The 72,089-nt window shown below is 41.8% G+C and overlaps 2 protein-coding genes and 1 non-coding gene across 7 annotated transcripts; all 3 read right to left on the bottom strand.

Annotated features, from left to right (window-relative positions):
* Positions 1–915: 915 nt before the first annotated feature.
* Positions 916–28,434, bottom strand: KLHDC8A (kelch domain containing 8A). 4 transcript variants are annotated; one of them, XM_061630369.1, is made up of 7 exons: positions 28,158–28,434; positions 21,839–22,052; positions 15,664–16,080; positions 13,657–13,821; positions 5,532–5,747; positions 3,912–4,013; positions 916–2,338 (listed from the first exon to the last, which is right to left on the bottom strand). In XM_061630369.1, the coding sequence occupies exons 3-7, from the start codon at positions 16,037–16,039 to the stop codon at positions 2,145–2,147; spliced, it is 1,053 nt and encodes a 350-aa protein (XP_061486353.1). In that variant the 5' UTR covers positions 16,040–16,080; positions 21,839–22,052; positions 28,158–28,434; the 3' UTR covers positions 916–2,144. The 4 variants fall into 4 exon arrangements, with proteins under 4 accessions (XP_061486353.1, XP_061486354.1, XP_061486356.1 ...); XM_061630370.1 differs by lacking the exons at positions 21,839–22,052; positions 28,158–28,434 and adding exons at positions 16,556–16,608; positions 17,350–17,382; XM_061630372.1 differs by lacking the exon at positions 21,839–22,052.
* Positions 28,435–50,381: 21,947 nt separating this feature from the next.
* On the bottom strand, positions 50,382–69,314 carry LEMD1 (LEM domain containing 1). 2 transcript variants are annotated; one of them, XM_061632167.1, is made up of 8 exons: positions 69,102–69,314; positions 63,137–63,308; positions 59,555–59,665; positions 58,013–58,086; positions 55,921–56,004; positions 54,646–54,744; positions 51,354–51,415; positions 50,382–50,757 (listed from the first exon to the last, which is right to left on the bottom strand). In XM_061632167.1, exons 2-8 carry the CDS (start codon positions 63,288–63,290, stop codon positions 50,550–50,552), a joined length of 792 nt encoding a protein of 263 aa, XP_061488151.1. In that variant the 5' UTR covers positions 63,291–63,308; positions 69,102–69,314; the 3' UTR covers positions 50,382–50,549. The 2 variants fall into 2 exon arrangements, with proteins under 2 accessions (XP_061488151.1, XP_061488152.1); XM_061632168.1 differs by lacking the exon at positions 69,102–69,314 and having other exon boundaries at positions 63,106–63,208.
* TRNAW-CCA (transfer RNA tryptophan (anticodon CCA)) lies at positions 68,916–68,987 on the bottom strand. Its single transcript has one exon. It is a non-coding gene; the product is annotated as a tRNA-Trp (tRNA).
* Positions 69,315–72,089: the final 2,775 nt, after the last annotated feature.

Raw genomic sequence — 72,089 nt, 5'->3', positions numbered from 1 at the left:
GGACGAAGAGGCAGCAGTGGCGATGACAATGATTAGGACAAATGGCCCTCGCTGCCCCTGAGCGTGACCCGCTGAAGTGAAGGGGCCCGATGGCACCATGTCCCTCCTCTGCATCCAAGTAAAGAAAGCAAAGCTCCAGTGGTCCCCAGATAAGTTAATACAAATGTGACCCTGAAGGTACAAAATGTGAAGAGCACAACTGTTGCTGTTTGAGGGGACCAGCCATGCTGGGAACAAGACTTCCTTTTTGAGATCAGCTGCCTGGACTTGGGCTTGATTGTGGAAGTCTGGAACAAAGGGCTGATCTGGGACACCATGTTTGGGATGGCGTGGATTGACCTGAAGGCCACCAGGCAGTTGGATGAGGAAGGCCCTGGGGAGTGGGCTACACTGGAAGCAGAGGTCTGGATGAAGGGCCACGAGGTCTGTGGTACCAAAAACCCAACACCTCATAAGATTTTGTTGGATACAAGATTTGAGTTACCTTTTGGTGAGTGTAACTGGCCAGTTGCAGCATCCCTGAATCCTCTGTGGAGATCAAAGACTCATCTTTTTTTCTTGGTTCTCCAATGCTAGTGCCCACTGTATGGGTCTATTTTTAGTAGTGGTTTCCTTTCAATAGTTAATTCCAATTAAAACAGGGTTAAGATATTGCATACATGCTTTTATTGTAATATTCATGGAAAACTTTAGATATATTTTATAGCTGTTATATTCTTTTCTTTGTTTTGTATATGATTCATTTTGTTTTCATGTTATGTACATTGTTTAGAGATTTATTGTTCAGGTATGTTACTTAAAATATGAATCATTGTTTTTCTTATTATTAGCAACTGTATTGAATGTAGAATTTATATTGATCTTTGTTGAAATGTAAACCACTTTGAGATTTTTTGAAATATAAAGTGGTATACAAGTTAAATAAATAAATATATAATAAATAAACTCAAAGCACATCCATAGCCTTTTCAGCTTCTTTTGGGTGTACATTTGTCTTGGCCTTAATGGTATATAAAAAGTGCTCAAGTTACTATATTAATATAGAGTTTAATTGTGCTAATTACAAATAACTAAGCAGGATTGCTACAATTGATCCATCATACATAATTCAGATGACACTGACAATTTCAACTTCTGTGCCAAAGTAATGAAGAAAATATATGAAATACAATAAAAATAACAGGTACCCAAGCTTTGTTGTTGCCATGGGCTTCAGGGGAAAGCAGTTATGAGCAGAATTCATAATATTCCTGCTCTACAAACCCTGGCTATAATGAGCTCAATCCAGGTTTTCTGATTGGCCCTTTGTGTATAATGAACTGGACCAAAACACTGCATAAGAACAACCTGAAAAGTGTGTGTGTTCATGTGTGAGAGTGTGCATTGCAGGTACTATAATTTTGGTCCATGGTGCAGAGGCATCCCTGTACATAAACTAATTTCTTGACTATTGCCTTGTAGCTTTCAGTCCTCAGGAAGAAGCAATGTGTAACTTTAATTGCAGGAACTGTCAATCAAGGTATCAAATTGGTTGCTCTAGATAGGGGTGGTTCACCATCCATCTAGCTGCGTGATTAGAAAGCACCCTGGAAATTCATTCAAGATGTTTTGAACCCTGAACACCTGGAAATCTAATGGGTTCATTTTAAAGAGCACCAGGACATAGAAGCTCTATGGGATTCAGTTCTTCCTTTGTTTCCATTGTTAACCTGTGAATAACACTTTGAAGAAGCCAGTGGAGGCTTGTATGATTAATTCAACAACTGTATCTAGAACACAATACTTCAGAGGAAGGCAAAACAAGTGCAGTTCCTAATTCTTGACTGAAACATACCACCTTTATGGCAAAGGTAGCATGTTCCTTGGCCATTCAGAGTTGACCGGCGGTGGAGCTCCACAACAGTTGCAAAGATGACATTGTCACAAGGGAGAGCTTCTGCTAGCCATGTGTGGAGCTGTATGAAGCACAAAACCTCCTTCTGTGAGACACCCAGCAAAGGGAGTTACAGGAAAGCAGCAGAGTGAGAGGGATGGTTTAGGAAAGTTGTCAACTCTTCCTTTGTTGAGTAGGCCTGGCCCACCACTCAAAACTGCAGAGCTATCACTTCCTCAGTTGCTTGCTGTGCTGTCTGGAGACAAGACAACTAGGAATCAGAGACACACAGTGCTTCTACTGCGTCACTCAGGCCCTGATTCACTCCACCTACAGCCAATAGGCAGTTTTTTACCACAATGTTAGAGCAGGCACATCGTGGGGTGGGCATAGGTGGCAGGGTCTCCCATTTATTCTTTCCAGGATGAAAGGCCTCTGCTGATTCCAGAACGGTTGGTTGGTTTCCTTATGAGAGAAAGAGAGAAATCATGAAGACTACACCGATAGAACATTTGAGCAGATGCAGATACTTGATTGTGCAAGTCTATACTACAAATTTAAACCAGTTTTTTTAAAAAATAAAAAATGAAGAGCAAACCACCAACCTTTGCTGCCTGCAGGATATATTGGTTAAATAAGTTACAGAGCAAATTAACCCCCATCTTACGCTGGGCTGTTCCTCTACCTGGCTCTCCCAGATAAACTAGCCTCTCGCCATCCATTGCCAATGAAGTGATGCAAGTGTTGCTCTGTCGGCACTGGCCTCCCCCTTCTGGCTGCCAAACGTGCAGGTGGGCAGGATCCCTGCCAGCATGAGCCAGCACAATGTCCCCCAATGGGGGCTGTTTTGAGAGTGGGAAGGGGGCAGGGCTGAGCCATCCCAGAATCTGCTGGATCCCAAGCTGGTCTCACTGCTGGGCCCAATTGTCCTGCCCTCACATGTGCCATGACTCCTGCGTGCAACAGGGCTGCAGATGCGGTGATGGCCTTGCTCTCTGCAAAGCCCCACCAGCAGAGGAGCAGTGGTGGCAACTGGTGCTCACTTGGATTGGTAGAGCGGCAAGCAGGGAGTCCAAGGGTAGGTGGAGCCAAAGCCTATCACAGGCAGAACCAACTAATTCCACTTTTGTCCTCATCCGTTTCCCTGATGAGTTTTACAAAGGCAACACTGAGATTAAAGAGGAGGAAGCTGACAGCCAGTGTCACCCACCTGGACTGATTGTAAGTAAGAAAGCAGGCAGGTAGAGGCTACTGAGGTTGGTGGGGTGGTTCTGTTCACCCTAATAGCCTTCACTGCAGTGGGAAGAGGTTAGGATTGCACACTTAATCAATTTAATAGTCCTGGCTCTCAAAATAAGGAGTTCTGGGAGTTGTAATTGTGTTCACATGTAGTATAAGCATATGAGGATGTTCATGTGTGTTTTATGTGGTTTTAGCATGATCTTCTGTTCTGTTTTTAACCTGGTTTATCCCCGCCTCCCACTGCTTTTGCCCAAGGCTGGTATTCAATGCTAGTTCCACTCAGAGTAGACCTATTGAAGGTAATAAACATGGCTACCTTAAGTTCATTAATTTCAGTGGGTCTTCTCTCCGAGTAGGACTTAGTTGAATACAACCCCATGTCTATATACCTCTAGTCCAGAGGTAAATGTGGCACCTTCCAGATGATGCTGAACTTCAGCTCCCATCAGTGTCACCCAACGTGACCTCTGATAAAAAAAAGATGGGAATAGTAGTCCAAAAAATCTGGGGGATGCCATGCTGGCTACCCTGATCTAATCCCTTCCTTCTTAGTTCACTTCATATATCTGATGAAGTATGATTTTACCTACAAAATGTTTGTACCACAGGAAGCCACTCTCTAGCATGTGATGCACTTTCTGTCTTTTTGTATATAGAAAGGAACTCTAAAAGAGTTATTCAAGAGCATAGAGAATAGCAGTTGTCACTGTTGCAGCAGCGGTAATTTTATGACATTATAGTTCCATAAACTGTATGATGACTTCACATTGAGAGGATGGGCAGGCATCATCCTCACCTAGTCCTCCAGCTATGACGATTCTTCCTTTCAAGTAGCCAGCTATGAAGTCTGCCCGCCGTTTCTTCAGAAAGAATGAACGCTCAATCTTCATCCAGCCCCCTGAAAATTAACCAGATTGCTAAATAATCTGCTAAATAATCATGATCTTCCATTACTGTTTTGAGGCTTTTTAATACCTTGAGAGAGAAACCAAGGGTTGTTCTATAACCCTAAGATGGAGGAACTAAGAAAAGTCTTAGGTAAGTGTGTCTGACTACAAGAGCATTCTGCCTTTAGCACCCAAATACTGGACACAAACTACTGAAGTAATAGTAGGCCCAGAGCCAGCACACAGCATATTTGGGCAAATGCCAGGGCTCTGAGGTCCCAGCAGAGTCCACCACTGCTGATGCTTGGTTTGGTTAGCCCCCCCCCCCCTTTTATTATTTGATTGGGAGCAGACTAAAGCACCAAGATCTGTGTGACTAAACTCGCATCACTGCTGTTTTAATTTCTCAAGAATGCAGTATATATGTCCACTGCTGTTGGCCCACTGGGGAGGAGGGCTGCTGGAGGCCCCCACTGAAGGCATTGCACTAGGGGGGCCGCCACAGGGCACTTTACCCAAGTCAATTCTACAATCTGCAATCTTAGTCCTTTTCATAAATGCTGTCCCACACCAGTTGCTTTGCTGCATGAGGGAAGTGTGTTAATTCACAAGGGGAAGGTGGGAGCCCCACTGTGGCATTTGGTTACTGTACAGTGGGGGTGAAGAACCTCTAGCCTATGGGCCAAATGTGGCCCACAAGGCCTCCCCATTTGGCCCACGAGACTGTTTTGGGCATACCCACCCTACACTTCACATCATACATGATGTCAGGTGAGGGCAGGTAAGGGTGAGGCTTCAAAGGAACAATCAGGAGCTTAAAATGGGCTCCAGATTGTTCCTTTGCTGGAGCAAGATATACACGCAACTGCCCATCAGTTGACGGACAGTAGGAATAGACCTTATTCAAGGAGGGGGAAGTGCTTTCCATTCAATGGAAACTGCTTGTCCCTCCTGGCACTGCTCTTTGAAGTCATCCCAATGTGGCTCCTTTCCACCTCCAACTACAGAGGTAGTACATGGGTAGGCTCTCATGTGCAAGATGGAAAGTAGGAGCATGGGCAGGCTCGCAGGCTCGATTTTGCAAGCAGGGAATTGCAAGCAAGGGATGTGGGCAGGTGGGTGGGACAACTCATCTGTCAATAATGTGACATCATAAATGGCATCATGTGATTGCCATGTGGGTTGCCCCATCTACCTGATAAAGTTGGCTAGATAAAGATCTGGACCCTGGCGCCAAAAAGGTTCCTTTGCTGTAGACAAAGACTGGTTAAGAAAATGCTTTGTCTCAAATGCTTTCCCTCTGTACAGATGATTTAAATCTGCCAGGGGTGGTGAACCTGAGGCCCAAGGACCACATGCAGACCTTTGCTTAATTTCATGTTGGTGAAGGCAAGGCAACATGGAGGATAGGAGGGAGAAAGGGCAAGGGAAGATGGAGCAATGAAAGGAGGGTATTTTATTACCATTGTATGCTCTCCCATATCTTCCTTAAGGTGTGTACACTGAAAGGAGACCCAGGAAGAACTCACCTTGCTCAATGTCAAACACATCCACATTCTTCATAAACTTGGGCTGACGGTACAACCTGCCCTGCCGCAACCCCCCAAGGCTGAAGATGTTGTTCTCTGCGCACACAAAGCTGGAAAAAGCCCTTTTGCTGGGGATGTTGGGAAATTTGGTCCATGATCTGGTCTCAGTGTCAAAGACTTCAAAGGCATTCACAGCATATTTGGATTGCCTTCCGCCTAGGAGGAAAAGGGATTCTAGTGAAGAATTTGCAGCAAAATTTAGGCTTTTTGATGATTTGGCAAGAGCCAGAGGGATGGGAGTCAAAGAGAGAGGAAACAGAAGTAAAGGGGCCCTATCAGAAGTAAGGAGATGTGAACACACATTGCCAGTAAATGACTTGTTCCATTTGATACCTGTCCCCCTCCACCTCATACTACTAGGAGGTACCAACTTTATTACAAAACCTGGCCACCTATAGAAGGTTTAGAAAAATTCTGACCCATAATTTGGAGAATAGAATGGCTGTGAGAAAACAGAAGTTGGCCGTTTTTGGATTACTACTCAGTTGGCTTGAGTTTTTTTGTGCTAGCTATTTCATTGGAGCAGTGGTAATAGTAGTTATTGAGTTGAGTTTCTTAGCTTGAGTTTCACCTTCTCACTTCGGTGGTTTTTTTTTTTCCCCCCGCCATCCCTGGATTAAGTCAATTCAACATAAGTTCTTATTTAAAATTAAGGTTCCCCACACATGCACATTCCAACAGCACTTGATGGCTGTGGATTCATTCCTATTCTAAGATCATATTCTAATGTCATACTGCTGAACATTATAAAGCAAAACAATATAAAACATCTGTCTTGCATGATCTGGGGGACAGGAATAGAAGAGCGTTATTGTGCTGATGTCCTGTTCATGGACTTCCCATATGCAAAATTTGGTTGGCCCTGTGGGAACATAGTGCTGGACTAGATTGGTCTTTGGACTGTTCCAGCAGGGCTGTTCTTATGTCTACTTCTCTGTGCCCCTCCAACTATAGCTCTTATGGTCTACTGACATGTTTTAAATTGGCAAAGCAAGAATGCACACAGAAGGCCTCTTAACAACCAAGGCATCGGTAATATATGTTAAATGAGCCAGAATATATCTCTTATGAATTTAAGAATTGCCTTACTGGTTCAGGAGCTAGGGTGATCCATCAAAAACTGGCCAGATTGACCACATTCTAACTTCTCTCCACCCTAATTTAAAAGGATCCCAAGCCTAACCATCAAACTTTTCATTCCTCGTTCTGAAGATGCCTCTGCAAATAACATTGGTACAAAGTACATTCTTGTAAGCAGCTAATGCAAGAGGCATGGTCTTTTGGTTGACATATCAGTATCTGCAGATAAACAAGGGCTGTCTATCTCAGTTAGTTTGGTACATTTCACCACCTCTCCAATTCAGCTGGATGTGATTCCTTATGGTAATGTCAACAAAAATAACATGGTTCCCTGCCCCCTCTATGATGAGCTTCCTCTGGGCCTTGAAGACCTGGCTCTTCAGGTAGGCTTGTGGGGTTGGTTAGGTTTTATTATCATTGGTTGAGATTTTTTAATGCTCTAATGTAAATTGTATGTTTTTATGTTGTACGTCGCCCAGAGTGGCTGGATAACCAGCCAGATGGGTGACTAATAAATTTAATAAATAAATAAGTTTCAAAATGCAATTAGAACACTAAATTTACATCACACACGGCTGCCACAGAGTACTAATGTTTTCAGAGAGCAGCATGCAGAAAGAGTCTTCTCATCATGCTTGTAGGTGCTGCAGAGGGGATGGTCAGGAAGAAAGACAGAAAAATCATGTCTGTCAATGGAAAAGGAAAGTGGTGGGTGGTAAAGATGACCCGTTTGGAGTTTGTCCTTTTTGCTCACGACACACACACTGTTGTGGATTCTTAAGTGCAGGAAGGAGCTGGCGGCTGCTGTTTCTGCCTGCACTGTCGCCTTTTCTATTTTCATCTGCTGCTAGACAGGAAAAGATTGAAGCAGTTCATGTGGAAAGCAGCTGTTCTCTGTATGAGTTGCCACCTTTTTTGCTGGCTCTGCTCCTATATATTTAACAACCAGCTGAGGCTCAAACTAAATGTTGCATAAGAATATAAGAAGAGTGCTCCTGAATCAGGCCAATGGCCCATCTAGTCCAGCATCCTGTTTTCACAGTGGCCAACCAGATGCCTATGAGAAGCCCACAAGCAAGTCTTGAGAGCAAGAGCACTCTCCCCACTTGCAATTCTCAGCAACTGGTATTCACAAGCAAGCTGCCTCTGACAGGGCAGGCATGTGCTTGAGGAATTCTCAAAAGCAGCACACCTGCATCAAAGTCTTCCCCACCTCTCCTCATTATGTGGGAACACTCAGGTCTTTTCTTCTGACAGTACTCTCCCGTACAGAGTACCTGCACCTTTTTTTTTTGCTGCCCATGGTATCCATGTTGTGCTGGCATCCACAGCACTTTTATCAAGATACGAGTACCAGCACCTCATTATTATTATTTTTTACCAAAAAAGCACTGGGAACACTCATCCCATGATGGGACATCATGCTTTTCGGAGCTTCCCCATCTCTGCCAGAGTCAACCAATGAGGGGAGAAGTGGAGGAGAAATTAATTCACAGTGGGATAAGAGTGCTCTTATATGTTCCAGGGAGAGGGGAGTACACTGCACAGGGATGCTGTTTGGGGTGGTATCTTGACTCCAATGAAAATAAGGTTTAGTGCCGGTGTGCCACCCAGAAATTCATCAGGTAAAGTATTTTCTGGCAGGGAGCTTCATTTGATACGTTTGTGGGTACTAGACTGCTGTTGACAGGGGTCTGCAGATTGTTACTATTTTGTGAGTGGAATTCAAACACATATTGGAAATTTAGGTAATTTCAATTAAAGTGGGTTAAAGCACTTTGTTGTCCTAATGCAACAAATCCACATTTTTAAAAAATGGACTTTTTGCAGTTAGGAAAATGATGAGGAAATGCACTTAAAAGTGTGGGATGAACTTATGATGAATGGGAAGACAGTGTAAACACCTCACAAGCAAATCAAGATGAATGTTGACTGTTGCATAACTGGCCCACAAACAAACCATAACAAATGCTCAGCAAAGACCAGTTATAGTCTAACCACTATGTAAGCTTTGTGCCAGCAAAACAGGAGGAGCCAAAAGGCATAAAAGCAGGCCCAGTAAAATAGTGTCAAAACTTGGTTACCTATCCTGAGCCCTTGGGATAAGGTTGAATATAAAAGGCTAACTGAATACAGAAAGAGATTTATACAGCCAAAGGCTAGAAGTAAACAGAAAGGTCTTTCAGACACAATTATGCATAAACAAAAGTGAGTCCTGTGGCACCTTAAGGACTAGCAGATTTATTGTGGTATAAACATCCAAGCTGATACTGCAATAAATCTGTTAAGTCTTTATGGTACTATAAGATTCTTTTTGCTTCTGTTCTGTCATGATCATCTGGGATAAACTTTGAAAGGCTGAAAATAAAAGCCAGTGGAAGTCTGGCATCCAAGTATTTGTTTTACCTTGGAATATTTCCTGGAACATTGAAAGGTTTGTTTGCAGTTGCTCAAAATATGTTTGGATTTGGGACAGTGCCATGCCAAATTAAAAGCAAATATTTTATCTCAAAACAAAACAACAATTATCTCTCCACCTGCTTGTTTCTTTAAAAACTTTTTGAAAAATGATTGGCCATTCATTTGATTCTTTAAAAAAAGAAAAAAGAAGTAGATATATCTTTATAGGATGAATACCAGACTAAGTCAGGCAGCCTCTGCTTCTGTTTAGCCATTCCTACATATATATTGATTTGGTTTCAGGCATTACACTTACAGAGCTGGGAACCAAAACACAAGGAGTTTGAGCAATTGCACAAGAGTCAGAAAACAAAGTGGATTATAAACAGTCTTGCTCAAGGGCATGAATTTACCTTTTGTATTTACCATAAAGTAGAATGTGTTAGTCCCCTCTGGCAGCATATTTGGACTTCTTTAAAGAGTGAACAGTTTGTAAGAACATAAGACACCCTATTCGATCAGACCAAAGGTCCATCTTGTTCCCACAGTTGCCAACCTGGTGCCTCTGGAAAGGGCACAAGCAGGACAGCAGGGCAATAACCCTGCCCCATTGTTGTCCCCCTGCAACTGGTATTAAATGTTGTTATAGACGCTTTTGTTGATTTTATTATATTGTGTATGTTGTATACCACCGTGAAATGCTTTTATGAAAGTGAGGATTATATATACTTCAATAAATAAAATAAGCATTCAAGGCATGCTGTCTCTCATTGTGGAGATAGTATACAGTCATTATGACTAGTAAACATTGATTGCCTTATCATCCACATATTTGTCTCATCCACGTTTAAAGTTATCTAAGCTAGTAGATGTCACCAAATCTTGAGGCAGATGATGATGATATATTATTATTATTATTTCAATTTATTCATGGGTTTTCTTCATAAAAATGAACCTAAAGCAACATACAATAAAAAGATTAAAAACCAATATAAAACTAACACAACAAGTTAACACACACACACAATTTTTTTTTTAAGATGGTGAAACAATCCACCTTCCAAAAGAGGTCAATGTCAAAGGCACTCCAAAAACCCTCCAAAAAGTTAAGAACCAAATGCCTGGGAGAAGAGGAATGTTTTTGCCTGTTGCCTAAAGACAGATAATGATGGCACCAGTCATGCCTCTCTGGGGAGAGCATACCATAAGCTGGGGGCCACCACTGAGAAGGCCCATTCTCATGTCGCCATCCTCTGCACCTCCCTTGGAGGAGGCACACAAAGAAGGGTCTCAGATGCTGAACACAGTGACCGTGTTGGTTCATATGGGGAGAGGTGGTCCTTGACGTATTGGGGTCCTGAACCATATAAGGCTTTATAGGTCTAAACCAGCACGTTGAACTGAGCCTGGAAACTAATTTGTAGCCAGTTGTGCCAGAGTTGGTGTTATATGCTCAGACCATCTTGCCCCAGTGAACAATCTGGCTGCTGAATTCTGCACCAGCTGCAGTTTCCAAACTGTCTTCAAAGGCAGCCCCATTAATAACACATTGCAGTAATCTAACGTAGAGGTTTGCAAAGCATAGACAACAGAAGTCAGATTATCCCTGTCCAGATAGGGCCACCAGCCAAAGCTGAAGGAAGGCACTCCTCACCATTGAGACTATTTGAGCCTCAAGCAACAGTAATGATTTAGAAGTACCCCCAAGCTATGCACCTGCTCCTTCAGAGGGAGTGTAACCCCATCAAAAGCAGGTCACATATCCTCCATTCGGTCTAGGGAACCATAACAGTGCCTCAGTCTTGTCTGGATTGAGCTTCAGTTTATTGGCTCTCATCCAGTCCATTACCGAGGGAAGACATCAGTCTAGCACATCCACTGCCACACCTGGAGATGTAAAGCAGTTGTGTGTCAGCATATTGCTGACATTGTACTCCACATCTCTGGATGACCCCACTCAGCAGTTTCATGTAGATAATAAATAGCATGGAGGATAAAATTGAACCCTGAGGAACCCCAAACTGAAGGCTCCACGGGGCTGAACAATACTCTCCAAACACCACCTTCTGAGTGTGACCATCCAGGTAGGACTGGAACCACTGCAAAGCAGTGCCATCCACCTCCAACTTGGACAGCCGCTCCAGAAGAATACCATGGTTGATGGTATCAAAAGCCATTGAGAGTTCAAGGAGGATTAAAAGGGACACACTCCCCCATCACTCTCCCGACATAGGTCATCATACAGGACGACCAAGGCAGTTTCTGTGCCAAAACTGACTCTAAACCCTGATTAAAATGGATCTAGAAAATCAATTTCATCCAAGAGAGCCTGGATCTGACCTGCAACCACACGCTCCAGAACCTCGCCCAAGAAGGGAATATAATAAATCCCACATTTCCTCCAAGGAGCTCAAGGTAGCGTACATGATTCTTGCAGCTTGTTTTATCCTTATAACAACCCCTGTGTGGTAGGTTAGGCTGAGAAAGTGACTGGTACAAGATCACCCAGGGAATTTGAACCCTGGTCTCCCAGTTCTAGTCCAACACTCTAACCACTACACTGTACAGGCAATCCCATAAGTAGACTATACAAAAGTACTTTTTTGTCTGTTCTGAATCTCCTGCCAATCAGCTTAATTGGATGATCCCATAAATCCAGATCCTACATAGGTTTAAGCCGTTTAAAATTAATGGGGTATTTTAGTTTAGAGAAAAGGTGTGTAAGGAGGTACATGGCAAAGGTGCATAATAAGATTATGCATGGTGTGGAGAAAGTGGATAGGAAAAAGTTTCTCTCCCTCTCTCAGTACTAGAATCCAAGGCCATCCAACGAAGTTGAATGTTGGAAGATTCAGGAAAGACAAAAGGACTTCTTCACACAGCACATCATTAAGCAAGGGAATTTGCTCCCACAGGATATAGCGATGGCCACCAACATGGATGGTTTTAAAGAGATTAGACAATTTAATCAACAATAAGGCTAAATACCAGTTGCTGGGAACCACAAGTTGGGAGAGTGCTGTTGCACTCATGTCCTGCTAGTGGACTTCCCGTAGGTATCTGGTTGGCCACTGTAAGAACTGGATGCTTGACTAGTTGGACCTTCTGCCTGATCCAGCAGGGCCCTTCTTATGTCCTTGTGTTTACACGTAAGTCTCTGTCGTCTAGTGTGTTTTATTCCCCAAATGCCAAAATATATTCTATGCAAGTTTGGGTTGTCTTTCCATTTGTTGTTGTTTATTTATTTATTTTAAAAATATTTGTATACTGCTATATCTTTAAAAACATCAAAGCGGTTTACAACATGTTTAAAACAACCACCACCATAAAATAAAAATATTAAAAATACAATAAAAACAAAGGTCAATTGTTGCAAAAAAAGGATGTTCTTTATTTATTTATTTATTATTATTATTATTATTATTAAATTTACTGATACCCTGCCTTTTGGCCAAAGGCCCTCTTAATTGCCTACATAAGCCTGGCAAAAGAGAAAGGATTTCAGCAGGCACTTAAAAGTTAAAACAGAAGGCTCCTATTGGGAGGAAGAGTGGGATATAAACAAACAAACGAACGAACGAACAAAGGAAAAAAGAAAGAAAGAAAGAAAGAAGGAAAGAAAGAAAGAAGGAAAGAAAGAATAAGGCACCTGCTGAATCTCTTTTGGCACAGCATTCCAGAGAACTGGGCCAATGACACTGAAAGCTCGATTCTGTGTCGATGTTAAATGTGCCTGGCCAACTCGGGGGATGACCAAAGCCATTCCTGCAGAAGATCTCAGTGATCGAGCTGGGATATAAGGGTTCACGCAGTCCCTAAGATACCCTGGACCTAAGTTGTTCAGGGGTTTGTAAATTAATACAAGGACCCTGAACCTGGCTCGGTAGCAAACGGGCAGCCAGAGCAGATGTTTTAAAAGTGGTGTCACATGTTGTTGGCCATGTGCTCCCATCAGCAATCTGGCAGTCGCATTTTGCACCAGGTGGAGCTTCTGAACCAAGGCCAGCCCCACACACAGCGTATGTTATTGTTGCATTCGTAATATGCAGGGTGATCAAGAATAAGTTTATTTTCATTCTTTCACACTTAGGATGAGATAGTGGTCTGTTAAACACTGCTCAGTGAGTTTGTAGGCTCAGCTAGAACTTGGTCTCGGCTAAAATCATCACCTCATTCAGGATCACCTGCAAGCCAACCAAATTAGTAGCCATGATTGCATCTTGTGGTAATGAATTCCATAGCTGAACTATGCACTGTGTGAAGAAGTATATCGTGTTGCGGATGCCAACCACGCCTGCCCTTTAATCCAAAAATATTGGAATGGGAGAGCTCCATTCATGCAATATCATCTTCTCCCTCCTATACAGTCATGCCACCCATGGACTTCGGCATAAAAATGGACTAGATGGCCTAGCTACAGCTGGCATTTTTAATCCCAGGCAATTCTAGAGATTGCCTTGTATCTTTTGAGAGGTTGTGAAAGAGAGAAGCTTCCTGAACATCTTCAGGAGGGAGGGGGAGGATTAGATGAATGCCCAGTCAAATAAAAAATGGTAGGAGGAATAGGCTCAAGGCTCATTCTTACCCAGCACATAGATCTTTGCGCCCCGCAGGAAGGAGGTGGCAGCATACCTGGGTGTGGGCATGGTTGCCAGCGACACCCAAATGTCCTTTAGCATGTCATAATGCTGCATATAATTGTGAGGGCGAAGGTCCCCTCCCATTCCACCTGCTGCATAGATTCTGTAGTCTGGAAAGGAAAGTAAGGGACAGGAAAAGCAAAAATAATAAAAATCCAAACATAACAGCTTCTGCTTTTATCTAGAGAGGTTGCCTCACTATTTCACAATTTAAAAAGTTGAGGTGCATCATTAGCTGAAACAGATAACAGTGCTGTGGATGGAAATAGGGTGCTCATTTCTGCATCAGCAAAAAACTGAAAATTTATCACTCCAAAATAAGGCAAAATATCTTCATAAATTTGGATATAATTGATGTTAACTGATGCACATATAGACATAATTACTATAATTTAAATAAAAACACAATACAGATCATCACAGCAGGGAAGACTGTGGCTGTGGACACACAAGTCATTTCAAAAGCAGCAAGAATGGTTTTTCTGGCTGCAGTTTGAAGCAACTCTGCCCTCAGTTGGACACATCTCCATTCCCCGCTACTGACTTCAGACCTTTCAGGACCGCCTACAGCAAAGTGTTGGGCCAATCACTCTCTCTTCCTGAGCCTACAGCAAAGTGTTTCCATTGGCCACACCTAGAGTGGCAGCAGGTTGATCTACCAAACAGTTGCAAAATCTGTATGAAGCTGAATTAAAAAAAAACGCACTTGAGCTGATCTGACTAGGTTTTAATGTACAAAGGGTTGGAGTTTGACTAGCATCATGTGCCCGTTTTCAGAAAAGAGGTGGAGATGCATTGGAACCAGCACAGCAGTAAGTGTGTCTCTACCCTGTGACTAGGTGAGGTGATCTGTGCACCTGCTCCGTCTGCCATCCAAGTGCTACCTATGGATGAGCAGTTTCAGAGGCCCTGCTTTTCCTTCTTTTCATTCATTATTTTTAAGCAGGACAGCCTTTCAAATAGAGGACTCCTTCAAACAGAGGGGCTGTCCTCTGACAGACCCTCTGCAAAGCAGGGCACATGGGCACTTTAGATGGAAACCTCTCCTTCCTAATAGCAGTTCATCACATTGCAATGCAAAGCAATCTGACATTGCTCAGAGTTTCAAAAGCAGATACTGTTAGGTGTGTGAAGAGGGGTTGGAGTCTGAAGCTGTATTGTACACATGCAGCTTTTCATACAGCTTTAAGAACATAAGAACATAAGAAGAGCCTGCTGGATCAGGCCAGTGGCCCATCTAGTCCAGCATCCTGTTCTCGCAGTGGCCAACCAGGTGCCTGGGGGAAGCCCGCAAGTAGGACCCAAGTGCAAGAACACTCTCCCCTCCTGAGGCTTCTGGCAACTGGTTTTCAGAAGCATGCTGCCTCTGACTAGGGTGGCACAGCACAGCCATCATGGCTAGTAGCCATTGATGTCTACTAGGGAGCAATAGACATCAATGGACAATGATTTCTGCTTTCACATCCTTTGTGCCCTTCTCTGGAAAAGCCCGTCAGTTTGTTCCATGCATGAGAAAGCACAGAACGATTTGCTATTCAAGAACTACAAAATCAGTTCTGCAAAAAACCAAACACACACCAGGCTGTCCTATAATTGGCAGGAATACAGAAAGTGCTGGCTGTATTTTTATTTTTTTTTAAGTGAAGAAGAGGTCACAGAAACAGATGGTGCACTCCAATTAAAAGCAGACTTCACTGCCCATTCTAGACCAGGCTGCTGAAAATCACCTGACCTCACCCAGTTCCAGCAACTGGGGTGCAAGGGTCAGAGCCAGGACACAATCACAGCATAGCAGAAATGGGCTAATAGCTCCTCACTGGCCAGATCTGTCTTCAAGTAAGAAGAAATTTACTCTACCTTGCCAATCAAGTTAATTAAGAGAAATGCACTGGGGAGCTTCCCTAACAGCCAGCCCTATTTTTACCACCTCCTTTAGGAAAAATAATCCTTGCCTTTCACCGTTACAGAGATCCCCATCGAGGCTTCCCTCAAGGAGTTTCTTTTCTTCCACTTGCCCTCATCTATGTTGTACATCTCCACGATCTTCAAAGGCGTCTGGTTGGCTCCAACACCTCCAATCACCATTATTCTCTTGCCCAGTGTAGCTACAGCTACCCCTGCCCTGGCTGTAGGCATTGGAGGGAGAGAATTCCATTGGTTGGCCTCAGGGGAGTACACCTCAAAACAATCCATTGGAATGCCATTGTCATCACAACCCCCGATGGCAAAGACCTGCCCACCAGCCTCCACTAGGGAGCAATAGACCCTTGGGCTGGGCAGAGGTGCTAGAGTTTTCCACTGAAAGTCCTTGATACTTGGCACTTCCATCTTGTGGACAAGACAACATCAGCTAAGGTAGTCCGCTTATGCTGCAAAACAAAATTAAACAAATCATAGCAAATATTATTCAGACACAGAAAAGTGAATCAGAATAAAGATTCTAAATATTTAAAGGTTGCCTCCATGCTGTCAGTATTTTGTGGAAGGGAATCAAGTGCATACTGGAAATTCAGATTTGGACAATTAAAGAGGATTAAAGTGCTCTTTCACTCTGGCACAACAAATGCACTTTTTAAAATACGACCTTTTGTGTTTAGGAAAGAAACGGGGAAATACAATGAAAAGAGTTAGATGAACAAATGTCTAACAGGAAGATGTAAACACAGGGCAAACAGATAGTGCTCATTCTCATATAGCCCCCTATCAGCAAACAAATCAGGACAAATGCTCAATAAAGAGGTCATCTGGAGCCCAGAGACCGAGATCTTAACAGGCAATGCATCTCTGTTCCCACAGCCTCCAATAACCATGTCCTTCCACAGACACAGAAATCAGTGCTCATACCTTTCATTGAGTCTCTGTTAAGCCTCCATGTCTGCATCTGCTGGATCCTGATCCTAAATAAATAAATTGTAATAAGGGCAAAACAGGTTGGATTCAGCCTCTTGTTTCTCTTCCTAAAAGTGACATTCAGACACGTCAGAGCCTCACTTGCTCCAAAGGCTTTCGTTCCCTGAACTTTATTTCTCTGAAAGGCTTTTCTTCCCAAATCCTTCTGTCTCTCTATGTCTTCCTGGACCAGCTATAGGAGACACTTGATCCCATCCCCCATAACCTGACTCTGCCTCATGCAGCAGAGTGCTGAGCTGTAAGAGCACTACAATCTACCAAACAGCTCATTAGCTACGGCCACAGTCAGTCACAAGCTCCTATCCCAAGCCAAGGGATTATTTTTGCTCTCTTGCTCTGAACAGCTGACAAGTATGTAGACGAGATGAAGAAATGTAGGAAGATGGAGAGCTGTATGCATACATATGTACAGAGAGAGGTAGCTGCATTCTCCCCACCTGAGCACAACCATTCAGACAGAAACCCAAGGGCAAGGCTTTACTATAGAATCAAGAGCTTGCTTTAAAGACCGTGTGATTGTTCCCAGGGCATGTACCAACTATATGCAGTGCTGGTGGGCAGATGATACATGCGCTGGGGCTGCACATGCATAAGGGTATGTAAACATTATGCTCTCATGGGCAACATCAGCATAGGTACACGTTTTCATGTGGCTTGCATGTGGGGAAAATAACATTTCAACTGGGCCAAAGTGTGCATGGTACATAAGAAGAATTTCTGGTCCTTACTGTCAAATGAGGGCTCTTCCACAAGCAGTCTAGCTGAGAAGATTATAGTTCCTGCCTGTTGCATTAAATCCCTGGGAGCAGATAAGCAGGAACCAGGGTAGGATTCCCCTCTCTCCTTCTGAACTTGCAGTAAAAGGATCAGGAATGGGAAAGGGAGCAGCATTCAGTTAGAATGTGAAGATCAGAATACAGAAGATGATGAGGCCCTTGAGCAATGTCTTCCTGTGACCCCAAACAGCCTGTCCTGTTAATACAATCAGGGTTATTCCATGTTGTTTCAGAGACCATTGTTTCTATGCTCTTATTCCAAACCAATAAGCCTTGCTTACACGCGCAGAAAATGTCAAGATATTTTCAAACATTGGTGCATGTGTTTTCACTCACTTTGTTCTCATGGTTGTAGTAGACTCTGAATTCCACTCAGACTCTCATTCCTGAGTTAATGTGACCTTTCTGTTTTACTCCTGATATGAAGTACTGGTAATTTAAGAGATAGGGCTTTATCCACACGATCTATGAACGAGGGTCCAAACCACCTCTGTGCTTTGAGTGATCCCCCTTCAGACCCCTGAGCTCAAGGGAGCTTTGTTGGTTCTACTTCACAACAGTAGGCAAATTAAATTGACAAGACTAAAAAATGCTTTTAAAATCAAGGGAATGCTGCACAGCCCAGCCGGGAAGAAACAAACCACAAGCACTGCTTTGCACATTATACTAAGCCAGCACTGTGGTTTGTTTTTTCTTGAAAAGAAAAAGGCAGGAGTGAGGAATGAGTGAAGTGCGCACAACTGCAAGTGAATTGTTATATATTTATCTTCTCAATGCTACTGGGATCTCATTCATATTTCATTCATTTTTTAAAGTTTATCTCTCTACGAGAGAGCACAAGACAGCTCACAAAAGCAAACACACCATATAATTATATATCATTCATCGTTTCTCCACTGAAAATTGTTAAAATATGAATGACCCCCAAATATGAATGCCCCCAAATGGCCATCTTAAACCAAACAAGAATGTTTTTTTTAAAATCAGGTATGAGAGTTTCATTTCACAATATCAAGACAGATACTGGCGCTACCTCTTCTGTTACTACCCAGAAACAAATAAACACAATCACCGCTCCTAGCTGTGCAGCGTCCTCAGGTCCCTGGGCACATTTTCAGTTCATAGCAAGTGACAAGGTATCGAAAAACACCATAATGGCAAGGGCAAGAATGTACCATCTGAAATGCAAAAGAGTTGGAGACCAGTTTTTTTACACTAGGTGAAGCCAGATGATTATTTATCATGTGTTAAGTTCCCAGGGTATGGATATAACTGTTTGATGAACTGGTTATCTCTAACAACCTACCAACCTGTCACACTTCTGCACCCATGCAGAAATTTGGGGAACTGGCAGAGTTCTCATTACTTGGTAGAACATTAACAGACTGCAAGCTATCCAAGTGGTTCTATGCACTGTCAGTGCAATCCTGTGCATGCATGCTCAGAAGTTAGTCCCACTGACTTCAATGGGACTTGCTCTCAGGTAAGTGAATATAGGGTTGCAATCTACTTAATGGGTAATAAAGATAATTTACTATGTAATTAAAATATGAAGTGTTTTCAATACCATGATTCATTTGTCTCCTGTTAGCTCTGAAAATAACGTTCATGAAACAGGTTGAAAAGGGAGTGTGGATAGTTTTATTTATTTATTTATTATTTGATTTATATCCCCGCCTTCCTCCCAGCAGGAGCCAAAGGCAGCAAACAAAAGCACTAAAAACACTTTAAAACATCATAAAAACAGACCTTAAAATACATTAAAACAAAACAACTTTAAAAACATGTTTTTAAAAAAAGCTTTGAAGACATCTTAAACAAAAACATTAAAAAACATATTGTTAAAAAAAAGGTTTAAAAACATATTAAAAAGCAATTTCAACACAGACTGGGATAGGTCTCAACTTAAAAGGCTTGTTGAAAGAGGAAAGTTAACTGATACAGCTACTTCCATTTTCCTAAATTGGGGAAGGGGAACCTGTGGCCCTCTGTATGTTGTTGTCCAATTCCCATCAGCCCCAACCAGTAAGTTTGGGATGATGGGAGGTATAGTCCAGTAACATATCAAAGGCCACTGGTTCCCATCCCTGCCTAAATCTATTAAGTGGTAACAACCCCTAGGAGTGAATGGCAGATATTCAAACATTATCTTCCAACATCCAGCTGCTAAGTAATATAATCAGAGGTTGGAAAAGTTACTTTTGTGAACTACAACTCCCATCAGCCCAAGCCAGTGGCCATGCTGGCTGGGGATGATGGGAGTTGTAGTTCAAAAAAGTAACTTTTCCAACCTCTGAATATAATATACTTGGAAATCTTTCTGTCTGAGAAATGCATCGCTTCCTCATGGGATTTATGAGCATCTTAATTAATAAAGAGCTTTCAAAGCGAAAGCTATGGCCTAGATTCAATATGGTGCTGGATCTGCCCCAAGAGCTAGAGGTACTACAAAATATTTTCCCCATGTTTCCTGAGTAACTGTTTGCTCTTCACTGCTGTATTCTAGCTGCTCATCTTCCAAGCTGAAAGGGCTGGAAGTTTCCAATCCTCTGTTCCCTTGTAACACAAATGCAGGTATTGATGTATCAGTGTGTGTGTAGAAAAAAGAGAACCAGTGATTGAGGAAATACTTAAGTACTTCTCACCTGTTGATTCTTGCCTGCAAATACTCTTCTCCATACCCAGGGTTTTGGTTTTGTTTATTTTTAATTGTCCCTCCCCCCCCCCAAACAAGAGTACACACCACTGAGGAAGAAAATGGCCTGAAGGAGCGTTTGCAGGCAAGAATCTGTTGGTAAGGTGAGGGTTAAGTACCCCCTCTTGCTGAGCCTCCCCTTCAAAATGCTTCCCCTTACCCTGCATTCATGCTAAGTGGCAAACCCATGATGCAGAAAACATATGTTGGCTGATATAGAGCGCAATTGTACCCTAAGCATGCAATTTTAAGCACACTTACTGGACAGTAATTCCCACTGAACTCATAACCTGCAATGGTACCAATGTGCAGGAAACCCAGTGAGGCCAATTTCTTAGCAGAAATGGTTCTGCATCATTCTGAAACTGGGACTTTGGCACTGACAGTGTTTCTCACTTGAATGAAGCAACAGGTGATGTAGTTTAATTTAAGTTTGTGTCTGACATTTTCTGAACTTCAGTCAAATTGAACAGTTCCCCTGCCATGGCAACCACTATAGAAAGAAAGCCAACCAACCTTTTCTTTTCATACCTGGAAAATACTGTGTGAGGTAAACAAAACATAGGAAGCCTTACACTGAGTCAGTCCCATTGGTTCATCTATCTCGGGATTGTGTACAGGGACTGGCAGTGGCTCTCAAGAGTTTCAGACGAGGATCTCTGCCAGCCCTACCTGATGGCAGGAGTTGAACCTGGGACCTTCTGTGTCCAAGGCAGAAGCTTTGCTACTGAGCTATGGCCCTTCCCCATGAAGATCCTCAGGAATTTCTTGAGCCTGAGAGAAATGGTAGAATGCCCTAACATATTTTTCCATCCCCCTTCTTTCTGTACTCCCTTCTTTCTGCTTCCTTCTATGACTTTTGTTGAGGTCCTGGCTTTACTTTATTATTTTATTCATTTATTACATTTCTATCCCATCTTTTCTCCACTGAGCATAAGGAGGCCTACAAGGCTCTCCCGCTCTCTCCATTTTATCCTCACAACCACTCTGTGAGGTAGCTTAGGCTGAGAGACTGTGACTGGCTCAAAGGAACTTTATGGTGGAGTGGGGATTTGAACTCCCATCTGCCATGTCCTAGTCCAGCGCTCTAATCACTACACAGAACTGGCTTTGTCTTGCAACTTTTTAATTGTAGAGTTGCTGCCTGGGATTCTACAGGATTCTTGCCTGCTTCCTTCTGTCATCAGCTAAGCAGACAGTTTATATAAAGGGCCAGGTTTGAAGGGACCCTTGGCAGGATGCCCTCCAGCGGGCCTCGGGCTCACCTGGTGGCAGGCAGCAGGAGTTCTACACTGAGTAGAGGTTGGGGCCTCTAGTTTAATCCCCTATTACGCCTCCAGAGTAGTGTTACTCCAAGGCATTGCAAGAAATGAAAATCCAGGGCAATTTCCAGACCCAGCCATTCAGTGCAGGAGATGCAGGGCAGGACAGAAGAGTGGTAGGCTCTGCCCGACTGCTAGGGTTAGATCTGGTTATATGTCTAGCCTAGAAATGGGGAACCTGTGTTCCTCCAAATGGTGCTGGACTCTAATGACCATCAGCCCCATGTCCCCAGCCAGCATGGCCAAAAGTCAGAGGGTGATGGGAGTTGTGGTCCAACAACATCTGGAATAAAACTGTAACCGTGTCTTTTTCCTAGTTTGAGTGCAAAATTGCAAACAGAATTTGAACCAAAGAACATCTACTGCCTACATAGGCGATTCCATAGAGGAGCGGGACATATACACTTCACTCAATTATACTTACTCTTGTTCTGATTCTGTGCCTTCATTCTTGATTCTGTCTCCCTAATTTTTTTCTTCTTTGCAGTTATCATTTCATGCTATTCTTAACCTTAATTGAACTGGAAATTTTGGAAGAATGTGTTGCACAAATCCATTCAGGACAAATGAACCACTTTAAGGGGCAAGAGAAGTTGATCTCCAGCTGTGTCTCATTAGCTGCCTTCTCAGTACAGGACCTAAAAAGGATGAAATGATCAGCTAAGTTGATATCTGACAATGAGTAGGTGTAAAATCAAACTGTAGCAAGGTGGAAATAACTGGAAGGAACACTAGAGATTCAAGGCAAGGTGAGACTGAGGGCAGTGGTCAAGATAGTAAGAAAGTGGGTGATTATGGCTGAGCAACCCTGGAAATTTTATGTTAAAATAAGCAGGATTAACAGTCTTAAAATCAACAACCTTGACACGGAAATCTCTGAATCTGTGGTGCACAGTACATGTTGAATGCAGAACTGACTGGAGTCTGCCTGTCAGAACAGACAATACTGTTCTAGATAGACCATGTTGTATGGAAACACACGTATGGAAGCCCCAGTTAGGGAGGGATGAATCAGTGTTTCCAGACTGTGTCACATTCTGAAGTGTTCATTCATTGATCTGCTCCTGTTTTAATGTGCAGTTTTTTAAAAATCTGCACAAAATATTGTGAATACATATTTTTTAATGTACTTTCCCTCAAAATACACACACATACATATAGAGCTGGCAAATGCATTGTAAAACTTGGGGATAATCCAAAGGATAACAATGCTGTGATCCACATATTAGTCTGGGAGGTACAGATCAGATCAATTTGTACTGGACAAATATCAAATTCCTCAAGCATCCTGAGCACCAGTGTCCATTTCTAATATGAAAAGCAGTTCATGGTAAAAGCTATTCAGTGGAGGGGAAGGGGATGCTTAACCCTTTTCCTGCTGTCCATTTTTCTGCTCAAAACTGTCCTCCCTCAGCCCCATGGGTTCCATATATATGTTTACCTTCCTAAACAAGCATCTTGAATTCAACAGACTGGGGGAGGCAGGACGCAGCTTCGGGGATGATTTTGAGCAGAAGAATGGCCAGCAGGGAAAGGGTTAAGCATAGATGCATACCACACCATTTCTAGCATAAAAATATCTCCATCCTAAATATGCTGTTCATGTTTAAAGAATGCACTTCCTTATATACATTTGCAGGTATGCATACATTTGTAACATGAAATTTGCCCTTGATTGCCTTTAAAAGTCCAAACAGAAGAAAATGTCTAAGGAGAGGGGGATAATGGTTAGCAAGTGTCGCTGTTTTTGCCAAGCAGATCATAGCAAGGGAATTATTGTTTATATTTTTGCACTGTGAACCTTCCCAGACATTGCTTAAGAAAATTTGCCTAACTACACAAAACATAGATATATGAGTGGGTTCATCTACAGCAGCTTTCCCCAACCCTCCAGATGTTTTGGACTACAACTGCCATCAGTTCCAGCCAGCATGGACAATAAGTCAGGGATGGTTGGATATAGCCCAACAATCAAGAGGACATCAGATTGGGGAAGGCTGATCTATAGCCTTGACTTAAAATGTTTCCTGTTCACAGCAGCTGGTCATCATGAAACTCTACAATTGATCATCTCCAACCTCTGCCACCCTAGTTACCTGCAAAGTATATCCACAAATAGAACATCTGCTATTAATCTTTCTGTAGAGCTTGAGGAAACTGAGGCACAGAGTTTACATAGTTTCAGACAAGGTAAGGTAATAATACAAGGACATGACCAGAGATGTGAAGGTACGTGGGGAAAATGGGAAAATGGGGGAGGGGGCCAGTTCCCCTTGTTTTTTTCCCCAAAGCCTCCTTTTATTTATTATTTTTTTTAAAGGAAAAAATTGGAAAAATGGCAAAAAAAGGGGCTATGACATGTGAATGAGTATAGAAACTTGTTTCAATCTGGACAAACCTTCAGTTTTTAGAGATCCAGATAAATGTGATGACAACTATGAAGAATCAGAAGCAGCAGAAACTAAGTGAAAGCTCAGAAAATTAGACTGATTAAATTTTACGCAGAATATGGAGAAACCAATTGGTTCCCAATTGGAAAGGGTGTGAGACAGGGGTGTATTTTATCATCCTATTTGTTTAATCTATACGCAGAACATATCATACGGAAAGCGGGATTGGACCACCATAGTCAAGAAATCAGAAGAAGGCTAGGACTGGGGAGGGCAGCTATGAGAGAACTAGAAAAGGTCCTCAAATGCAAAGATGTATCACTGAACACTAAAGTCAGGATCATTCAGACCATGGTATTCCCAATCTCTATGTATGGATGTGAAAGTTGGACAGTGAAAAAAGTGGGTAAGAGAAAAATCAACTCATTTGAAGTGTGGTGTTGGAGGAGAGCTTGCGGATACCATGGACTGTGAAAAAGACAAATAACTGGGTGTTAGAACAAATTAAACCAGAACTGTCACTAGAAGCTAAAATGATGAAAATGAGGTTATCATACTTTGGACACATAATGAGAAGACCTGATTCACTAGAAAAGACAATAATGCTTGGAAAAACAGAAGGGAGTAGAAAAAGAGGAAGACCAAACAAGAGATGGATTGATTCCATAAAGGAAGCCACAGACCTGAACTTACAAGATCTGAACAGGGTGGTTCATGACAGATGCTCTTGGAGGTCACCGATTCATAGGGTTACCATAAGTCGTAATGGACTTGAATGCACATAACAACAACAACAACAATTTTATGTAGTAGTCAATGAGTTTTGGTTTCCACTCCTCTTTTTCTCATTTCTTTTTATGGAAATGAATGCTTATATCTGATTGACGCTGTAGAGGACTAGAGGAGACATAATTTCCAGAATACATCCTAATTTCTTTTCTTTTTTTACTCTAATGTTGATAGTTTCTCCTGTTTTCATGGTTTTCCCCTGCTCCTCATAAACTGGCAAAACAACAATGCTAGAGTTCAGCAGCTCCATTATAACAAAAAAGAGTAAATTTAATTTGTAATTATTGTCTGAATAAACTGTACTTTTAATATACCAAACACAATGATTTATTGGCAAACCAAGTTATATATAATACATTGTATGTTCCTAAAATAAAAAGTGACTTTCAAACCGTAAAAGGAGGCAAAAAATAAGTACTGAATATTTTCCCATTTCCCCCAAAATTTCCATTTGTTTTTTTCCTAAAAAAAAAAGGGGGGGTCCATAGCTTCAAAATTTGCAGAAACTTTACAACTGAAGACATGACTGACAATTTCTGCTCTTGTTTTAATTCCAGTTTGCTCAAAAGTTTACTAATCAGAAGTTACAAATGTAGACAAAAACTATGGCTTCTTTTGATTGCTATTTGATGCCATCACAAAGTATTAAGAAATTTGAACAAAGGCTCCAAATGATCTTCTTAACGTTTATTAGTTGTTTGAGACTACCTCACCAATATACTACATCAGCTCCCCCTCCCCCTGCTTTGACTGGATTTCCAGAATGATGATAACATATATATAAAAGCAAAGAGACTTATGACACCTTAAAGATGACACATTTATTATGGTCTAAGCTTTCATGGAGTCAGCTTGCATGAAGTGTTTTCCTATCCTAAGTTGCCAGGTACACTCTCTCTCTCTCTCTCTCTCACACACACACACACACACACACACATACACACACACACACACAAAGGCCACAGCTAAAAGAACTGAATTTCTTAATAAGTTGTTTCATGCTGGAGGCTGTCTTTAGTGTTCCTTTGATCAGGAATGGCCACTTTTAAGGTCCTGGGAGGCTGAAATGTTGTCTTGCTAATTTCTGAACAGTGACCTTTCCAGTGTCAGATCCGTGCCCAGCTATAGCTCGTGGTTAGTGGGGGGAAGAGAGCTTAACCACAAACCATAGTTTGGACAACACACAAAGCCTCTGACCTCCTCTCTGGGATCCCACACACTTGCATAGTCCCACTATACCATAATTTGGCTTAGTGTGAGGTGCAGACTAGGCTAGTATATCCTGCCCTGCTGTAACTTCTTTGGCATGCAAGCATATAGGGAAGGGCATAGCTCAGTTACATAGGTCACAAGTTCCATCTCTAGCACTTCCAGTTAAATACTATCTGGTAGCAGGGCTGGAAAAGACCTCTTCCAGAGGCCTTTACAAGCTGCTGCCAGCCAGAACAGACAATACTGCTCTAGATGGACCACCAATCTGACTCAGTACAGCAATTCCATATTGTTATAGGATTGCGGGGTTGTCTGGATGATGTCTTTGGGTCCCCTTCCAGTCTTTGATTTTGAATCTGTATATATGGAGTTGTAGCAGAGAAACCTGCTGTACAGAACAAGCCAGTTTCTTTGCTAATGGGTCTGTCAAGCACCCGATTTACATGTCTAAAGACTTGGCCAAGAGAAGATGTGTTGCCATAGAAACAAGGGTAGCCCTCCCCTCTCACCTGGTTGGGATCAGAGGTAGATTTTGTGGTTTTTACTCTACTGTGAAGGTTGGAGCTGGAATGACACAGAGAGGCTTGCTCTGTGCTGAACCCCAAGCTATGCCTTTGGGGATTCCCCTAGAAAACTAACAGGGAAGCAAGATATGTTGTAGTGTTAATGCTGTAGGCCCCTTCCATCTTATGCTCAGGTTGTATATACATGTAAATAAAACCATATATCCTGAAGTTACCACAGTCTCCGCTGACTTTCATTCCAAGGAAACTGAACCCTGGGTAAGCGCTGTAACCCCTGGAAGTCTCTCACCACTCGGAGATTGGGGGGCGTGCAACAACGTGCTCTCCCTGCCGTAACTTCCCAAGACTGAAAGGAGCCAAATACCAAGCCCCAATGTTTCAGTGTCAAGCATTGGGTCTAGCCAAGGTCTTTTTAGGTCAAGTTAGGAAGAACGTCTTCTTATATCTCTTCCTGTTCTGCTCTTTTGCATGACCTTTCAGAACAGTATGGGATTCAATGGATTATCAAGTTCCTGCCAGGATGTCTTTGAGAATCTTGGAAATGCAAATCCTGCAGAAGAATTTTGCAGGAATACCCAAGCTTCTCCTGATTTTATACCTGGTGGAACGCCTCTCCCAATATGAACCTACCCGTACACTGCGCTCAACATCTAAGGCCCTCCTCTGGGTGCCATCCCATCGAGAAGCCCGGAGGGTTGTGACTAGAACTAGGGCCTTTTCGGTAGTGGCCCCCGAACTGTGGAATAGTCTCCCCGATGAGGTACGCCTGGCACCGACGCTGCTATCCTTTCAGTGCCAGGTGAAAACCTTTTTATACTCCCAGGCATTTTAAAGTGTATTTTAAATTGTATTTTATTGTGTATTTTATCAGTATTTTCATTATTGTTGTATTTTGACGTTGTTGGTTCTTTGTTATTGTTTGTTTTGATCTTTGATTTTGTTATACTTATTGTATTTATATATTGTGCTTGTTTTATCTTTTATGTACACCGCCCAGAGAGCCTTTTTGGTTTAGGGCGGTATATAAATTAAATTAAAATAAATAAATAAATAAATAATATTATTGTTTTCTATCTCTTTCTTCCACACTCTTGATACACAGATGTCTTCTACAAGGTGAAAGGGCTGTACTTTGTAAGGGCTAGCCATATACACAATTCACTTAGGGTATCTCTGGGCATAATGTTCATTAAGCACACCCCATTCTTTGACATTTAGAAGGCATCTAACATAGGATCAGCACTATTGCATGTCTTTCTCTTCACGTATAAGCAGAACCTCACTTACTTAGATAATGTCTTCTAAGCAATAGCATGCAGAAATAATTTGTTTTGTTTAAAAATAATTATATCTGACTTCCCAATCCAGAAATATGACATGCAATCCCATAAGCCTATATGTGGAGAAATAAATAACAAGACATCTGATAGCTTATGGTACAGCATGGTCTTAAGCACTGATGCTATCAGAGGAATAACTCACCAGACTGACCCACATATTTCTTAGTAACAATGGTGATTAATCTCAGACTGCATCCAAAAAGCTATGTTCAGGAGAAGAAAACTATTCTCCACACAAAACATACAGACACCAATGACCTCAAAGAAGTATGAAGTTTTCTTTAGGCTGTCAAAGAATATTTCAAGATGGCTTTGTGTTTACAATTTTAAAAGACAGCCGAGTGTTCTGATAAAACCAGGCTCGTGTTTGGGGAGGGAGAAAGCAAGTTTAACATAAGAAAGTCCAAATTCTTACATACTGCAAGTCTGAATTTTTCTTCACTCCTTCCACCCCACCTCTCCAAATCCATTTAAATGTAATTACTCACATGCATCTGTGATCTCCGTTTCCTGGAGGCTGCAGTACATGGCTAAGTGGGAAGTAAACCCAAAAGAGATGACGACTGTACGTTGGCAAAGGAGCCGGTGAAAGGGAACATCAAGCTGCATCAAACCAACTCTCATAATATTCACTTTTTGCTACAGGAGCTGAAATGCAGTCATATGCAGAAGAATCCCCATCTGCTGGGGTGACCTGTATTTTCTCGGTTGCCTAGTCAGCTAGAGGAGTGTATGTGTCTATGCACTGGATTACAAAAGCCAAAATAAGCCTTTTATGGCTTCCATGCTTGCACAGGAAGTTTTCCAACAGGCTCTCGCATGGCAAACTGCAACGGGGGGAGGGGTTTGGGCACAGTTGAGAATACAAGGCAGGGATGGGTGAAAAAGGCAAAAATACTGACAAAAATATAGGAGGGGTCTTCAAAATGCAAAGAATTATGTGCAGGAAGACTTGGCATACATTCCAAGTGAAAACACTGGCGCTGTTAATATCAGTTTACATCAATTACTTCTGTCGAAACAAACCCATTCCAGAGATCAGATTGTATTCTGCTCCCATACCTCCCCCCAGCCACTCAGCAATAATTATGCCAACTAGTCTATACTTAAATGATGCAATTTATTGGTTTCCATATCATGCATCTCATGTACCGAAGCACAGTATGAAGGAACACAGTATACTTTCACTTTAACAACAACGAGGGATTAGAGTCAAGGCACAAATATCCCTCGCAAATGTAAATAATAATAATAATAATAAAATTTTATTTGTTAGTCGCCCATCTGTCTGACTTAACAGACACTCTGGGCGACTTACACAATATAAAATACAATTTAAAACATATTCATACAACAGTCACCATATTAAACAACAATACATCTAAACCACCCGTTAGTAATACAACATAATAGCCTAACCCACCCCAGAAATCCCGTAGGCCTGCCTGAATAACAAGGTCTTTAAGGCTCGACGAAAAGCCATCAGGGACGAGGCATGTCGAAGGTCAAAAGGAAGCAAGTTCCAGAGGGTGGGGGCCACGACCGAGAAGGCCCTCTCTCTGGTCCGCACCAGCCTAGCTGTTTTCACCGGTGGGACCGAGAGAAGGTTTTGTGAGGCCGATCTTGTTTGGCGGCATATTTGGTGATACTGGAGGCGTTCCTTCAGATAAACTGGGCCAAAACCGTTTAGGGTTTTAAAGGTTAATACCAACACCTTGAATTGGGCCTGGTGTACAACTGGCAACCAGTGTAGCTCCATCAGCACTGGGGTGACATGATCCCGGCGACGGCTTTGCTTTATTAAGCGTGCCGCCGCATTCTGTACCAGCTGCAATTTCCGGACCGTCTTCAAGGGTAACCCCACGTAGAGCGCATTACAGTAGTCTAATTGAGAGGAGACCAGGGCATGTATCACTCGTGGAAGCAGATGTATAGGAAGGTAGGGTCGCAGCCTCTGTACCAGATGAAGTTGGTACCAGGCTGCCCGACTTACTGCAGATACCTGGGGCTCCATGGACAATTGAGAGTCCAAAATGACCCCCAGGCTGCGGACCTGGTCCTTTAGGGGCAATCTCACCCCATTAAACACCAGGTCAAAGTTTCCCAACCATCCCCCACCAGTAACACCTCGGTCTTGTCGGGGTTCAGCTTCAGCCTGTTCTCTCCCATCCATCCACTTACAGACTCCAGGCAATTGGACAAGGTTTCCACAGCCAACTCTGGTGAGGATTTAAACGAGAGATAGAGCTGTGTGGCATCCGCATACTGGTGACACTGCAGCCCAAAACTCCTGATGATAGCTCCCAGCGGTTTCATATAAATGTTGAATAGCATGGGGGCGAGGATAGAGCCCTGTGGCACACTACAATTAAGGGGCCAAGGGTCTGAAACCTCATCCCCCAACGCTACTCGTTGATATCCATAAGGAGCAAACTAACGCTATACTTCAGTTTCAGTTCACAGACCTTTGGCTCATGAAAACACCATAAGAGCCATGCAGGATCAGGAATGATCCATCTAACGCCATCTAGGACTGCATTTAGACACGGGGCTTATTGCATTAGTTTTACTCATTATTATGGTAGCACTTCTGTCCCGATTTCTAATATTCGTTTCACACTGCTCTACCCATTGCATTGTGGAACTGTGGCTTTCTGCCCGAGATATTGTCATGTCATGTTAAATTTCATTCACACCAGTGGGTGTAGTATGACACAACAAGGAATATCACTGGATATGTCACTACTACCCCACCCTTTCCGCACATGCACTCTTCTTACCCCCATGATTCTTCCATGAAAACAGCAGGAAAGAAAGGTGTGCTGGTATACTGCCCCAAATTTCATCACTATACTCCCATGTTTTTCTAAGTGAATGGGGTTGCAAATTGATTTTTTTTCCTGGAAACAATTAACACAAAAATGAGTAATAAACTTCCACTAGATTTCCGGAAGTGGCTTTCACGTTGTGTGAAAGATCAAATAAAATGCAGAAAGTATCAGGTAAGGAAACATCAGGGAAATGGGATAAACTGCCTTCTGAATGCAGCCTAGGTCAGCCTGCTCCCACATTAGTCAACCAGATGCATTTGGGAAGCCCATAAGCAGAATATGAACCCGATAGCACTCTCAGATGCATGCTGCCTCTGACACTGGAGATAATATACAGCCTTTGTGATTAGTAGCCATTAATAGTCTTATCTTCCATTAATTTGTCTAATCCCTTTTACACGTTGTCCAAGTTGGCTTGGAATGTATCTGGCTGGTAATGATAATGCTGACTCAGTAATAGGCCACCAACATGCTCCCCGCACATCACTTTGCTAGAGTCACCTGAGCTGTTTAGCTAATCTTAAGGCTCCTTTGAAGGGCTCCCTCTCCTTCTAAAGTTCTCTTCCACCATGTCTGGCAACATAAAAGCATAGGCAGGGCTCAGAAGGCGTGTGCTATGCTAGCAGTCTTTCCAGGAGGCTATGGGTGGCTATGTTACCTTCTCCATCTTCCACCGTAGTTCATAGCTTTTGGTCCCTGCAACTGCATCCTGGAAATTGCAGCATTGCATTTGCTTGGTTCTTCCTTCCAGATTTGCAAGTTAAGCGACTAATACACCACATACCATTAAAAATCCCTGCAGTGCTGTTGACCACCACTTGGCATCCTCACCCAAGGGCTTGGGCTCCTAAGTCCCAAGATGGAGCAAGCCACAGATGGAAAGAAGAGCCATGTCCCATATTTGGTACTGTGGCATATGAGCCAGCTTGACTATACATGTTGCTTTCTCCACCACAAGTTGAATGAAGGAAATTTGTATGCTCTGCCAGGCACGGAAGGTGATTGAAAACAAATGCCTTAAAAAAAACCCTTCGATTATGAATACTGCATGTTCATCTCATAGCTATCATTCATGTTAAAAAAATACTAAAACTAAATAATCTTGAACATGAAACCCTTATATGATGACATCAATATGGAAAGATTACAATATGGAATGCCTGGGTGGGGAAACCATCACTTCATATCTTTCCTTCCCAGGCAAGGTAAAGATAAGGGGCCAGTTGCTTCCAGTTGTAGGTAAACACATGGCCAACTGGGCTAAAGAAATTTCAGTTTCACCAACCCCCTTGCTCTTCTCCTACCTGCATGTTAAGTAGCTCATTGTTAATTGGAGTACTTAGGCTTCAATACTATAGAACTTACCAGGGAGTAAGTTCCATTAAAGTCATAAGAACATAAGAACATAAGAACATAAGAAGAGCCTGCTGGATCAGGCCAGTGGCCCATCTAGTCCAGCATCCTGTTCTCACAGTGGCCAACCAGGTGCCTGGGGGAAGCCCGCAAGCAGGACCCGAGTGCAAGAACACTCTCCCCTCCTGAGGCTTCCGGCAACTGGTTTTCAGAAGCATGCTGCCTCTGACTAGGGTGGCAGAGCACAGGCATCATGGCTAGTAGCCATTGATAGCCCTGTCCTCCATGAATTTGTCTAATCTTCTTTTAAAGCCATCCAAGCTGGTGGCCATTACTGCATCTTGTGGGAGCAAATTCCATAGTTTAACTATGCGCTGAGTAAAGAAGTACTTCCTTTTGTCTGTCCTGAATCTTCCAACATTCAGCTTCTTTGAATGTCCACGAGTTCTAGTATTATGAGAGAGGGAGAAGAACTTTTCTCTATCCACTTTCTCAATGCCATGCATAATTTTATACACTTCTATCATGTCTCCTCTGACCCGCCTTTTCTCTAAACTAAAAAGCCCCAAATGCTGCAACCTTTCCTCGTAAGGGAGTCGCTCCATCCCCTTGATCATTCTGGTTGCCCTCTTCTGAACCTTTTCCAACTCTAGAATATCCTTTTTGAGATGAGGCGACCAGAACTGTACACAGTATTCCAAATGCGGCCGCACCATAGATTTATACAACGGCATTATGATATCGGCTGTTTTATTTTCAATACCTTTCCTAATTATCGCTAGCATGGAATTTGCCTTTTTCACAGCTGCCGCACACTGGGTCGACATTTTCATCGTGCTGTCCACTACAACCCCGAGGTCTCTCTCCTGGTTGGTCACCGCCAGTTCAGACCCCATGAGCATATATGTGAAATTAAGATTGTTTGCTCCAATATGCATAATTTTACACTTGTTTATATTGAATTGCATTTGCCATTTTTCTGCCCATTCACTCAGTTTGGAGAGGTCTTTTTGGAGCTCTTCGCAATCCCTTTTTGTTTTAACAACCCTGAACAATTTAGTGTCGTCAGCAAACTTGGCCACTTCACTGCTCACTCCTAATTCTAGGTCATTAATGAACAAGTTGAAAAGTACAGGTCCCAATACCGATCCTGGAATCTACTTCTGAATGGACAATATATGATGGTGCTGTTAATATAAATGCCAGTGGTTGGTTCTGTCATAGATCATGATATCAAATAACTTCTCTTGGTGGTAGTGGGAGGAACCAAAGTAGCTTTCAGTGAATTGAGTGGGTTCAGTTTCTGCATTTGGTGAATCCCCATTTTCATGGATACAGGGCACACTATGCTTGCTTGCCCATCTGAAGGATATGAGAATTTATAACATTGGAATCTGATTGCTTCAGGATAGATTTTATGAGGTTTTAGCACTTGACTTAACTGCATCAGTTGAGTTAACTTGTAATCCGAGTCAGTAGACATTTATCTCCTGCAGTTTGACCTCCATGCCTCAGGGGGGCATAAGTCTCCTACTGAGACTCAGCAAGCCTTTCCCCCAGTGTATATGTAGTTCCCTTCTTCCCAATACTAGATGTCAGGGATGACTGAGTAATAATAATAACTATAATAACAAAAAATTATTCATAATAAGTGATTGATAGTAAAGATTTCATGGCACTTACTCAAATTATTCACACAGCAGTTAGCATTTTGAAGATAATGGGAAAAAGCTGAACCATGTTTTACAAAAATATTAGAGCAAGCCTCTTGTTCAGGGAATTATGCACACACACCTTGGTTAAAAGCTGTCAGTGTATTGAAGAGGTTCTGCTTGAATGTAAATAGATTTCATGGCAGTGTTAACTCTGACATCTGAGGGCCAGAGCCAAGAAAGAGGAAGGGCTATAGCTCAGTAGTGCCAGGGCATCTCCTCTGCATGCAGAAGGTCCCAACTTCAATACCCAGCATATCCAGGTAGGGCTGGGAAAGAACCCTCATCTGACATTTCGGAGAGCTGCTGCCAGGCTGTGTAGACAATACGGAGCTAGATGCAGGGCTGGCACCAGACATGACTGGGCCCTTGAGCACCAGCTTGCCCTGGCTCACACCGCCGTAGTACAACCTCCCCTACAGATGGCATGGGGCTAACAGGCGCACCCCGCACATCCCATCTACCTTTCCCGTCCCTGTGAATGACGTGCGCACTGTGCCTCCCGTTAAAACAAGATGGCACCAGGGGTGTCAGTCCCTTAGGGAAGCCCTTGCTGCCATCTTCCTTGATGGCAGGCAGGCATGCATGCACAGTGTGCATGTCATTCACAGGGACAGAAGAGGTAGGTGGGGTGTGCATGTGGGCTTATGGAACCCACAACGACTGCATTGGCAGGGGTGCCTTGGAGCTCCCTCTCCACGATCCAGCAGGGTTGGGAGCCGATGCTGCTGCAGATCGCAGAATGGGAGTGCTACTTTCCCACACTAAGGAGGGGCCCTTCAGCCCCCCCCCCCGGGCTGCAGGGACCATCAGCCAGGATCCGACCCGGCTGCCATCTGGCACCTGCCCTGGCTAGATGGACCAACAGTCTGACGCAGTTTAAGTCAGCTTCCTATGTTCCTAAAAGGCTCCAGTCTGATGGCTGCTTTTAAGTTTTTCCTGTTGCAGCTGCCTCCTGCTAAGTCATTCGTATACAGCTCCTCACTGTGCAGCTGGGAAATTTCCTACATGGCATTTATGATGTCAGAAAAGAAAAATATGCACACATCCAATTCATATCAGAGGGTGAGTGCAGAGTAATGTGTAAGAGCCTGGGCTGTGAACTAAAACGTCCCTGGTTCAAATGTCACTACTGCTGTGAATTCACTAGTGGCACTGGGAAAGCCATTCTCTTGCAACCCCACCTCATCTGCAGTATGGGCATAAAAGTGACCTATTATCTTACATTACCTCAATAATCCTTAGGTGCCCCCGTATGTCAAACCCTTTGAAATTAGAGAGGGGTGAGCATTCTCATACCTGCCTTGGATTCACTTGGGAATTATATTATTTATCCAGGGGGTGGAGGGAAGTGGTAAGAAAGGCTCAGGCATGCGGGCACACACACCCCAGCCCAGCCCCAAGAGCACACTTCCCTATTCCTTTCTTTTTCCTTCCTTTCCTGGCAAGTGGAAGTGGCAAGAACTGCAGCAGCAGATGATGTGTCAGGAAAAGAGGGAGAGTTTCTCTTTCTCACCTCATTTGTCTCTTTCATGCACTGATTAGCAATTTCCCGGGGTGCAAAACTCTAAGGAATGATGAGAGATGCAGTTTTGTCAAGAGCCATCAGGCTTCTTCCTCAGGAACCATTCCATCAGGGAGAGAGATCGGGAGTGCAGGTCCTCTCCAAGAGCTCTGCTGAGCAATATTTGGCTCTTCCTCTCCATGAAATATTTCCATCCCAGTTGGCCATTACAGGAACTTTATAACTAACAACTAGGGCCTGAGCTTTCTTTCTTTCTCCTCCCTCCCAAATCCTTTCCTTTTGTGCCATGTCTTTACCTTGCAAGCATAGGGGCAGGGCTTGTCTTGTATCACTGATGTGGGAGCCTTTTTTGGCTGAAGAGCAGAATAAAAATGAATGAATGAATGAATGAATGAATGAATGATACTGTTGAAATTGTGTGTGGGAAGGGAGGAATGTGGTTTGTGGGGATGGGCTGACTGCAAAAGTGAGAGGTGACAGAGGATGGGAAGCTGGCAGCAGGTGCAGCAGGTGTGTGTGTGTGTGTGTGTGTGTGTGTGTATGTGCCGTACCACTGTTTCCCAAAAGTGGAGTCACTGCCGCTAACAGACAGTACGGCAGCAAAGTTGGGCCTGTATAAGAATACTGGTTGAAGTGCCAGACTGGCTTTAATGGTGCACCTGGGAAGAGGGACTGATAATTAAACCACTCCAGAAAATGTAGCTCTGTGAGGGGAACAGGGGTCTCCTAATAACTCTCAGCATCAAACAATAAACTACAGCTCCCAGGATTCTTTGGAGGAAGCCATGACTGTTTAAAGTGGTATAATAGTGCTTTAAATGTATGGTGCAGAGGTAGTCCAAGTGGTAGTTTTAAGTGCATGAAGACATAGCATTGTGTAGTCTCTGTTTACTTGTTAAGTGTCACCACCTTCCCTGACTTCCACAGCTTGTTTTCCATGAGTTTTTAGAAGAATGACAATGCTGGACTAACCATGAGGTCAGAGGCTATAAACTATCACCACTGTGCAGTTAACAGTTGTAAGGAGCTGGTACGCCCACCCACTGAGTCTTATTTGGAAGAGTTTGCAGAATTCAAAACAAGGCAGCTCTGTTGTAGTTTTTAATTTAAAGCAAAGCAGGTTATGAAAAATGCGTAAGCCAATAAACAAGATGACTGCAGCGGTTTCCATGCCAGGGCAACCTTCCATCCCCTAACAACTACTTTAATCTCCTAACTATCCAAAGGGAGAATTTAATTTGCATATAAATAGAATGTTTAGGAACTGAACGGATCTAATGTTAACATGCTAATTAAAGTGAGTGCGTTTGCCACTTTAAAATAAAATTAAAAAATCCTCCAGCTGCATTTAGGCTCAGTAGATTGTAGAATTTTGATGCTAGCACTGGGGTTACAGTCCTGTGTGGGCTTACACAGACATACCTGGGCAAGCACACAGGTATCCTGCAGCACATAGAGAGCTCCTGAGCATGTGGTGTAGGTACCACATGCACACTGAAATTCATAGGCACTCAGTTGTGTGTGCACACATTACAGCCCCCACCCACACCCAAACATACTGGCCAAATGAACATTAAATGGGAGAGAACATATTTATAGTTATTGTTAAAAGGTTGTGCTAGACTAAAACCCAAAGTTCCTGATGTAAATGGATATATTGATTTAAATTCTAAGCAACCTTTCAGCATAGGATTCACGGCAGCATCCAGACTGCTGGACAGCTCCTATAGACAGAGTGTGCCAGGAGCTGTGGAATGGGTTCATCCAGGGCCAGGGTTGAGGGAATCCTGAGCTTCCAGTGGGCCTCCCAGCACCAGCACCCTGAAGGTCCCCCTCCCTCCAGGCTTGCCATGATGCAGACAGGACAAGTGCTGGTGGCAGACAACAGTGGTCAGGCTGTGGCACTGAAAGTACCTCAGTGCAGCACTGTGAAGAAACACCAGGTGAGGTGGATGAATCTGCTAGCACCTTAATTATCCTCTCAATACCTCTGGTCTTGCCCCTAGCCCAGAGATCGCCTTACCCCTAATATACCCAAACAATGACTCTACTCTGCCGGAGTGGGCCTCCTGCAAATACCATCTCATCAGGTGGTCTGTTCCTTGGGATGTCAGAATTGGGCCTTTAGCATGGCAGCACATCCCTGCCCTTTGGGACTCCCTCCCATGACATATCAGGCAGGAGCCATCTCTATAGTCGTCTCAGATCTTCCTCTTCCAACAAGCCTTTTAAGTGGAGCTTCTTATCTCAGTCTGTATCTATATTGGATTTGAAATTGTTTTGATATATCATGCTATCAGTGATGTTTTTATTTATATTGTTTTCATTGTTAATCACTTTGAGATGTTTCATGGGAAGTGATTCATACATGGAATAAATAAAGTATTTTATTTATTTATTTTATAAACATATGTGTATGATGCTATTTTATTTTTAAAAAATCAAAGTGGTTTACAACAAATGAAAAATCCACATACATCAGGGGCAGGGCCTAAAGGCAGAGGGATAATGATGGCAGCCTGCAGCTGACTTACCCAGCACTTCTCTTCACAGCGCATTCCTCAAAAAAGAGAGAAGGAGAGGGAGAAACCAGTGCCAGCTGCAGTTGTTCCTCTGGGGCCCATAGGCCCCAGCATTTGCCCCACCATGTCAGGTACTAATGCTGGACCTGGGATCATCCCTTCTTTTAGATCAGGGTTCATTCATTTCAAGCTCAGGACCCACTTTTGACCTAAACCTGTAACACAAGGGATACATTTAATTATTATTGTGTATGTTCATCTCTCCATATAGGCACTGGTATTGGTGTACAAAGCCCTATACAATTTGGGACCAGCATACCTAAAGGATCATCTCATCCCCTACATATCTAAACAATCACTGTGTTATGAAGGAAAGGGCATCTAGCCGATGCCATCCTATCAGGAGGTCCATTCCGCACAATGTAGTGTCACCTACTCTCTGGAACTTCCTTCTATTGCTTATCAGACAGGTGCCTTCTCTATCATCTTTTTGGCACCTGCTAAAGAGTAATGCTCCTCTTTCAACAAGCCTTGTAAAATCTTTATACCATTTTGTATCTTGAATTTGGATTATTTTATGTATCTGCTGTTGTTGTTTTAAACTGTTTTATAATTGTTTTTAAAATTGTTTTTATATATGCAACTGCTTTATATATGTTGTTATATTGTAAATTGCTTCAGGATGCATTATGGGAATCAATACTACTACTGCTACTACTACTACATCTCCCCATCTCTCTTAAGTTTTCCCTTCTCTTAATAATAGTGGTAAGATGCCTGTTGTAACCCATCAGACCAGGGTGCAACTCACCAGCTGAAGATCAATGCTTCTTTTTCTTTCTTTTTTTTTGAGTTCTGAACAGCAGCAAGGGCTGTAGGAAGGAATAAGGCCAAGTTGCTCAAGCCTCAAAACCTGTACCATTTATGATCATTATTGACATAAGCCCCTCTCCCATATATAGATAATAGTGTGCAGTTGTCTCACCAAATTTCTATTAGGGTGTGAAAACAAACTTGCCTTGAATGAGATTTCCCAACTGCTGAAGAGGGAAAAATAAAATAAAATAAAAACTGGATTAGTCCCCAGAAATTTGTCAGAAAGATGAAGAAAAATCTATCTCAGTCTTGTAAGCAAAAACAGCATATTGTAAGTGCCAGCCTAAGAATTAAGGTGGGTGAACACCCATAGGAAGGTTAAACATAATAGAATTTGCACTAAAAAGAAATGAAAACAAACTTGGTTTGAATGCAATTTCCCAATTGCTAAAGGGGTGGAGGGATAAAGATTCTGGGTTAGTCACCAGAGGTTTGTCAGAAAGATTGGGGTTGGTGGGTGGGGAATCAGTCTCAGTCTTATAAGCAAATAAGTGTCAGCCTAAGAATTTGGGTGGTAGGCAGACACCTATAGGAAGGTTAAGCATAAGTGAATTTGCACTAAAATGAAATGCAGAAATCTATGTCTGTCCCCCCCCTGCCAGCAGCCCAAGAGCTATCAGAATATGGTTTTTGCATTCCCATTATTGTTAGTACTCATTGTTTGATTGATTTATTCTCCATGTGTATGGAGGTACCCTTCACAAACGATTGTATCTTATCCTATAAACCAGGGTTTCCCAAATTGTGGTCCGTGGATCACTAGTGGTCTGCAAGTTTTATTCAGGTGCTCCACGGCATGTCAGCAATAAATATTCATTCTGGTTTTTAATTGTATTTTGATTGCTTCTTGTATTTCTTACATTGTATTTCATTGTATTACAAATTCTATGGAATGCAGATTGTAATACAACAAAATACAATATGAGAACTAAAAGAAACAATAAAAATACAATTAAAAACATACAGCATCTAGCAGAGCACATTACAATTTCTACAACAGGCAGGAAAATTGTTAAGTGGTCTGCAAAGACCCTCAGCATTTTTCAAGTGGTCTGTGTGGGGTAAAAGTTAGGAAACTACTGCTACAGACTTATAGGCATACACTCTTGCACTTTCTCAGTCCACTTCACATATCTGATGAGGTAGGCCATTGCCACTATCAACTGGTTAGTCTGTATTACATACTCTATAAGAAGCTTCAATAATTGTCCCTGTGCAAAAAGCATGCTGCTCCATTATTTGCAACAAACAGCCTCTCCTTACCTTGAGCTACGTGTAGTCGAAAGTCTAGCAATGGAAAAGAGAGAGGTTTGGGGTAAACACACATTAATGGTATTGTTAAACCCCCACACTATTGTTAAGCATTGTCAGTAAGGCCAGAAATCTCATCCATCGCACCTTATATGAAGAGTCAGAGCACCAATGCCCAATTTTGCAGCATCTCAAACTACAGGCCACACATGTGGAAAAACTTACATAGCCTTGTTTTCAGGGTTTAATTTGAGCCGATGCTAAAGGTAAATCTTGTCCCTTGCCTTCATAAGCAGCAAGATCACTTCACTCAAAACATATAATTAAATGTTACAGTCATGCATGCTGAGGAAAACTGTTTCTTAGACAATTCATTTAAATGGGCTTACCTTACCACTGAGAAGACACGGCCCCAGATTATCAACTGGAAAATACAAAAGAAGGGACATATCATGACGTGGGAGGAAGGAGGACTGCTCTGGATAAAGGGCTGAATTGCAGAGGAAGACGATAATCTAAGTCACAATACAAAATCCGAGGTGTACAGTGAGTGCACGATTGATGATTTCCCTGATGCCCTGCTTAGAGCTGACAAGCTGGATAAGAACTAACGCTTAAGAACCATGCTAATATAATACCAGATACTTGATACAAAAAAAAAAAAGACCAGAAGTTGGCTTTGTCTAGCTGGTCCTTTTCAAAAGGACACACACACACACCACACACACACACACTGAGCCAAATGGCAGTCTCCAGAGCCTCCCCTACTGTGACTACTGGGGGCGGAGGGGTGGTGGTGCTGCTTTGTGTAAGAAGAGACAGATGCAGTTAATGCCATGGAAACAACCCCATCAAAGAGATTTAAGGAGTCAAGAGTGTTGAAGGGGAGGAAAAAAAACCCCACAAATGTGCTGCATGTGGCAGAGGGAGGTTTGTATAGCAGCTTATTAAGCTGAAATATGATCAGGAGAGCTGTGTATAGCTAAAAGGGCAGACTCCATGGACTCCAGCTGCTGCTTGCAGTCTCACAGATGGGGTTTGCTTCATCATGACATTGAGGAAGAGCTAAATGTGTCAAGATGCACAAAGGGGGCTCGCAATCGCCACAGCTAGCTTTTGTAAAACAGGCTGTGGGCAAAAAAGTATGGATTTATGAGCATCAAGCTAAATGACAGATAAATGTAAACATTTGTGGGACAGAGGCAAGCCACACAACTATAACAATTTTTTTAAAAAGCAGGCCAGCATGTTTCCATGGAAACAAGAGTGGAAGCGTTCGTTGGACTTGCAAATTGAACATAGGTTTGAATGCTGCATGTTGCATATTCCTTCCCCGCTGAATGTGCTGTGTTTAATGGTACAGCTGGCTTCTAGCATAGAATGTGTGTCATTAAAGGAAAACATATTTCTCCTAATTCTTACTACCTAATGGTCAGAAATTTAAATGTGGGCACACAAATGTCTGCCATCCTGCCCAAAAAGTTTGGTTTGGAATACCATACAGGATTATTGGTTTGGAATACCATACAGGATGTAAGGATTATTGAGTGATATATGATCTGAACATTCAAAATGAACTATATAAATGCTATTATCTCATGGGCAGGTCCATATTTTAAGTGAAACAAGTCAGATGATATACATTAATTTAATTTCCATCCCAAGCATGCTCTAAGGAGCTCAACAGGGTTGTTGTGAGGTAGGTTAGGCTGAGCTACTTGGAGTATTGTTGGGATGGAAATGAAATGAAGTGAATGAATGTAGTATGTCTTGCTTCACTTTCTCACAACAACCTTGTGAGGTAGGCTAGGCTGAGTGATAGTGATTGACCCAAGGTCATCAGTGAGCTTCACAGCTGGGTGAGAAGTTGAACATGTCTCTCCCCAGTCCCAGTCCAACACCCTTAATTGCTACACCAGAGGTTCCCAAAGTGTGGTCCATGGACTACCAATGGTTCATTAGCTTCATTCAGATGGTCTGTGGCAGTGACTCTGTGGAGGTATATGAGAGAGAGATAGAGAGAGAGAAGGGCAGGCACAGCAACTGCCTTATTCTTAGAACTCAGTGGTCCACCCAGATGGACTGCAACTGGTGGCAAGACAGGTGAAGATCCAAGCAGGTAAAAAAGAGGCTGACAAGGCACTTGAAAGGAGTGAAGAGTCAATACATATGAATGAAGGAAGCAGCAAGTAAGAAGTTTAAGATGTAAGAGAAAGCATAAGAACATAAGGAGACCCAGTGCCTGCAGGAAGAAGGAGACGTGCCTCCTGCAGGACCAGGTCCCAGGTACCCAGCCAGCTGTGACTAATTTCCATCACCTGTCCCTCTTTGGAGGGATACATAAGCCGGCTGGCTGAGGTGGCCTGGGGTTTTGTCTTTTGTTTTGTTGTTTTTGTTTTGGGTGCCATTGGTTTTAGCTATGGGTGGGTTCAGTTTCATTTTATATTGTAGTTCTTGGGTTTTTATGTAGTTTGTATGTTGTATTTTACTTTATCTTGTACGCCGCCTAGAGTGGCTGCTTGTGCGGCCAGATAGGCGGCCTAGAAATAAAATTTATTATTATATTATTATAGCCTGCTGGATCAGGCCAGTGGCCCATCTAGTCCAGCATCCTGTTCTCACAGTGGCCAACCAGGTGCCTGGGGGAAGCCCGCAAGCAGGACCCGAGTGCAAGAACACTCTCCCCTCCTGAGGCTTCCGGCAACTGGTTTTCAGAAGCATGCTGCCTCTGACTAGGGTGGCAGAGCACAGCCATCATGGCTAGTAGCCATTGATAGCCCTGTCCTCCATGAATTTGTCTAATCTTCTTTTAAAGCTGTCCAAGCTGGTGGCCATTACTGCATCTTGTGGGAGCAAATTCCATAGTTTAACTATGCGCTGAGTAAAGAAGTACTTCCTTTTGTCTGTCCTGAATCTTCCAACATTCAGCTTCTTTGAATGTCCACGAGTTCTAGTATTATGAGAGAGGGAGAAGAACTTTTCTCTATCCACTTTCTCAATGCCATGCATAATTTTATACACTTCTATCATGTCTCCTCTGACCCACCTTTTCTCTAAACTAAAAAGCCCCAAATGCTGCAACCTTTCCTCGTAAGGGAGTCGCTCCATCCCCTTGATCATTCTGGTTGCCCTCTTCTGAACCTTTTCCAACTCTATAATATCCTTTTTGAGATGAGGCGACCAGAACTGTACACAGTATTCCAAATAAAGCGAGTGACTCAGACTGGGAGCTGTCCATTTATATGAAAGGATAGCATGCTGGATGAACACTGAATCTGACCCAAGACACAAGCTGACAAATATTACACTGAACATCAAAGAACTTTGTTTAACACAACAGACTCATCCACTGCATTAAAATATTCATACTGATTTTTTAAATTTGTATTTTGATTGCTTCTTTTATTTCTTACTGTATTTTATTGTATTAAAATTTGAATTCCATGTACTTTAAAAAAATGTAGCATTTAGCACAGTGCATTACAATTGCTAAACAATTAACAGAAAAATAATTAATTGGCCCGGGAAGACCCTCGGCAATTTTCAAGTAGCAGGGAGCAGGGAGTGGAGTTTGGGAGCCAGTGTGCTACAGCATGTTAGCTTTCCCATTCTAATACTGATTTTACTGTATTGTATTGTATGTTGTACGTCGCCTAGAGTGGCCGTTAACTCGGCCAGATAGGCGAGTCAAAAATAAAATATTATTATTATTTATTATTACCATGCATATGAAATGAGACAGGATTTGTGGATGTTGCAGTTCTTCAGGAGGACAGAATGTGGTGCTAGGTGCTGAAAGAAGTTTCAGGACGAGATAGAAAAAATCTACAGTTGTAAGATGTTGTGTAGGTTAGTTACATGACATTCATTAACTTGTACCAGGAAAGTGGAACCTGTGGCCCTCCAGGCTTTGCTAGACTATGTTGTGGGCTGGCCCTACGTTTAATGTATGTATTTCCCATCTAACAGTCTTTACAATGTATGTTTTAAGCTAATATAGGATATTATATGTCCAGGTACGCAGACCTCCTTATAAGCCCCAAAAAGGTAAAAGCTTTTCTGCTCCTCCGGACTTTGTCTAGTTCTGGGCAGTCAGCCAATGTACTGATAAATGGCATGTAGCTTCCAGCAGCAGCTGCCTGCGGACATGTAGGAACTAGAGGGGGAACCTCCTTATATGGTGTGGACAACACCTGTTTCTGGTAAAACTGAGTAATTGTTATGATAAGGTCCTGTTTGCGGTCCCTGGCAGGAGGCGAGACAAGGCGTTTGCTATCTCTGGTAGGAGGCAGATGGTAAGAGGATAAGAATTATTATAAAGGGCGGGAAGTTCCTGCATTCACTATCAGTCTTACAGACTGATCCAACATGCTGCCATGCTGCTAGCTGGAGGTTTGAGGCTTGCTTTCTACAAGGGTGAGATTATTCCACTTCTTTCCAGATAAGAAATAGAAATGTATTGAAATATGTTCAAGAAAATATAACTTGTTTGCAATGTAACTTGTATAATGTCTAAGTCTAAATTAATAGCACATTATATTCTGAGATTTGTTAAATGCATATTAAATGTAGAAGCCTAATATTATATAAACCTGAGCTAGAATATATAAGAGCTACTGGCTAAGGCTACTGTAAGCATTATGAATGCCATTATGTGCTTGTAACCAGTCAGGACTTTGACCCTGACCTATATGATTCTGATTCACTGTCTGTGGCCAGAGTCTTATGTGTGACTTACACATCTATATAACGTAATGTGTAATGAATAAATAAATATTATAAAATTCATTCGCTGTTGAGTTCCTATTATTTTTCCTGAGATATCCCTAAACCATATTATGCTGTTTGGTGGGACCTCGACCATAGTTTGCATAGACAGACCAAACTGCTGGCGAAAACCGTGAAAGCTCAGGTGACCACGTTTGTCATATAAGTTGTCTGTGTAGATATGGACCAGGGGAGTATGCAAGAAACCTCGATCCTGTGATTGTACAAGAAATAGATGGTTCAAGGCCATTTCAACTGCAACTCCCACCATCCCTAACAGCTGGCCAAGTTGGCTGCAGCTGTTGGGAGTGGAGACCAACTATATCTGGAGGCCCCTACCCCACGCTTAGATCATGACACCATGCTAGGTGCAAAATGACTTTCACGCTGCAGAAGGGCTATTGGCAAAGGCTGTTTCCTCTTTGAATATATAGATTGTGAGCCCCTAGAGAACAGGAGTGTTAAGTATTTATATTTAGGAATATTATTATTAACAATTATTTTAAAATTATAATTGTTAATAGCAGCAGCAGGGAGAAGGATAATTCAGATTAGGACCACAGTTCTGGAGAGTGTAACTCTTCCCTTTCATGCCACTTTCTTCCCACAGCTATTTGTCCTTGAGGCAAAATAGATTATACAGCCATGAGAGTGGCTGTTTACTATAGCCAGCATGGATTTTTCACATTCCACCATGTTGAAAATACCCCCCACGCTATTCTGTTGTTTCCCATAAACTCATTTCAAAATAAAATCTTACAAAATTCATAATCCTGAACTCAGAAACACTTGCTTAACAACCCTTTACGTTTTCAGGGTGATACACAAAACACTCAGAGAATCCAGAGTTCAAAGTATAAAACAAGAGAAACAATATCCAGACCATTGTTGGACTTTTTCTGTCAGTGGTCTCATAACCTGTTGAAATTAATTTAAAGTCAGTCATGTTCATAGAGTACCTATAATCCTCTTACTGAACTTGCACCATACTCTGACCTTCATCGTCTGCAGTTTAAAACTTAAAGAAATGCATGGCTGGATTTTAGTTAATTTAAGGAATTTAACATTGGAGTCTATGATAGCATAGGCATGCTCAATAAGAACCAACTGTCAGTATTCTAAAAGCCAGACTCACAGCTGTCTGGCTTGGCTAATCAGGGAGTCACAACCACGCCAGACATTTTTACCACTTTAAACTGTAATGGCTTACCCTGAAAGAATCCTGGGAAGTGTAGTTTGTGAAGGGTGCCGAGAGTTGCTAGGAAAACTCTATTCCCCTGGCAGAGCTCCAGTGGCCAGAGCAGTATAGCAATCAGTCCCTCTTCTGGTGATTGTAGCTCTGTGAGGGGAAAAGAGGCACGTTACCAAATTCTTCCAAGCTATACAGGAAGTGGGTTGTACTGTGAAAGATCAACCCAAATTGTTTGCAGTTTTACATATTTGTAGGGCAGTACCATACCTTAGAGAGGTCAGGTCTCCTGCTTCCCTGGTACATTCACTATAGCTGCCCAATTTCCCTGCTTTTAAAATTTTGATAGAAATATGTTGACTATAGGTGTGTTCTTATACCGCAAGGGATTTTTGCCTATTAATTCTTTTATATGATACCTATATGTCTTGTCCCTAGGGGCAAATGGCAGTATTTGGGGAGAAATTTAATCAAGGAAACAGCATGGGGTTTTTTGAAGGGTTAATTCCTTCAGACAGCACCATGGTCCTGAATAAATTACTTTCCCCCACTGCAACATTTGATAAAACTCTGGGAGATGCTGGCCATTGCCCTGAAACAGTGCAAAATCCTTGCACTGAACATGTGGCCATAGCAAGAGGCTGTCCATAAAAGAAAGCCCACCCCTGGATGGCAGGCAGCTGTTGCTGGTGCCACCACCAAAAAGGCATGACCAAAGAGATGTCCCTTCGGGTTATTCCTCAGAGACACTGGGGCAGGGCTGCCCCCCCTTGAATTCCAGCTACCAATAAGATTAAGCCCTAGAGCGAGAGACTAGAATAAGGTCAGCACGGTCAGGGGACATCATTTGTTGTGAGGTGGTGTGTTGATATCAGTAGATGTTTAATATTATATTGCTTTTTATTTGTATGTTGTTGTGATGTCGATTACGACTTACAGCAACCCTATGAATCGACTATATATAGCTAGTGGTGTAGAAATAGCTTTTTTTTTAAAAAAAGGAAGCTTCAGTGCATACTGAGGTTTAGCCCAGGAGTTACCAAAATCCCTTGTTCACACATTTCCGAACATACCTGGGGACAGTTGGGAAGTGTGTGTGTGTGTGTGAGAGAGAGAGAGACAGAGATATTATTTTGTGAGCTGGCCTTTACCTTTATTAAGCAATAACTACCAAAATAGCAATCACTGCAGTGGGTGGGGTGTACAGGGGGGAGGAGGGCCTGTGTATTGCAGAGTCCCCCTGACCATGCACAGTTGAACACCTCACTTGGTGTTCAATGGTGGAAGCTGGGCCCTCCAGTCAAGTATGATGATATCAGTGCATGGCAACACTGGGCCGTAGGCTATTATCTTCCACCGCTGCCATTCATTTATACAAGCAAAATGAAATATCTAGATCCAACACCACCACCAGTGTGTGAACTGAAACGTCTCCCCACTCCTCATGACCCCTACTTCCAAATGTGAACTTCCTCTGATGTTTGCCAAGGTTTCACTGTTTGAGGTCTCATTTGCAATGGAAAAGTTAAAGGAGACAATGGCAGTTGATCCATCTCTAAATCTTGTTTATGGCCCTTTTTCAAAATCAGATTGCCCACTATACCATGTGGCTTTAGTGACAGTTTCAAACTCAAAAGGGTTTGAATCCCCACACAGCCGTGAAGCTCACTAGGTGGTAGAACTGATTTTAAGAGGGCTCGATTAATGGAATTCTCCCCAAGTGCTCTGGCAGTTATTGCTGCAAATAGTCAGGTCAAGACTTGAAGATGTGGATTGAGCTGAGAGATTCTGGCTGGTACATAACCCAGGGAAAGAAGTTCACCAGCTGTATCAGACCCTTTGACAAAACACAGAGAGGCATCATTTCAGAAAAGAAAGCTGCCAAGAAAAAACAAGGCCTAGGAAAAAATAAAATGCACGGGCAAGTTCACACATACACTCCTTAAGAGCAGCAGTTTAGATGCAGAAGAGCTTCAAGCTGTATTTAAACTAGCAGATATTAATGGAATGAAAAAAGCCAAGTACTATCCAAAGAGTCTTCATTAACAACTGCTTGATCCTACAACGAAAGCCCAAATTCCTTCTGCTTTCACACATGCTTTTCCAGACGAAAGCAAAGAGAAATATACCAGACAGTTGTCAGATCTGCTCATTAGATATAAGGAGGCCAAGAACGCTTATCTACCACCTGCATGAACATCAAAAGGGAAACATCATGGTCTAGGACAAGTTTTCATGCGATTCATCCATTCCCACATTAAAAGGAAGTGCAGGTCTTTTTCTGGCTGATGAAACTCTGCAAGGCACTTTGGACACAGATGTCTCTTCATGAAGAAATAAACAAAATAATTTGCGTAACCATATAGAAGTATAGGATTGCTATAGTGTAGTGGCTAAGGTAATGAGTTATGAGCCAGAAGGCAGCATCCATTCAAATCTCACTTCAGCTATGAATTTGTGCATTTTATTGCTGTTTTATTGTATTTGTATTTTATCATTCTCAGCCACTTCAGGCATTGGTGGAAAGCTGGAATATACTTTTAACAAAATAAAGGAACTGCCTTGGGCAACCAGTTTCCCTCAGGAATATAGAAATATGGGCTTACCTTACAGATACAATATACAAAATACGCTGAACAATTTGAAGTGCAACATATATTATCAAAGGAAAGGGAAGATGAGCTACATCCTAGTTTGGGTATAGATAATGGGAATTGAGGCTGTTGAGATAACAGGATCAGGAGCTGACTAATACACTGTCCAGACCCACCTTAAACCTGCAGGCAGCGCTGGAATTTAGAAGACACACTAGAAATGATGGCCCATTTTACAGATGGGAAACAAACACTAAGGCACAATTTCCAATACCAATGATAATTAGCAAATCTATGACACAAAATGAAAACAAATATAGAGCAGGCAACTCAGGAAAAGTGAATGAACTTATGCATATCCATTATTCTTGGGCTTTATAAAACCCTTTGGATTAAGAGGAGAGTTAAGGCTCTTACGTATTTAGTCAAAGCCCTTTAGACTGTTTTTTTGCAGATATATTCTGCAACACATCATTTATATACTAATAGTGAATTAGTGGTAGATTTTTACTAGACCATCTACACATGATTCAGCTTTATTACTTTTTCTGCAAGGCTTCCTCTTGAACTATAGCACAACAAAAGCAGGGCAAAAAAACCCAAACCAGAACATTTGTGGTGTAAAAGTTACAGGTTTTCAAGCAGAAAGCTAAGGGACATGCACCAATTAGAAATTAAGCAGTATGTCCACCCTGAAAGTTTGGTACATGAAAACAGTATTGGAAGTAGGATTGTGTACAACCAGCTGGATGCCATAATGAGCACAAATCATCATGAATGCACAATAAAAATGATGTCTTGAAGCGCCCTCATAAAAAAAAAGATAGATTTTGAGCTTCAGTGCTCAACTTTTCTTACTTTGAGCTTGCTGCACGTTATTACAGCATAATTGTACAATATCATTTTCAGGGATGTATTAGGAGATATCAAATGAAACCATCTCTCATTCTTACTAAATTATATGTCAGGAGGTAATGACAGGAAACATCCATTGAAAGAGATGAATGACAGCTTGATTGCTGCTTGTGCCCCCTTGTTACCACAGGGTAAAATCATAAGGTGAGCAATTTAGGAGGATGGGAGCAGAGAGGTGTAATAAAGCACTTTAATGGAGATTGTAGAAATTATACAGAAAACATGTTCACTGGAAATATAAAATTTGTCTCAGAGCAACTAAGGAGCTTTTACCATTTGAGAGCTACTTTATGCTGTTTAAAGAAAACACAACTATAAAATCTGCAACTCCATAACCTGGTATTTCAGTTTCTTGGTACTAGTTCAACTAAGAACAAGATAAGTTGAACTTTATAATGCAGTGGCTTTCATGCTTCAAAAAACAACGCCATGAACTTGTGAGGAAAGCTTTGGTCCAAAATGTTTAAAACAGCAGACTGCTATGAAAAGTATTTTCATGAATCTTTCAAAATCTGGCATGAGAAAGTATTTAACAGCAATTATGCAACACATTTTTAAAAAATCAAAAACAGTCTGCTGTAATTCAGCTCTTAATACTCAAATGTCAGATTGCCAATCAGAAGGAAAGATGCCAATAAGAATCAATCTGTTTTGAGCTTAGTGAGCTACAGCTGTATGTGCATACTTCATTACAGAACAGATAGACTACCTCAAGCAGGAGCTCTTGTGTCCTCTGCACTGTACAATGTAGTAGTTTGCTCCTTCTCAGACCCTTCCCCCCCCAGCCTAGCTTCTGATTGCCTGGCTGTGATGCAGGCATGACCTCAGTGCTTCAGTAGTGTCTTGCTTGGCTCCTATACTACTCAGTGCAGAACCACTCTGCACTGCACCTTCTATGTGCTCACACACTGCTGTGCTATTGTTTTTCCAGGTTCATATTTCTTATTTAGTTCATCATGCTTTGGCAAACCTTTCTGGACAGACAGAGCTTCTCACATAATACAAACAAATAGACTGGAAAATTGGCTGGTAACAGAAACGTCCACCATCTACAATTTTTTTTTAAAAAAGGCATAAAATGCCAAACAGCAATTTTCATTAAACCTTTTAAGGAAATACACATCTATGAACTCAGCAACGAAGAGGCATTATAAAGAAAGCAGATGCTGCCAGATGCTTAAGGCAAAAGAGACGGTGGTTTATTATATATTTGAAAGAAAACACACAAACATGGGATATTCCTTTGTGCCTTTTAATTAGCTACCTAAATCACTTAATTCATAAACAGCTAGACAGAACCACCTCCTTTGGTCTAACAATTCCATCTCTACAGGATGGGATACACTTATTTGCCCTTGGTAAAGCTTGTGAATGGATTTTCAAAATTAGTTTCCATAGTTACATACACAAAGACAAGGAAAACGAAGATGGCAAACACAGCGATCTTTACACGTATTGGTATAAGTCCTTCTCTTGGTTTCTCACATATCACCTGGGCTCTTTCAGGCTCTTTCTTCACTGAAGGAGGATTCTCTTTTATTGCTACTCTTCTTCTAAAACGAGAAACACAAGAGGCAATACTGAGGGTCATACTTTTAAAATCTAAAGAGAAACATTACTGTCAAACTTGGCCTGTGGGTGTGTGTGGAGATAAGGATCCAGCCCAGTGGCTAGATCCAGTTCCCTACCCTTGCTGTAAATAGGTTCTCTGATGGGCAATATTCACAAGCTCAGTGTGTTCAGTGAAGTTATTTCACAACATACGGAAAGCCATAATGTAGCTTCTTCAGCTTTCTTCCAAGGCTACACTCCCACCATATATTTATTTCACTATTATTCCACTTTAAATCATCATGGCTTACCCCCCAAATTCCCAGAGCTTTCTGGTAAGAGAGACTAACTGTTAAACCACTCTGGAAACTGTAGCTCTGTGAGGGGAGTAGAGGTCTTCTAACAACTCTCAGAACCCATCACAAACAACACTTCCCAGGATTCTTTCAGGGTAAGCCATGGCAGTTTAAAGTGGAATAATAGTGAAATAAATGTGTGGTGTGAATGTGGCCCAAGAGAGGAGGGAAAAGGCCCACTTCTGTATGTATGTGTGTGTGCGTGAGGCCTCTGTAGATAATTTTTTGAAGAGCTTTATTACCTGTGTCCTACAGTAAAGTTAACATCAGGACAGCCAAAGTCTTGGTGTGGTACATCAATTGTCTGCAAAAGAGAAAAAGGCTTGTGAACAGATGAAGTTTTTATAAGCATACAAGCAGTCACCTCCTTTTGTTGGCATGGTGAAAGCTTGTAGTTTAATGGGACTGTCATATAGGGAATAGCAATATTCTATTTTAGTTAGTATGATATAAAGATGTCCTGATATAAGGTTTGTACTTTTATCAATCACAGTGATTCCCTAAACATATTCGTTTCTTATTAATTAGAATATCCTCTGAGACAACCCCAAATATGTTAATTTATTGTGGATTGTCTGGACATAATCTTCCTTGAGTTTGGATTTGGGAAGGTGCAGCCCTTGGCTTCCTGTCATTTGATGTGTTGAACCACAGAGGCAGCATCTAGAAAAGAAAGCGTCACTGTCTCACTTATAGAAGGTAAATATGTAGGCCAGCTGCATGTTCTCTTTATCAGGTCTGCAAAGTTCATTGAAACGCACTGCAATTTTATGAACTACGTATCTAATACCGATATCAGACAGAGGAATGACTTTTTGAAGTTGTAAAATACAGCTGCGACAAATTCTGGGTCTTATGTCCTCTGCAACCTATATGATTCCTACCTTAAAAGCCCTCTTAGAGCATGTTACCAGCTAAAAATCATTATTACTTCTGTACTTTTATTTCTTCATTAGACAATAAATCTTTCATTGGTGGTACTTTACAATCAATGAATACGTTCTTACTTAAAGATAAATAGTGTTTAATCTGGGAATTGCCAAGTTACCTCACAACTGCGCCTCTACCATTTGGTTAAACTCTTATTGCTGCAGGTAACTGCATATTCAATCTACCTGAAGTTTATTTATGCTTCTTTTCTACCAAAAAGGCCTTCCCAGAAAGCTGGGACTGGGAAACTAATAGGCATGCTGATACTGTACATTTAGGGATTTTTATAAGGCAATAAGGATGCATTAAAACATTTAAAAACCATAGTTTTCTTAGCTTTGCAGGCCTAAAGGTAGAATATCAGAATATTTGTTTCTCAGTACCAGGCCTTCATTCAGCTGGAAGCTTGCTGGTCACATTTTCACTATCTTTTGAGTCTTAAATGTTGTAGAGAGACAGGCTTTGTAGGTGCACTGGTGTCCTTCCCATCAACCTACACGTTCAGTTTCGTTCTCAGATATGCCAGCTGCTCATTGGGAGGAAGTCAAGTTGCTTTCACTTTAGGCAGCAGGCTCATTCCCTGCTCATATTTGATTTTAGCATAAACTTCTTTTGTCCTGACTGGTCCCTTCAGTGGAGTTTTAGGATATACAAAACACCACTGAAATGATTGTCTGTCTGTGTGCAACCAGGAAAAGCACAGCAGGATTCCCTATCATGCCCCATGGTAAGTACAAGCTACCAACCCAGAGGCATGGGAGGTCTGTGGAGGGTGTAGTAGTGGTAGCAGTAATGGGACTGGCTAGCAGGGTCCAGTGATGGGAGTGCATTCCTGACCCCCATTCCCTCCTCACAGTGTCCCTACAGTAAAAGTAAGTGGTTGACAGGGTTCTAGTCTCTCTCAGTAGTTGCTAAGAGAAATCTGGAGGAGCAACTGGTATTATTTACCTTTGCTTGGTTGTGCTTTGGGGACCTAGATTGGCATTACTGTCGAGCTAGCATTTCCTTTGTGCCTGCTGCTGAACCTCTATAAAACTTTTCAACTTGCCAACCCATAAACAGATTATAAAGACACTATCAGTCTGCAAGACTCTCTCCTCCAAACTGTTAACACTATAAAAAGCTATTCTACAAGCATGAAACAATAGGCAAAATCTTTTATACACAACTTCTGAAATAAGATGAAGATCTGATCTCTTTTCACCATCCTGAGGGAGTTAAGATTAAAGGTAAAATTCTTCAACATGTGTTTTTTTAGATAGAATTACTGGTTATGCTCAGAGCTTTACTGTTTATAATTACTCATGACCACAGAAACCCATAGAAAGTGTACTGTTAAGTTTAAGAGTTATATTCATTTCAACCTAACAAATTCAGCAGGCAACACCTTAAAAAAATATTTATACTTCTTTTTCTAATTCGATGCATTATGATCAAAACACTATTGTGCCAATAAAGCCTTCACTATACTACTAGCCAAAAGGAAGCAACAGGTCAGATGACAGAACCTATGAAACATTCATGGCAACCCAACAGATTAAATAAAAGGGTTAGCTGCCTATTTTTTTTTTAAAACACCTCTGGAACATTACTTCATGTTGTCATAACGATTTATCTGCTGCTGAGGAATACAATAAACAGGTTTAATACAAAGGTATGTCAGAATTCTACAAATAATTTGAATATGCCCTAACCGTTTATAATACCTTCTCAGCAATGCATCCTAGAAGGTTAAACAAACAAACATTTTAAAAAAGAGGTTCAGATCTTAAAAACCACAAGCCTCATTCTAACTTCTCCATGAATAGGAAGGTAAGCAGTGGGCAGCGCAATCCAACTGATGGGTAGCCAGCAGGAAGAGGGCCTGAGGAGGAGGAGGAGCTGGCTGGAAGCTCCACGGCATCCATTTGCGACTCGGAAGCTGCTGACCCGACTGAACAGAGGCTCTGTTGGCAGCCACATACAGAAGCCAGACGGGAAGAGCCTCCTCGAACAAACAGGCCTACCAGGGAGTAGGCAATCCCCGTAGGCCACCATGGGAATATATTTGCCGTGCCAGCCTATTAGTCAGTGGAATTCTTGTGGAGACTTGGAACTTGCGTAAGCCCCCCACATGGCTCCTTCTCTGACACACACCCCGGAACACCCTGTTTGGGGGGCTACTGGCCAGCTTCCACTGGCTCTCCGTCCGCTAGGCTGGCCATCCCTGGAGGACCCCCGGTGGCACCGGCAGGTCCTGGTGACAGGGGGCTTCTGCTGGCAGAGTCCAGCAGTGCTGGGAGCCTGCCAGCTCAGCCAGGGGTCCACTGCATCCAACTCCTCCCAGCCTAATGAAAATAAGAGTTGGATTATGTCCCTAACCATGGTTTGTTAGCACCAACAGCATGTAAAGCAGATATCAAAAGTTTAACAACTCTGGTATAGCAAAGATAACAGTTTCAGCAGTTAGGCAAAGGATAAAAGAAAAAATATACAGACTGATATGTTAAGAATGCTGTTCACAAGTGATATTTTATGCTTTTGTTCTAGAACTCTGGTTTCAAGAACGACACCTCTAGCGCCATATTTAAAATCTGATTGTCTTGCACATTTTTGCAAGAATACCTTTTGTCTGCAATTCCTTTCAGAACTGTTCCCAGCTTTCTTCCTTAGTCCTTGTGACCGATGTAGTGCCACTTTACCCTCTGGTAGTATTTCTTGTAGCTGTTAATAAGCAAGCTTTAATTAAAGAAGCATGGGCGGGGAGAAAAGGATGAAAGTCTGAAACATTACAGCTTCAGTTCTATCATTAATTACAATAAACTTAAGCGTATGACAAATTATGCCCAAATTTGAAGTGAACATTTTCTTAGAATAAAATATTCAGATTTCCCCCCACACATAGGATACTGTAAACAAAAACTGAATTGGAAGCAAATCAAATAGGTAGCTGTCAGGATGCAGGATTGGGGCCCTGAAGTTTCAGACGATGAGGAGAGGGAGGGGGTCATTTGGACAGAGTCGTGTGAAGGAGAAGCAGAAGAGGGGGAGGGAATCTCAGAGATAGAACTGTCTGGGAGCGAGGACCTTGAATGTCCAACAGACACAGATTCTTACCGTGAGCTTCCCACGCCTCCTCCCCCTCCGAGCTTGGAGGAGTTGGAGAAGGAGGGAGGGCAAGGAGGAGTCCAACCCCCTCCTGATCCAGGAAAAAGCAAGGAGAAACAGCCAGATGGTTTAAGCATTGCCCCCCCGCTTTTCCCCATACCTGAGTCAGATTTCTCAGAAGGGGAGGGGGCGGTGGCACCCCCTTCACCACGTACAAGGAAACAGCAAAAGAGGCGGCAAAAGAAGGGGAGAGGCGGGGTGTGGATGAGGGCACTTTGAGGCGGAGTGAGAGAATTCGCACTCGTTTGCCCCCTTCTTAAGGGACAGGGGGAGTAGTGGTTCCTTGTTCTGTCAACTCTCTTCTCTGTCGCAGGTTATGTTTAGTAGTTAAAGTTCATGAGATGACGTAGTCTTTGTCTGGATATCACTTTAATAAAAACTGATTTGCTTCCACCAACTGGTCTGGTTCCTGAGCCTCAACCTGGACACGACAGTAGCAAGCCTTCAGAGTCAGCATCCATGGGAAGAAAATACTGCAACAAAGAGGCCAGCAGTACATCATACTGAACATTCTTTAAATCAGTGTTCTTCATCCTTGGGTACCCAGATATTGCTGGATTACTACTCCCATAATGGTCAAGGATGGTCAAACCAATGGTCAAGGATGATGGGAGTTGTAGTCCAACAACATCTAGGGGTCCAAGCTTGATGAACAATGAAGGAAATAACCCAGACAATTAAAGAATTGCACCAGCCTAACTAAATTAATGGGCTCCAACAGTAACTACTTACTTCTGCCACTATTTTGGCTAAGCTGTGTTCAACATCAGGCGACAAGAGCTTCTTCTGCCGTTCTGCCACATCTATAGGTGATTTCTAAAGTAGAAGAGAAACCATAAAAACCATGGCTGGAGCTGAAGATAGAAAAAACCATATGCTGTTGTGGTGGTGTAAGGATGGGACAAGTTCTCATTCTTTACTGAGAAGCATTGATCACAAGTTCAGGATAAAAAGGCTGTGTGCAACTTACTTCTTTCTTTGAGTGATCACCTGTGCAGCCATATGTATGGGCTCTGTGTCTGCACAGGGCACCATTCAGAACTTGCTTCAATTAAGTCCCACAAGTTGGCATTTATTGGCCCATACTTTGAGAAGGAAAGCCTCAGGTGCATGCCCAAGGGATAGGGAAAGCACTGTCCACTCAGTTCTCTGCCTATATTGCCACAGGAGTAATTCCTGGCAAACAGGACATCTATGAATATGAGTGAAAGAAGGGCAGGTTGTGAAGATGCACAGGTCACTTGAAGAACATCAGTTACAGGGAAGCAACTTCAGCGGTATCCAACAAAGTACAGTCCTGACTTTTGGCTTTGGCTCACATCAGACTTCTGCCTTGACATCATACTGTTGGAAGCTTGTGAGGCCCACTCCCAAGAAAAATCACAGAAAAGGGAAGATTAGAGGCCTGACAGCTTACTTAGTAAGTTTTTGGTATTAAAGTCATGAATCAATTTCAAAGATGCATGAATCAACTTTGTGCTCTTAACCTAAACAGAGAACATTAGTTATTGTGTTCATTGGTGGTTGGATATTTTCTATCATGGTATTTCTTAAATGAAGTCTGCTGCATAATAGGTGACCAAGGCAAAAGGAAAAGCATACAAAAAGATCTTGATAAAAACAAGAAGCCAGAAACTGTAACTAAAAGAAAACTGAAAACAAATGAGTCCATAAATATGAAAAACAGCTTCCAAACTTCTCTGAGAAATAAAAACTTTCCACAATGCTGCTGCGGTGGACAAAAGAAAACCAGTAATGTGTGCTCGGCCCCACAAGACATGTGTATGAGGAAGAATTTTCCCCTTCAGACAAGGCATCGTGAACACCATCTTATAGGCTTTTACTCTAGAAAATTCTTAATAGCCCTTGGGACAGGTGAAGAACCAAAACGTGTGCTTGCACAGAGACCACAAAGAACCAACAATTCATTACAATAGCAGGATTAAATAAGACTGACACTTTGAATGAGAACAGAAAATGTTTTCCTGCCTGCAAGTTACGAGCAGGGGCTATATGGGAACTTCAGAGTTAGCTAATGGCTCCTTTTGATATCTAGCAACATAAACATCAGGGAGCATAGGGGTTGTCCCCAGGGGCCAATAAATCATTTTAACACAGACTTAAAGTTATAAGGAATGGCAGTATGTTTCCCTCTCCCACCCACCAACAACCCAGCAGCTGAGCTCTAGAGAAGTCAACTATGAGAAAGAAGAATAGCTAAGCATTTTAACAGATTGCTAAGGAGCTTGTGGAATCTCCTATGAAAGTTTGGCATGCAAGATAAGAAAGTCTTTGGTAGGACTTAAATCTAGCAAACACTTTTTTTGCAAAGGGCTGATCAGTGCATCAGTGCAAGGTTGGCATCCCTGTGGAATTGGTGGGTTGCCAAGAAAACAAGTTCTGCCTTGATCCCTTCCCCAGAATTTATCTTCTTTAGGCCAGCAATCAAAGTAGCAAATTTGATTATTAGAGCTGAAGATCTATGGGGTAACAATTTACTGCGTGGATGTGAACACTGTTCTGTCCCTTTTCTGGAATATTTTAATATACCTGAAATTCTTTTTTATTGCCAGTTATAATTCCTTTGACATGTATTTTCTGTCTGTAAATAAAGTTGGCATATTCTGAGCATACTATTTTGCATCAGATTTCCTAGGGCTCTAGTGCATTAACAGAAGCCACAGAAGAAAAACATTCCAATTATGTGACTGGAATAATTGCTTCTCTTGTCAAGAGTTTGACACAAAGTACATCAGTTTATATTAGTTCATCATTTCCTGCATTTAGCTGTAGCCATAAAATATTCATGCCTTGGGTTACTTACGTTATCAGACCCAGAGGCACATTCAGCTGTCACTTTGAGGCTGTTTGTTTGGAAGACTACTTCTGTGGTTTTTCCTGGGTGAGATTAAAAACAGTTTTGAGCAGTTCTCACTGAATGATTATGCCACATTAAACAATACAATATTTTTAAGAAAAGAGTTCCAAACTCAAGAGCTCTGAAAGTTGTGTTTGAAAGAGTTTTCGGACAGAGAATTTACTGCCAAGAATGGTAGGATACATGATTTTACAGAAATGATATGCTTGCCTGATGTATTCTCAGTTAGATTTCTATAATAGTCCCCCCACCTTCTTATTACTATTCAAAGGGAAAAACTTTTATGGTTTCCGAAACCATCATGCTTTCAGCAATCCTGATCTTTGAAGGTGCCTAGTACCAAGTAGAGACCATACGCTCAAGAAAGCAGTCCTTCACACATGTCCCTAACTAGATAGGGAAGTATGCATGCAAATAATGTGTATGGGTACAGCCTTGAAACACTCACACCTCAAAAACCGAATCTTGACATCAAACTGTTCAAGGAGAAACAGGAGACTACTTTAATGCGACAGCTCCATGAGATCCCCACAGAGGAATTTTTTTCATATGCTACCTTAGTTATGAAAGTCATCATATGAAGCTGCAACAAATCTATTATTTGTAGACTACATTGCTACAAGTCAATGGAATGTGTGTATTTCAAAATGACCTTAGGATTCTCCTTTTGAATTGTGAGCCATTATAGGCTTTCCTTTCACATCATAGGGCTGCATTCCTATAACACCTACCTGGGAGGAAGTCCCACTGAACCCTATGGGGCTAACGTCTGAGTTGACATGTATAGAATTGCACTGCAAGTCTGTTTTCTTGGTGGCTGAAGATCCTACTTGTTTACTTCCAAAGCTATTTACATGTGTAGGGAATCAGTCACCCTCACATCCATGCCTAAAGTTCTGGATCACTGGTAATTAGTTTCCTGTCTGGAAATTCACAAATTTTAATTCATGTTTGCTCAGACATTTCCTTCCCCTGATTAAGCAATGTCAACTTTTTTTTAACAAAAGAAAGGATAATCTTTTTATTTTAGAGTCAAGAGCTGCTATCTAAAGGCAACTTGTGTGTAAGGGAATCCCACATTTACTCTTTGTGAAGACATCTCTACATACAGTATCTCCATCTCTGAAGGGACAAACAACTTTTTTAAATTAAATGACATATTTGGATCACAGCTATGAATAAGTGGCTTTGGCTTCAGTTGGCAAATCCCTTAGAATCCAGAGACCTACTTTGGCATCCAAGGAGATAACTTTGAGGCCTATTTTCTTCCCTCATGATGATTTGTTCCACTGTAAGAACTTGCTGAGCTACTGACCCATGCATTTCTATTAAAATAACTTCTCATTGAAATATAAAATTATTGGAACTAATTTCAACATCTGATAATGACTGCTTAACCATTATCAGAACAGGTATTTGCACTATATTATAAATTTACAAACGCTCTGAAAGCATAATTTCATTTAGTGAATTATTACTATATACTACCTTCTTCATAATTTTCAGTATCATCAAGCCTGTTCGTCATTCCAGCTGCCATTGCTGGACATTGCTTCATCAACTGCTGCAGCTTGTTCTCATAAATGGTCCTTGTAGAAGCTTAAACAAACAGACCAGTATGCAAAAGCTTTTAGTATTGGCTCGGTGAATTTCCCAGTATTTAAAAATTAGTATCATTGAATGGGAAATTTTACATGCTCAGAATGGTTAATTCAAATACAGTAATAGCCAAAAATCCTTTCAGTTTAAGAACATACCTATAGCCAACAGATATTTCTATTAAAATTTAAAGAGCAGGGGAATTGGGCAGCTGTAGTGAATGCACCAGGGAAACAGGAAACCTGATCTCCTCTCTGAGATATTGTACTGCCCTACAAAGTTGTAAAAATGCAAACACAATTTGGGTTGGTCTTTCACAGTTCAATCCACTTCCTGTGTAGCTTGGAAGAATGTTGGTAACATGTGCCTCTGAACATAGGGCGAGTGGTAGCAACACCTGCAATTAGCCCAAATAACAGAAACAAGACATGTGCTGTGCTGGTCTTGTTTCAGCAGGGAGGAATTGTTGTGCTGAGAGTTGTTGGGAGACTTCTATTCCGCTGACAGAGCTCCAGTGGCCAGAGGGGTTTAACAGTCAGTCGCTCGCACTGAAGATCTGTGAGGGGAACAGAGCCCCTCCTAGCAACTCTCAGTACCCTTCACTAACTACACTTCCCAGGATTCTTTGGGGGAAGCCATGACTGTTTAAAGTAGAATAAATTTCTGGCATGGGTGTGGCCCCTATTAGACAAGGCAAACAGCTGTTATTCTGGCTTTTAGAACACTGACCGTTGGTTCTAACGAAGCATGCCTGCGCTATCAAACTCTAACTTTAAATTTCTTAAATTTATTAAAAACTACCCATGCATTTCTTTAACTTTTAAACTACAGAAGATGAAGGTCAGAGTATGGGGCAAGGTCAGTAAGAGGAGTACAGGTACTCTGTGAACATGGCTGATTTTTAATTAATTTCAACAAATTATAAGACCTCTGACAGAAAAAAGTCCAACAGGGATCTGGATTGTTTTACTCTTGTTTTAGACGTTGAACTCTGGAATCCCTGTGTTTTGTGTATCGCCATGAAAACATAGAAGGGTTGCTAAGCAAGTGTAGGACCGTAAGTTTTGTAAGATTTTGTTTTAAATGAGCTTATAGGAAGTAGCAAAATGGCATGGGGGGCATTTTCAATTTAACATGGCAGAATGTGAAAAATCCATGCTGGCTATAGTATACAGCCACACTTGTGACTGTATAATAATTTAACATGAGTTGATTTAATCACTTCATGTTATTAATAACATTATTACACCTTAATCTAATACAGGGGACCTTAATCAATACAGGAAATCCAAAGCTAGAGCATTCCCAGCAGATGGCTGTCCAGTATCTACCTGAAAACCTCCAGCAAAGGAAAGCCCACCATCCACTAAACAATTCATACTATTATCAAACTGTTACGGTGTTTCTCCTAATATTCAGTCAAGATCTACCTTCTTGTAACTTAAGTCCATTAGATCTGCCCTCTGGGGCAGCAGGGAACACGTTTTTGGCCTCTTCTATGCGATAGCTGTTCAGGTTTTCGAAGAATGCTATCATATCCCCACTCAGTCTTCTCCAAGCTAAACTTAGTTCATTCAACCTTCCGTCATTGGACTTGTTTTCTGTACCCCTGATCGTCTTCAATGAGCCCCACTGAACCCATTCCAATTCATCTATATCCTTCTTGAAGTGCGGCACCCAGGACTGGACATAGTACTTCAGACAGGTTCGGACTGTTGCACATTTTATTGTGCAATAAAATGGAACTATTACCTCTGCATAATTCATTACAATTTTGAACCATGCATTTTCAAAGGATTTTGCCTAAAAAAATCCAAGAATAATTTGATGGAATGGACTTACTGGTTTACATGTATGTTAGGGACATGAACTGGATTAAGAGAGTTCTGTCCATCCCTACTACCACCTCATACCTGTGCATCTGAGGGGTTTTTTGCTTTGTTTCTGGCCTGAACGCAGAATTTTGCACTTGTCTCTGTTTAATTGTTAATTCTGCTCTTCCCATTTTATCAAGGTCATTTTGAATTTGATTCCTGTCTTCTGATGTGTCATCTACCACTCCCCATTTTGTGTGATCTACAAATTTGATAATCCCTCCACACCTTCATCTAAGTCACAGGACTGGAGACAGGATGCTGCAGCATTTTTTGAGTGTACTTTTCCAGCCAGCTGTGAATCTTCCTGATGGTTTTGTTATCTAGCCTACATTCAGTGCATCCATACTTGTCTAAACGGTACAGGTGCTGTGAAAATGCTGTACCTTTGTTTTTGCATTTAAAATATATATTTCATAGTTACAACAGTGGCATTCAGTTTCTCAAACCCAGACAGCAGACTGCTTTTGTAGAAATTAAGTATTGGAGCTTCAGGAAGAAAAGGAAAATACACGGCTTGTCTGGATATGAAAGGAGAATTGCCACCTTATTTTCATCATAGCTCCTGCATCATGCCAGGACCTCCAGCTGCAAATCAAGCAGAAATATAGCAGGTAAAACTGACCTATTATTTTGTATACATGGGCCTTGGTTGGTCTGTGTATTATGGGGTACCACCCACAATTATTCAATTTCATGTTCAGTTATTGCATAATTCCAACCTTCTGCTCTAAGTTTGCTGGGTGATATAAAGGGATGTATTTACATTGAAAAAAAGTTCTTTCTTGTGGGGGTGGAAATTGCCTTTGGATTACTTTTTCTTCTTTTCTTGCAGCTACCTGCTCTGCCCTGCTTCTGCAAGCTTTGCCAAGCTGAAGGTTTCAGGCCTACCCACTTGTAGGTAACTATGTCTTTATTCTAATATTCTAGGAAATTTAAGAGTAATTACACACAATTAGTGGCTGGAGGGAGTTAGGAGGAAATGTTTTATACTGTTAGTTCATATTTTATGGTTTTAATTAGCTTATGCATATATAAGTATTATATCACTTTAAGATATTTTCCAAGTTACTTTAACATGCTGTAATATCAAAGTATTATCTTTGTTTTGTTTTCTATCAGTCCTATAGTACCATTAGGTTTATGCAAACACTGCCAATGTAACTTTCAGGTTTTTTATTTTGCTCCATCATTTATGATTGTATTATGGTTTTTCATTACAAAATCTACTTCTTGTGAACTTCGCATCTTTTATAAACTGGTGCATTTGTTTCAGTGATAACTTGGAGTTTGTGGTTTTGAGTAATAGATTTGTGTTCTCCTCCTTGTTCCACCGGGTTGCTGCTAAGCAAACAGAACCATGGTGATGAACCTCCAACAAAGGTTGTGCATAGGCCAGAGTTTGGCAGTGCAGCATGAGCCTTGATTGGATACACTAATTGACATTCAGAACCTTATTTTCAACCTCTGAGTTTGCTTTGAGAACCATTTGCCTCAATGTGCTACTGCAGTTTCAGCCCCTCACTACCATACTGGATTCGGCTGTCCTTTATATCACACACACACCAATTCTAGTCATCACTCATCTGATGCATACGCAGTATTGGTCCAGGGCTGACTCCATATGCAGAAAGATGCTCCCGTAGTTCAGTGTCATTCAGAGCTTTAATGTCAATTTCATCTTTGGAGCCTTGTTCCACAGAATCTTTTTCGTTGCTTTCAACATGCACATCTACTGTAACCGTCTCCATATCTCCTAATGGTAGAGCCTATGAAAGACACAATCCTGGTTAAGGATATTCTCTTTGCTGCAATATTTTCCCGTTAATCACTTTTGTATCAGCTAAGTAAACATGAATTAGCTCAACTGCTACATCTGGATTCCTGCCAGTCTTAGAATCATTTCTAAAGAACTTAAAAGAACTATCAAATGAAATTTAACAGTATTATAGTGTTTATAAGCTTGTCGCCTATAGGAAGCTCTCAAGCAGGACCTGACCACAATAGCACTCCCCCCTCCTGCTGTTTCCACAAATAGTATTTGGAAGCATATTTCCAGCAAGTGTGGAGGGAGAGAATAGCCATCGTGGCTAGTAGCCATTGATAGCCTTATCCTCCATGAGAGTGAGTGAGAGTGAGAGAGCGAGAGAGAGAGCGCCTGGAATCAAGAATGACCAGTAAAAGTGCCTGCCAGCATGAAATATATTTTTGGCAGGACTAGGCTTTACAGTAGATAAGAGATTGCGGCCCCATGTCTGGTGCTCCCCTCTGCCCAGTAGCATCTTCTGCAACACACCATATAACATATCTTCCTAGTTCACATTATAGCCTGCCCTTGGTAGAGGCAGAGAAGCCTTCCTTTCAACAGTCATCTTGACTACAGTCCTGTAAAATGGAGTCCATGGAAGAAGGGGAGGGGTAGCAATTGTAGAGTACAAAAAGATTCATTGTCTTCCTGGAACTCTCAGCAAAATGTTAGTCACATGGGGTGTACCCTTTATAGAAGAGGAAGGCACACTGCACTTGAAGCCCTTCATAATACTCTTAAGTGAACTGGTGTTTACAATTATATATATAATCATTTCCCTAATGCAATATTGATCTAATGGGTAACACAACAGCTAAGAACAAAAAAGAGACTCCAACCACTGTATCGCATTGCAAAGGACAAAACTGCTGCTCCAGAATTACTCATGTATGTTTATTGTCCTGCTCATAAGCCAGTGTTGTAGGACACATTGATGTACTGTTGTTGGTTGTTTTCTGACCTTATTTCTGTTGTAACCTACTTTGGAAATATGTGATTAAGATTTTTTTTATTTAATAAAATAAAATCAGGGTGTGTGCAAATTTTATTCTAATCAACATATTATGTCCTCAGAATTCTATTTCTATAATCAAAACTATAAATCAGACTAAGAGCTTCTCCAGATTACTTATTAAGCATTTATCCTGATTTGCTTGCAGAAAGCTTACACAGAGGTTAGATTTTGTCTGGTCTTTATTGCATTTTTTTTTTACCAAGCAGTTTTCATTGATATGTTATTGATCTTGTTACTGTTATTGTAGTATCATGTCTTGATGTTGTACACCACCTTGTTATATTTTCTGTGAAAGTGTGATTTATAAATATCTAAATAAACAAATAAATAGTGACCATTCATTCTGATTTGTTTGCAGGACATTTATACAACAATGAGCATTCATCCCAATTTGCTTGTGGGGTGTTTATACATCTTCATGTTAATCATTTGTTCATTCCACACTTTTCAGAGCATTTTCCCACCAATTTCATAACTGCAAAAAGTCTGTTTAGGGTTTTTAAAAAGCGGATTTGTTGCACTTGTGTGCTAGAACACTTTAATCACATAAATCCTACCTTTCCAAAATCTGCTTAAATCCTTGCCACAAAAGAGATGTCTGACCCTCTTCACACCTTTTAGCAGTTTTCCAATTAATTCAGCCTCCAGGACTGGCAAAGGCCTTCGGCATTGTGGGCTAACAGAACTTGCTGCTGAAGCCTGCTCGTGGTTCTCACACCTTTTGAATTTTTTTTAGCCTTGCCCATGTTTTATGAAATGAAAAACTGGGGACTGATAGGGCCAGATCCAGGTTTGAGAAAGGCCTAGGCAATGTACTCTAAGGGGTCTCACATATAGCTGTACCAGGTTGTTGGTTCTAGCCAACTTTTTAGTTTCCCACAATGTCCCACAGCAGAGCTACGTCAGATGTGATAAATCAAAAGCATGGCTAGACCCAAGCACACGGGACAGCTTACCACAGCCAGGCACGCCCACTAGGAGCCACTGACGGAAACTCACTTTTGCCCAGGGACTTGTCAAATCTGGAGTGAACCCAATCAGTCCCTCATTTTTCATTTTTTAAAAATTGTCTGAATGAAATGTTCCTTTAAAATATATGTTTTTAATTTTGTGAATAGGAAAGAACAGAATGTAAAGTATGAAGGGGCAAGGGCAAAAAAAAAATCTCAAAAGAACTTCCAAGCAGCTTGTTCTGCTGTAGTTTCCTCACTGAGGGACTTAAGCCACAGCGCTTTAAAAAAAAAAAGTAACAGAACTGTTTTAAAAATCACATATTATACATCCACAAGTGTGGCTGTAGTGTATACTATAGTCAGCATGGATACTTTGCATTCCACAATGTTAAATTGAAAATACCCCCCATGCTGTTCTGATGCTTCTCATAAGCTCACTTCAAAACAAAACCTTACAAAACTTACTAGTCCTGAACTCAGAAACGCTTGCTTAACAACCCTCTAAATTTTCATGGCAATACACAAAACAGTCAGAGAGAATCGAGAGTTCAAAGTGTAAAAAGAGAGAGAAAAAGCCAGACCCCTTCTGGACTTTTTTCTGTCAGAGTTCTCATAATTTGTTGAAATTAATTAAAAATCAGCCATGTTCACAGAGTACCCGTAATCCTATTACTGACCTTGCCCCATACTCTGACCTTCATCTTCTGCAGTTCAAAAGTTACAAAAATGCCTGGCTGATTTTTAATTAAAGAAATTTTGCACTGAACTCAGTGGTAATAGTCAGGCATGCTCAGTAAGAACCGCCAGTGTTCTAAAGCAGACTCACAGCTGCTTGGCTTGGGTAATCAGGGGGCTACACCTACACCAGACCTTTATTTCACTTTAGATAGTCACAGCTTCCTGGGAAGAATCCTGGGAAGTGTAGTTTGTGAAGGGTGCTAAGAGAACACTGTTATTCCCCTGACAGAGCTCCAGTGGCCAGAATGGCTCAACAGTCTGCCACCCTGATTGAATCTCTGTGAGGGGAATAGGTCCTCTCCCATAAACTCTCAGCACCCTTCACTAACTACACTTCCCAGGATTCTTTGGGACAAGCCATGACTGTCTAAAGTGGAATAAAGGTCTGGTGTGGATGTGGCCAGTGACAGCTTTGTTTTAAATTTGGGTGGGAGACTACACGTGTCTGCTGTAGAATAAAAAGGTGGGGGAAATGTTGAAAAAGGATGATCCTGTTCACAATGTTTTCCTTTTGGAAAGGAAAGGGATTTCCCCTTTGCCCAGTGCCCACTCATCCAATCTCCTCCCCTCCCTGCCCCTCCACCAGGTCAGTTTCACCTATCTTAAGCATGATTGCACAGGAGTAAATCCCACTTAACTCAAAAAGCATGAAAATAATCAAACCTGCCCTACCTCCTATCCCCTCCCTCTTGCCCCTTCCCTCCCACTTTCTTCACCCCTTCCTCTCCCCCTCCCCTTCCAATCCCCTCCTTCTGCTCCCCTCCCCCCCTTCCTGCTTCCTTCTACTCTCCCGTCCCCCATGGTCAGTTTTACCTATCCTAGCCATGACTGCATGGGAGTAAATCCCATTGAATGCAATAAGTATGCAAATGATCAGACCTGCCTTTCCCCTCTCCTCACCCTTCCTCCTCTCCTCCCCTCTTCCTTCTTCCTCTTCCCCTGCCCACTTATCCCTCCCCATGGTCAGTTTTCCCAAACTAACCATGATTGCATGGGAATAAATCCCACTGAACTCAATAAACATGCAAATGACCAAACCTGCCCTCCTGCTCCCCCTCCTGCCTGCTCACCTCCCCACCTCCAGTGGTCAGTTTCACATATCCTAAGCATGATTGCAGGGGAGTAAATCCCACTGAACTTAATAAGTATGCAAATGATCAATCCATTCCCAGCAAACTTGCACAGGATACCATTTCTTACCTCCCGGATTAAAAAGCAGAGAAATTAACTAACAGGCAAAAAACCTTGCGGTTTAAGAACATACCTATAGCCTACAGATATTTCTATCAAACTTTAAAAAGCAGGGAAATTGGGCAGCTATAGTGAATGCACCAGGGGAGCAGGAGACCTGACCTCCTCTCTGAGATATTGTACTGCCCTACAAATTTGTCAAAATGCAAACACAATTTGGGTTGTCTTTCAAAGTCCAATCCACTTGCTGTGTAGCTTGGAAGAATTTGGTAACGTGCCTCTGAGCATATGGTGAGTGGTGGCAGCACCTGCAATCAGCCCAAATAACAGAAACAAGACATGTGCTGTGCTGATCTTGTTTCAGTAAGGAGGAAGCAACAATATTAAAACAGCTGATATAGTTCAGATAGTCATTTTAAATGTTTGATTTACTTTGCAATTTTAGTAAAGTTTTCTATAGTAAATCATTTTCTTTTGCTTCTGTGAATATGTGAAGTACATCAACACTTTGCAACACTACAAAAAAGCTCCAAAACCAATTGTGGAATAATGGCACTGACTGTGCTGCAGAATAGCTTCCAGTGGGTATCAGGAGTGTCTCAGTTTGCGCAAGATAAAACAGTGGGAAGTGAAATATTTTCTACCAAAATTCTAGGTGTGCTCTATGTTTTTAATTGACCATGCACACCTTTTCTTAAGTGGAGTAGTGTAAGCATAGCAGGCTGAAAACATGCATCTTGGGCAGGCCAACAACTAGTCGTTGCTTAAGTGGCAGCATACTATAATCAGTCTGAGTTTATATCAAACTGTAGTTTCAGATTCAACTGTTAATGCGCCCAAAATAGAAATAAAGTATGACCTCCAGTTTGAAACAAAAAAGGCTGTATTCACCATCATATCACATTGACCAATAAAAAGGCTTTGAAGTTAATAAAAATAAATTTGACAACAGATTTCTAGGATGAATAATGAAATATACTTTTCCAGGTTAGATTCTCTGTAGAAACAGTAGTAACACAGAAAAGAAAGAAAGTAAGAAGAACACCAACAAACATACAAAAATATCTTTGGAGATGGCAGCTGTTGCCACCACTCACCAAATTCTTCCAAGCTACACAGGAAATGGATTGGACTGTGAAAGACCAACCCAAATTGTTTGCGTTTTGACAAATTCGTACGGCAATACAATGCCTCAGAGAGGTCAGATCTCCTGCTCCCCTGGTGCATTCACTATAGCTGCCCTATTTCCTTGCTTTTTAAAGTTCGATAGAAATATCTGTTGGCTATAGGTATGTTCTTAAATCAAAAGGTTTTTTGCCTATTTGTGAATAGGGGTTCTAGTCATTCCGGACTGTGGTAAATTGTATCCCACCCTCTTGCTCGCCCACTCGTTTTTCTTTTCGGGATTTCCATCAAGCTGCAAGTTCAATTCGACACATTCTATAGGAATCGCGACCCCCAAATTCCTTTTATTACGTCTCACTTGACCGAGCCCCTGCTATTGTCTACGTTTTCCATCCTACACTGTAATCCCGGAAGCCCCCAGCAGCATTGCTCTTGATTTCCGTTTATACTGCCGGTATAGAGAGAAAGGCATAAGTATTTTTAAGCCTTCGATTCCATTGCTTATGCCTCAGTTAGGGACTAAAATAAATCTTCCTAATAGAAGTTATGACCCCGACGTGATTCGAACACGCAGCCTTCTGATCTGGAGTCAGACGCGCTACCGTTGCGCCACGAGGTCTCCGAAAGCTATTTTGAAACCTAAGCTTGAAGAAGCCGCAAAGCTTAGTCGGTTTTTTCCCCCGTTCCCTTTTCTGCGCATGCGTCATAAACTGTTTTGTTTTTATACACTCACCGAAGTGGGACACCTTGTTTGCTCTGCATTCTTAACTTGGCTACTCTTTGCCAAAGGCGAAAAGAAACCACATAGCCTTCGTTCTTTTTTACTTCCCTTCTCTTCACAATTCCCCTCTGAGTGCCCCCGTTTCCTGCAGAAACAGACCTCAAGACTAGTAATAGGAGGAGCAACAGTTTCACGCCCTCCCGCGGTGTTTTGAAACAGCCGTTTTGAAGTACAGCCCCTATGTATTGATCTAGCCAACCACTAGGCAGACCACGCCTCTTATGGGAGGAGCCTACATCAGATTGAGAGCGTGAGGTAAAGGCAGTTAGGGTGGTAGCTACCACCTGCCTCTCCATAGTGGGGAGCATCTTTTTACTGGGTAGGTACACTGAAGGGAGGGCAATAAAGTGATTTCTCAAGTGGAAAGTTTGGAAAAGGTGGCTTCCTGTGGGAAGTATAACAGAACTGTCATATTTAAAGTTTTCAGAGGATAACTTTGTTAGACTGTTAAGTGAAAATACAACAAAGAGCTTGTGGCACTTTAAAGCATGAAGCCTCCTCGGTTGGCAGATCGCCCCTCTTGCCTCTGACGAATTGCTACCACAGTACACCTTTTTTGTGATCTTATTGAATTCGCCTCTTTAATTTAATGAAGATATGAACCACAAACAAAAGAGGCTACCTTCGCACAACAGATCGATAACGATAATGCCAAGGAAGATTTGAATACATGTAATCTATTTAAATAAATCTTGCATAGCTGCCATCTGCCAGTTTGATAATCTCCAACTAAAACTGTGTGTGCGTGTGTGTAGGAGAGCCTGTCTTTTACCAAATTACTACTCTGAAGTATAGTAGTAGCAGTGCTTTTCTGTGACACTACTCACACCAGAACCTCTTTTTTTGCTCCCTATAGCAGCCATTTTGTGGGGCACCCATAGCACTTTTATCAAACTATGAGTTTGGCACCACATTTGTTTTCCAAAAAAAGTACTGACTAGTCCTAGTAGTATAAAGACTGCTTGCAGTCCAACGCTGTGCCCATTGAATTGGAACTCAAATAAATAACTGATTTCACTGGGACTTACAGAAAATGCACCTGTAGCCATAGTCTAATAGGTTGTATACACACCACACTTTTACAGCACATTTCCCCACTACCACCACAAGAATCCTGGGAACTAGTTTGTTATGGGTGCTGGGAATTGTAGCTCTATAGGAGGTAAACTACAGTTCCCAGGATTCTTGGGGGGGGAGATGTGCTTTAAAATGCATAGTGTGGGTTTTGTAGCTCCTTGAAAACTAACCCAAAATTTAATATGGCACAAGTTTTTGTGAATTGAGTCAACTTCATGAGATACACACTACTGCCAAGTAAGTGTGCATAAGATTGTAGCCACATCCTTTGCATATATGAAAATGTGGAGTTAGCACATATCCAGGTCATTGAAATCAATGTGTTTTAGTTCACCTAACTTCACTGGATTGCCACCTTGCATATGGGAGACAGCCCCACTGAACATAGTAGGATACTTCTGGTAAACATACATGGGTTCTTTTATTTTTAGATGATGCTCATCAGGCACTATTTTAAGATGGTGGATCTTTAAGAAGACAAATGCTTCTAAGATGGTGCTGCATCAATTTTATATATATATTAGAGAGAGAGAGTATATTTTATATTGAAAATAAACTTTTTTAAACAAAAAAGGTGCCTCAGCCTGATTAATGAGGGATGTTTTAATTGATTAAAAAGGTTGATCTAACTGCTTGGTTGATAAGGTTGCAAGCCACGCTGTTAAGTGATCTTGTCTATATGCCTAAGGACAATTCATTCTTTTATATTTTCATCCTCATCAAGGGTATTTGTAAACACTCTGACACTGTTAATCTCCTTCCCTTATTTCCAAATAATCTGAAATCCTGAAACATTGATCCTAGTCTGTCTTCTGGATCATCTGTAGTGTGGGTCTGGAGTTGCTGCTGTGGAGAAGTGTGCTGTGGAGAAACGAATAAAGTTTCCAAAGTGGAACTGAAAAGAGGTGAGGGAAAGCCCTGCAGATGGCACTGTCTGATCTTTTTTCTTACTGCTCTGTCCTCAGCTGATAGAGCTCCAGGCAGTGCAGAATGCAAAAAGAAAATAATTATGTCTTTCACATATTTCAATCAAAACTGTCAAAATAGTTATTTTTAAATTGAGGGCAGCTGGCTGCTGCTGGCTACCATAAAATTAAAACCATCAGAAGCTCTGATCAAAGAGGGATTGGTGCTCCTGAAGCGAGAGAACTTTGAAAACACCCCTACATGTAACAGGAGAGGCCGAATTAAACAATAAGGGCACAAACCTACAAATGCTTATATGGAACTACTATTGAAATAATGATTACTACTTTCTCCAGTTGTTGAATCTTAGCTGCTATTTATCAAGTTTCAGACCCAATCCCTTTTTTCTTGTTTCTAATTGGTTAAGGTGGTGGACTATGACTTGGCAGACCGGAGTTCGAATCCCCACACAACCATGAAGTTCACTGGGTGACCTTGGGCCAGTCACTGCCTCTCAGCCTCAGAGGAAGGCAATGGTAAACCCCCTCTGAATACCACTTACCATGAAAACCCTATTCATAGGGTTGCCATAAGTTGGAATCAACTTGAAGGCAGTCCATTTATTTTATTTATAATTGTTTTGTGAAGTGGGTTTTCATCACAGCTTGCTGGCAGGTTCCAGGGCCACCACTTTTACTATGTACTTCAGGCTGATAGAATTTTTAGTATATATTTTGCAGTGGAGTGCAGAAATAACCAGTCTTGTTAAGGCTGGTAGTCAAAAGAATAAAGAAACATAAGGTTTATTGCTACAATGAGGAAAAAATCATACATGCTGAAGCAGCAATGCGGCTTCCACTCAGGGAGCCATTACTATCTAATTGAGAACAAAGACAGGAAGAGAAGAGAGAAAGGGGAGGAGCAAAACCTGCCAAAGCAACAAATGCTTTACAAAAG

This window comes from Rhineura floridana, chromosome 6 (assembly GCF_030035675.1).
Source record: "Rhineura floridana isolate rRhiFlo1 chromosome 6, rRhiFlo1.hap2, whole genome shotgun sequence".
Taxonomy (NCBI): Eukaryota; Metazoa; Chordata; class Lepidosauria; order Squamata; family Rhineuridae; genus Rhineura; species Rhineura floridana.
Note: the sequence above shows the minus strand (reverse complement) of the source record. Positions and strands in the feature narration are given on the sequence as shown.

Coding starts and splice junctions, on each gene's coding strand:
- KLHDC8A (XM_061630369.1), bottom strand. CDS start 16,039: ATGGAAGTGCCAAGTATCAAGGACTTTCAGTGGAAAACTCTAGCACCT. Junction 13,822..15,663: donor GATCTCTGTAACGGTGAAAG/GCAAGGATTATT, acceptor TTTCCTTTCCAG/ACTACAGAATCTATGCAGCA. Junction 5,748..13,656: donor CGCAAAGATCTATGTGCTGG/GTAAGAATGAGC, acceptor TTTTCCTCCTAG/GCGGAAGGCAATCCAAATAT.
- LEMD1 (XM_061632167.1), bottom strand. CDS start 63,290: ATGGAGACGGTTACAGTAGATGTGCATGTTGAAAGCAACGAAAAAGAT. Junction 59,666..63,136: donor CAGCCCTGGACCAATACTGC/GTATGCATCAGA, acceptor TGTTTGTTTAAG/CTTCTACAAGGACCATTTAT. Junction 54,745..55,920: donor TAGCCAAAATAGTGGCAGAA/GTAAGTAGTTAC, acceptor GCTTATTAACAG/CTACAAGAAATACTACCAGA.